The sequence below is a fragment of the Oncorhynchus gorbuscha genome, linkage group LG02 (genome assembly GCF_021184085.1).
Source record: "Oncorhynchus gorbuscha isolate QuinsamMale2020 ecotype Even-year linkage group LG02, OgorEven_v1.0, whole genome shotgun sequence".
NCBI lineage: Eukaryota > Metazoa > Chordata > Actinopteri > Salmoniformes > Salmonidae > Oncorhynchus > Oncorhynchus gorbuscha.
In genome coordinates, this window is record NC_060174.1 from 107,549,584 (window position 1) to 107,621,672 (window position 72,089).

The window sequence follows — 72,089 nt, forward strand, 5'->3', positions numbered from 1 at the left end:
AGAGGCCTCCATCTCTCTACCTGGACAGAGCCCTCCATCTCTCTACCTGGACAGAGCCCTCCATCTCTCTACCTGGACAGAGCCCTCCATCTCTCTACCTGGTCAGAGGCCTCCATCTCTCTACCTGGACAGAGCCCTCCATCTCTCTACCTGGTCAGAGGCCTCCATCTCTCTACCTGGACATCTCTCTACCTGGGCAGAGTCCTCCATCTCTCTACCTGGTCAGAGCCCTCCATCTCTCTACCTGGTCAGAGCCCTCCATCTCTCTACCTGGTCAGAGCCCTCCATCTCTCTACCTGGACAGAGCCCTCCATCTCTCTACCTGGTCAGAGCCCTCCATCTCTCTACCTGGTCAGAGCCCTCCATCTCTCTACCTGGACAGAGCCCTCCATCTCTCTACCTGGTCAGAGCCCTCCATCTCTCTACCTGGACAGAGCCCTCCATCTCTCTACCTGGACAGAGCCCTCCATCTCTCTACCTGGTCAGAGCCCTCCATCTCTCTACCTGGACAGAGCCCTCCATCACTACCTGGTCATCTCTACCTGGTCAGAGCCCTCCATCTCTCTACCTGGTCAGAGCCCTCCATCTCTCTACCTAGTCATCTCTCTACCTGGTCAGAGCCCTCCATCTCTCTACCTGGTCAGAGTCCTCTATCTCTCTACCTGGTCAGAGCCCTCCATCTCTCTACCTGGTCATATCTCTACCTGGGCAGAGCCCTCCATCTCTACCTGGTCAGAGTCCTCTATCTCTCTACCTGGTCAGAGTCCTCTATCTCTCTACCTGGTCAGAGCCCTCCATCTCTCTACCTGGTCATCTCTCTACCTGGGTAGAGCCCTCCATCTCTCTACCTGGTCATCTCTCTACCCGGGCAGAGCCCTCCATCTCTACCTGGTCAGAGTCCTCCATCTCTCTACCTGGTCAGAGCCCTCCATCTCTCTACCTGGTTAGAGCTCTCCATCTCTCTACCTGGTCAGAGCCCTCCATCTCTACCTGGTCAGAGCCCTCCATCTCTACCTGGGCAGAGCCCTCCATCTCTTCCCATCCACTCCATCTCTCTACCTGGTCAGAGGTCTCCATCTCTTCCCATCCACTCCATCCTGAATTCCAGCTCGTTTCTTCTGGATGCAGGTACAGGCGAACTAAGGTAAAAAAATATATATACGTATAAATTAGGGCCGGATTTATTCCGAATGCAATTCTGTAACTTTGAACAATTGTCGGACGAATTGCACTGAGCACTTTCACTATTTTGTTTGTGTAAATATCCTTTGCTATTCATTGTACAGTTTTAGATTTGACATGTTTTATGACTGCTGCAAGATGAATTACCTCTTTGAGGACATTTAAGTTTCCTGAATATGAATTGTATAATGTAGCGTTAAGATTTCCCTCCACTGGAACTAAGGGGCCCGAAGCATGAAAAACATCCCCAGATCATTATTCCTCCTCCACCAAACTTTACAGTTGAGACAATGCATTGGGGCAGGTAGAGTTCTCCTGGCATCTGTCACACACAGAATTGTCCGGCAGACTGCCAGATGGTGAAGCGTGATTCATCACTCCAGAGAACACGTGTTCTACTGCTCCAGAGTCCAATGGCGGTGAGCTTTACACCACTCCAGGCCGACCCTTGACATTGCACATGGTGATCTTAGGCTTGTGTGAGGCTGCTCGGCCAATGGAAACCCGACAAACTGTTTTTCTGACGTTGCTTCCAGAGGCAGTTTGGACAGACGATTTTTACGTGCTTCAGCACTCCCGTTCTGTGAGCTTGTGTGGCCTATCGCCGTTGTTACTCCAAGACGTTTCCACTTCACAATAACAGCCCTTACAGTTGACCCGGGGCAGCTCTAGCAGGGCAGAAATTTGACGAACTGACTTGTTGGAAAGGTGGCATCGTATGACAGTGCCAAGTTGAAAGTCACTGAGCTCTTCAGTAAGGGCCATTCAACTGCCAATGTCTGTCTATGGAGATTGCATGGCTGTGTACTTAATTTTAATATACCTGTCAGCAACAGGTGTGGCTGCAATAGCCAAATCCACTCATTTGAAGGGGTGTCCACATACTTATGTATATCTTGTGTATCAGTCAGTGGGCTACTTGTGTTTATGATCAGAGCAGATTTAATCAAAAAAACGAATTTCCCTACACCTGAGGAGATGTTTAACAAGATGCAGTAATGATGATTATGGTGAAATTTTACGAAGTGCATTTGGCTAGCTAGATGTCTCACACACACACACACACACACACACACACACACACACACACACACACACACACACACACACACACACACACACACACACACACACACACACACACACACACACACACACACACACACACACACACACACACACACACACAGCCAGTGACCAAACACACCTGTGGTCATACGCTCTACGGCAGACAACAGTATGGCACATCTCCGCTGTGCTCTTCAGTCGTCATCTCCAACAACACAAAGCTGTTCTAACTTACATTCAATTACACTATAAAAAGGACTTATCTTTCTATCAATTGGCTCCAGAGACAGAATTCCTCTATTGACTTGGCTACTGACTAATATTCAGTCGTCATCTCCAACAACACAACGCTGTTACTGACTAATATTATTCTGTTTTTAATGCGTCTGTGTCATAAAATGTCTCAGCGCTTCTAGTAACACACCATGAGGGATAGAGAGACAGGGAGACAGAGAGAGAGAAAGAGAGACAGAGAGACAGAGAGACAGGGAGACAGGGAGACAGAGAGACAGAGAGACAGAGAGACAGAGAGACAGATAGACAGAGAGACAAGGAGACAGAGAGATAGAGAGACAGGGAGACAGAGAGACAGAGATAGAGAGATAGAGATACAGAGATAGAGAGACAGAGAGATAGAGAGACAGAGAGATAGAGAGACAGAGAGACAGAGAGACAGAGAGACAGAGAGAAAGAGAGACAGAGAGACAGAGAGAAAGAGAGACAAGGAGACAGAGAGATAGAGAGACAGAGAGAAAGAGAGACAGAGAGACAGAGAGACAGGGAGATAGAGAGACAGAGAGAAAGAGAGACAGAGACAGAGAGAAAGAGAGACAGAGATAGAGAGAGAGACAGAGAGAAAGAGAGACAGAGAGAGAAGACAGAGACAGAGAGACAGAGAGAAAGAGAGACAGAGAGATAGAGAGACAGAGACAGAGAGATAGAGAGACAGAGAGAAAGAGAGACAGAGAGACAGAGAGATAGAGAGACAAGGAGACAGAGAGATAGAGAGACAGGGAGACAGAGAGACAGAGAGACAGAGATAGAGAGACAGAGATAGATAGACAGAGAGACAGAGATAGAGAGACAGAGAGACAGAGAGATAGAGAGACAGAGAGACAGAGAGAAAGAGAGACAGAGAGAAAGAGAGACAGAGAGACAGAGAGACAGAGAGACAGAGAGACAGAGAGATAGAGAGACAGGGAGATAGAGAGACAGAGAAAGAGAGACAGAGACAGAGAGAAAGAGAGACAGAGAGACAGAGAGATAGAGAGACAGGGAGACAGAGAGATAGAGAGACAGAGATAGAGAGACAGAGATAGAGAGACAGAGAGAAAGAGAGACAGAGAGACAGAGAGATAGAGATAGAGAGAAAGAGAGACAGAGAGACAGAGAGACAGAGAGACAGAGAGACAGAGAGACAGAGACAGAGGGATAGAGAGACAGGGAGACAGAGAGAGAGAAAGAGAGACAGAGAGACAGAGAGACAGGGAGACAGGGAGACAGAGAGACAGAGAGACAGAGAGACAGAGAGACAGATAGACAGAGAGACAAGGAGACAGAGAGATAGAGAGACAGGGAGACAGAGAGACAGAGATAGAGAGATAGAGATACAGAGATAGAGAGACAGAGAGATAGAGAGACAGAGAGATAGAGAGACAGAGAGACAGAGAGACAGAGAGACAGAGAGACAGAGAGACAGAGAGAAAGAGAGACAGAGAGACAGAGAGAAAGAGAGACAAGGAGACAGAGAGATAGAGAGACAGAGAGAAAGAGAGACAGAGAGACAGAGAGACAGGGAGATAGAGAGACAGAGAGAAAGAGAGACAGAGACAGAGAGAAAGAGAGACAGAGATAGAGAGACAGAGAGACAGAGAGACAGAGACACAGAGAAAGAGAGACAGAGACAGAGAGAAAGAGAGACAGAGAGATAGAGAGACAGAGACAGAGAGATAGAGAGACAGAGAGAAAGAGAGACAGAGAGACAGAGAGATAGAGAGACAAGGAGACAGAGAGATAGAGAGACAGGGAGACAGAGAGACAGAGAGACAGAGATAGAGAGACAGAGATAGATAGACAGAGATAGAGAGACAGAGAGACAGAGAGATAGAGAGACAGAGAGACAGAGAGAAAGAGAGACAGAGACAGAGAGAAAGAGAGACAGAGAGACAGAGAGACAGACAGAGAGACAGAGAGATAGAGAGACAGGGAGATAGAGAGACAGAGAAAGAGAGACAGAGACAGAGAGAAAGAGAGACAGAGAGACAGAGAGATAGAGAGACAGGGAGACAGAGAGATAGAGAGACAGAGATAGAGAGACAGAGATAGAGAGACAGAGAGAAAGAGAGACAGAGAGACAGAGAGATAGAGATAGAGAGAAAGAGAGACAGAGAGACAGAGAGACAGAGAGACAGAGAGACAGAGACAGAGAGAAAGAGAGACAGAGACAGAGAGAAAGAGAGACAGAGAGACAGAGAGATAGAGAGACAGAGATAGAGAGACAGAGAGATAGAGAGACAGAGAAAGAGAGACAGAGACAGAGAGACAGAGAGACAGAGAGACAGAGAGATAGAGAGACAGGGAGACAGAGAGATAGAGAGACAGAGAGACAGAGAGATAGAGATAGAGAGACAGAGATAGAGAGACAGAGAGACAGAGAGATAGAAGGCCTGCGGTGTTGATGGTATCCTCAATGAAATGATCAAATATAGAGACAACAAATTCCAATTGGCTATACTAAAACTTTTTAACATCATCCTTAGCTCTGGCATCTTCCCCAATATTTGGAACCAAGGACTAATCACCCCAATCCACAAAAGTGGAGACAAATTTGACCCCAATAACTATCGTGGAATATGCGTCAACAGTAACCTTGGGAAAATCCTCTGCATTATCATTAACAGCAGACTCGTACATTTCCTCAATGAAAACAATGTACTGAGCAAATGTCAAATTGGCTTTTTACCAAATTACCGTACAACAGACCATGTATTCACCCTGCACACCCTAATTGACAACCAAACAAACCAAAACAAAGGCAAAGTCTTCTCATGCTTTGTTGATTTCAAAAAAGCCTTCGACTCAATTTGGCATGAGGGTCTGCTATACAAACTGATGGAAAGTGGTGTTGGGGGTAAAACATACGACATTATAAAATCCATGTACACAAACAACAAGTGTGCAGTTAAAATGAGCAAAAAACACACACATTTCTTCCCACAGGGTCGTGGGGTGAGACAGGGATGCAGCTTAAGCCCCACCCTCTTCAACATATATTGAATATCAACGAATTGGCGCGGGCACTAGAAAAGTCTGCAGCACCCGGCCTCACCCTACTAGAATCCGAAGTCAAATGTCTGCTGTTTGCTGTTGATCTGGTGCTTCTGTCACCAACCAAGGAGGGCCTACAGCAGCACCTAGATCTTCTGTATAGATTCTGTCAGACCTGGGCCCTGACAGTAAATCTCAGTAAGACCAAAATAATGATGTTCCAAAAAAGGTCCAGTCGCCAGGACCACAAATACAAATTCCATCTAGACACTGTTGCCCTAGAGCACACAAAAAACTATACATACCTTGGCCTAAACATCAGCGCCACAGGTAACTTCCACAAAGCTGTGAACGATCCGAGAGACAAGGCAAGAAGGGCATTCTTTGCCATCAGAAGGAACATAAATTTCAACATACCAATTAGGATTTGGCAAAAAATACTTGAATCAGTCATGGAGCCCATTGCCCTTTATGGTTGTGAGGTCTGGGGTCCGCTCACCAACCAAGACTTCACAAAATGGGACAAACACCAAATTGAGACTCTGCATGCAGAATTCTACAAACATCACAAACAAACATATCCTCCGTGTACAACGTAGAACACCAAATAATGCATGAAGAGCAGAATTAGGCCGATACCCACTAGAGCCGTTAAATTCTACAACCACCTAAAAGGAAGCGATTCCTAAACCTTCCATAACAAAGCCATCACCGACAGAGAGATGAACCTGGAGAAGAGTCCCCTAAGCAAGCTGGTCCTGGGGCTCTACACAGAGAGTACACAGAGGCAGAATACCTGACCACTGTGACTGACCCAAAATTAAGGAAAGCTTTGACAATGTACAGACTCAGTGAGCATAGCCTTGCTATTGAGAAAGGCCACCGTAGGCAGACATGGCTCTCAAGAGAAGACAGGCTATGTGCTCACTGCCCACAAAATGAGGTGGAAACTGAGCTGCACTTCCTAACCTCCTGCCCAATGTATGGCCATATTAGAGAGACATATTTCCCTCAGATTACACAGATCCACAAAGAATTCGAAAACAAATCCAATTTTGATCAACTCCCATATCTACTGGGTGAAATTCCACAGTGTGACATCACAGCAGCAAGATTTGTGACCTGTTGCCACGAGAAAAGGGCAACCAGTGAAGAACAAACACCATTGTAAATACAACCCATATTTATTCTTATTTATTTTATATTGTGTCCTTTAACCATTTGTACATTGTTAAAACACTGTATATATATAATATGACATTTGTAATGTCTTTATTGTTTTGAAACTTCTGTAGGTGTAATGTTTACTGTTAATTTATATTGTTTATTTGACTTTATATATTCACTCTATATATTATCTACCTCACTTGCTTTGGCAATGTTATCACATGTTTCCCATGCCAATAAAGCCCCTTGAATTGAATTGAATTGTATTGAGAGAGGGTCAGAGAGACAGAGAGACAGAGAGAAAGAGAGACAGAGAGACAGAGAGAGGTTGACTCGTCTGTAATTCATATCAGTAAGTAGGACTTGACTATAGAGTAGAATAGGACTATTCCACAATAAGTAGACCTAGACTATAGAGTAGAATAGGACTATTCCACAATAAGTAGACCTAGACTATAGAGTAGAATAGGACTATTCGACAGTAAAGTAGGACTAGACTATAGAGTAGAATATGACTATTCGACAGTAAAGTAGGACTAGACTATAGAGTAGAATATGACTATTCCACAGTAAAGTAGGACTAGACTATAGAGTTCTGGAATGACATTATTTATCTGTTGTTTGTTTACTGTCTCAGTCAGACAGTAATTAAACACCAAGGAAACAGAGCAGCACAGTGTGTCCCGTGAGGTTTGAGCTTTTCTATGGGGTTAAAATCTTCAAGAGGATGTGGAACAATAGGAAATGATTAGTAGCCTCATATTACCAGACTGATGACTGCTATGCCACGAGGCTACATGATCAGCATACTTTAATGAAAAGATCTCTCCTGGGAAGCCCTAGGGGAGAAACTTGCGCTAGCATACGGGGAGAGGTTGAAAGGGAGTTTAGAAGGACATCCAGCGGTCGCAGCAACTGGGGAATGCTAGGAATGAGGAGTGGGTGAGCAGAGGGCATACGGATGGACAATTGAGCAGAAGGTGGTAGAGTATATCAGGGGAGCAACTTTCACCGGGGACGGTGGAGGTCATGACCCCCCCGCACACGCACACACACACACCTTCAGAACTGGCATTTTCACCCCCCAGCTTTATCATTGCACTGTGAAACAAAAAGCGGCATTGTGTGTTTTGGGACCATGCGGATGCCTCAGAGTGGTCGGGTAGACCATGTGAAGCTGGCTTTGTAGGTGCTGGATTTAGGACCACGCGGACACTACAGAGCGGGCGGACAGGCTGTGTGAAGGCAAAGCTTCTGAAAGGCTGCTGGAAAGGTATGAGAGAGATTAACACAGGCAGCTGCTATCTGTGTGTGTGTTGTGCTCTTTCTTTGAGTTGTAAAAGCAAGCAGAACAGGAACTGGCTACTCTTCAGTTTATATAGTTGACAAGGTAACTGCTGTTTAACTTAACAGGAAAAAACTAAACTAGTGTTGATCCCCAGTGCTGACCTAGTGGTGTAACTGACATTGAACGTTAGCTAATGTTAGCTAGTAGCTACTACAGCCATTTCAGCACTAGGTTCTAGCTATCTGTCACGTAGTTATAATAGCCACCTCCGATCGCTATAAACAACAAATGTTTTGTAGCATGTGTTTTGTCCCATTTCAACAAAAGTAGATGATGTACCATTGATGTACTGTTAGAGTGATAGCTGGCCAAAAGCTGTACGTTGATAGCTAGCTCTTTTTGATCACACTAAACCTCGATCAAATGACGAAACCAGCGGCCAAAATGATTGAATATCGATATTCTTTTAGGTGTTTTCTTCTTTTTTACTTTGCTTTTCCAACAACGACAACAAAACAGAAGGTGGGAAGGAAAATGCGTTGGGAATGAGTGGAGTTATTGACTAGACTGGTCGGGCAGGCAGCTCAGGCTGAAATTTGATATAGAGGAAATAAATAAATAATAATAATCTTAATTAATGAAGACAATCAAAAGTCTTTGTGCTTAATATTTTTAAGAGTTCATTTGTTCGGCGATTTGCTAAAGGTACAAAACAATATTAATTTTTGAATTACCTTTGATCTACCTCTGTCTTATCAATCACAAGCATATTTAATAATGATCTCTTACTTATTAGCCTGATGACTGTGGGCATTTTTATTTGAGGTATTTTAGGGTATTTTTGCTTACCTTTTGTTGTTCTAAATAGATGAATGACTAGAAGGATTATGGGTAATATTAGATTGTGTAGAAATGCAGGAAATTATCTTTAGATGCCCCCAGACCACCCCCAAGTCACCACCTCCAGATCACCTCCAGACCACCTCCAGACCACCACCTCCAGACCACCTCCAGACCACCTCCAGACCACCTCCAGACCACCCCCAGACCACCCCCAGACCACCCCCAGACCACCTCCAGACCACCTCCAGACCACCTCCAGACCACCTCCAGACCACCCCCAGACCACCACCTCCAGACCACATCCAGACCACCTCCAGACCACCTCCAGAACACCCCCAGACCACCTCCAGACCACCTCCAGACCACCCCCAGACCACCTCCAGACCATTACCCCCAAACCACCCCCAGACCACCTCCAGACCATTACCCCCAAACCACCTCCAGACCACCTCCAGACCACCCCCAGACCACCTCCAGACCATTACCCCCAAACCACCTCCAGACCATCTCCAGACCACCTCCAGACCACCACCTCCAGATCACCCCCAGACCACCTCCAGACCACCACCCCCAGACCACCTCCAGACCACCTCCAGACCACCACCCCCAGACCACCTCCAGATCACCTCCAGACCACCACCTCCAGACCACCCCCAGACCAACTCCAGACCACCACCTCCAGACCACCCCCAGACCACCACCTCCAGACCACCACCTCCAGACCACCCCCAGACCACCTCCAGACCACCACCTCCAGACCACCCCCAGACCACCACCTCCAGACCACCACCTCCAGACCACCTCCAGACCACCTCCAGATCACCTCCAGACCACCACCTCCAGACCACCCCCAGACCACCTCCAGACCACCACCTCCAGACCACCCCCAGACCACCACCTCCAGATCATCTCCAGACCACCTCCAGATCACCTCCAGACCACCACCTCCAGACCACCTCCAGACCACCTCCAGACCACCTCCAGACCACCACCTCCAGACCACCTCCAGACCACCTCCAGACCACCTCCAGACCACCCCCAGACCACCACCTCCAGACCACCCCCAGACCACCACCTCCAGACCACCTCCAGACCACCTCCAGACCACCCCCAGACCACCACCTCCAGACCACCTCCAGACCACCACCTCCAGACCACCTCCAGACCACCTCCAGACCACCCCCAGACCACCACCTCCAGACCACCTCCAGACCATCCCCAGACCACCCCCAGACCACCACCTCCAGAACACCCCCAGACCACCACCTCCAGACCACCTCCAGACCACCACCCCCAGACCACCTCCAGACCACCCCCAGACCACCACCTCCAGAACACCCCCAGACCACCTCCAGACCACCTCCAGACCACCCCCAGACCACATCCTTCTGTAGCTCAGTTGGTAGAGCATGGCGCTTGTAACGCCAGGGTAGTGGGTTCGATTCCCGGGACCACCCATACGTAGAATGTATGCACACATGACTGTAAGTCGCTTTGGATAAAAGCGTCTGCTAAATGGCATATAATCCAGACCACCTCCAGACCACCTCCAGACCACCTCCAGACCACTCCCAGACCACCACCTCCAGACCACATCCAGACCACATCCAGACCACCTCCAGACCACCTCCAGACCACCTCCAGACCACTCCCAGACCACCACCTCCAGACCACATCCAGACCACCTCCAGACCACCTCCAGACCACCTCCAGACCACCACCTCCAGACCACCTCCAGACCACCTCCAGACCACATCCAGACCACCTCCAGACCACATCCAGACCACCTCCAGACCACCTCCAGACCACCCCCAGACCACCACCTCCAGACCACATCCAGACCACCTCCAGACCACCTCCAGACCACCTCCAGACCACCCCCAGACCACCACCTCCAGACCACCTCCAGACCACCTCCAGACCACCACCTCCAGACCACCACCTCCAGACCACCTCCAGACCACCTCCAGACCACCCCCAGAGCACCACCTCCAGACCACATCCAGACCACCTCCAGACCACCTCCAGACCATGTGGACATGATTGAGGGAAGAAGAGAATGGGGTGAGGACGCGAGAAGGTGTGTGGAGATGCATATACAGTACATATAGTTGAATTCTGAAGTTTACATACACTCAGGTTGGAGTCATTAAAACTAGTTTACATACACTCAGGTTGGAGTCATTAAAACTAGTTTACATATACTCAGGTTGGAGTCATTAAAACTAGTTTACATACACTCAGGTTGGAGTCATTAAAACTAGTTTACATATACTCAGGTTGGAGTCATTAAAACTAGTTTACATATACTCAGGTTGGAGTCATTAAAACTTGTTTTTCAACCACTCCACACATTTCTTGTTTAACAAACTATAGTTTTGGCAAGTCGGTATGGACATCTACTTTGTGCATGACACAAGTAATTTTCAACAATTGTTTACAGACAGGTTATTTCACTTATAATTCACTGTCACAATTCCAGTGGGTCAGAAGTTTACATACAATAAGTTGACTGTGCCTTTAAACAGTTTGGAAAATGGCAGAAAATTATGTCATGGCTTTAGAAGCTTCTGATAGGCTAATTGACATCATTGGAGTCAATTGGAGGTGTACCTGTGGATGTATTTCAAGGTTGACCTTCAAACTCAGTGCCTCTTTGCTTGACATCATGGGAAAATCAAAAGAAATCAGCCAAGACCTCGGATAAAAATTGCAGACCTCCGTAAGTCTGGTTTATCCTTGGGAGCAATTTCCAAACGCCTGACGGAACCACGTTCACCTGTACAAACAATAGTACGCAAGTATAAACACCATGGGACCACGCAGCCATCATACCGCTCAGGAAGGAGACGGGTTCTGTCTCCTAGAGATGAACGTACTTTGGTGAGAAAAGTGCAAATCAATCCCAGAAGAACAGCAAAGGACCTTGTGAAGATACTGGAGGAAACAGGTACAAAATATCTATATCCACAGTAAAACAAGTCTTATTTCGACATAACCTGAAAGGCCGCTCAGCAAGGAAGAAGCCACTGCTCCAAAACCACCGTAAAAAAAGCCAGACTACGGTTTGCAACTGCACATGGGGACAAAGATAGTACTTTTTGGAGAAATGTCCTCTGGTCTGAAGAAACAAACATAGAACTGTTTGGCCATAATGACCATTGTTATGTTTGGAGAAAAAGGGGGAGGCTTGCAAGCAGAAGAACACCATCCCGACCGTGAAGCACGGGGGTGGCAGCATCATGTTGTGGGGGTGCTTTGCTACAGGGGGAACTGGTGCCCTTCACCAAATAGATAGCATCATCAAACTATGTGGATATATTGAAGCAACATCTCAAGACATCAGTCAGCAAGTTAAAGCTTGGTCACAAATGGGTCTTCCAAATGGACAATGACCCCAAGCATACTACCAAAGTTGTGGCTAAATGGCTTAAGGACAACAAAGTCAAGGTATAGGAGTGGCCATCACAAAGCCCTGACCTCAATCCTATAGAAAATGTGTGAGCAGAACTGAAAAAGCGTGTGCGAGCAAGGAGGCCTACAAACCTGACTCAGTTACACCAGCTCTGTCAGGAGGAATGGGCCAACATTCACCCAACTTATTGTGAGAAGCTTGTGTAAGGCTACCCAAAATGTTTGACTCAAGTTAAACAATTTAAAGGCAATGCTACCAAATACTAATTGAGTGTATGTAAACTTATGACCCACTGGGAATGTGATGAAAGAAATAAAAGCTGAAATAAATCATTCTCTCTACTATTATTCTGACATTTTACATTCTTAAAATAAAGTGGTTATCCTAACTGACCTAAGACAGGGGATTTTTATTAGGATTAAATGTCAGGAATTGTGAAAAACTGACTTTAAATGTATTTAATTTAGGTGCATGTAAACTTCCCGAATTCAACTGTGTATATATATATATATATATATATATATATACATATAAAATCGTTTTTATTTGTTTTTAAGAATATATACAGATGGTTGAAAAGATTGGTTAATGCGGCCGAGTTGATTATAGAGAGGTGGAGGAGGTGAAACCACTCAGAGCGTGAATCCGTTCTGATTCGGCTGCAGTGTTGAGTAGTGTGAAGACTGGCAGGTCGGATAGGGGAGACTTGGTTGTGAAGAAGATGGCGCTACTAATGGGATGGGAGAGGATGGGAGAGGTGGTAAGCTTTGGCTGGGTTCCCGTACACGTGGGTGTGGTGGGTAATGAGGAGGCCGATGTGGTGAGTGAGAATAGAGGGGGGTAGATTTGCAGGTCCCACTGGGCCGCTTGGAAGAAGGATGATGTGGTGGGTAAGAGTGCAGTGAGAAGAGAGGGGGGTTGATATTCAGGTCCCGTTGGGCCGCAGGACAGTCAAGTCATTAATCCAGGCAAAAGGTCTCGATCTTTGGCAAAGGTAGTGGAATGCTAGTAGTATTATTATCGTGTGCTCTGGTCAGTAAAGGAAGAGGTGGGGAGTATGGAATGTAGAACACAGGAAGTTGTCCCTACACTCAAACCACAAGACTACCTGCCGCCTCTACACTCTAACCACTAGACTACCAACCGTCCCTACACTCTAACCACTAGGCTACCTACCGCCCCTACACTCTAACCACTAGACTACCTGCCGCCTCTACACTCTAACCACTAGGCTACCTACCGTCCCTACACTCAAACCACTAGACTACCTGCCGCCTCTACACTCTAACCACTAGACTACCTGCCGCCTCTACACTCTAACCACTAGGCTACCTACCGTCCCTACACTCTAACCACTAGGCTACCTACCGCCCCTACACTCTAACCACTAGACTACCTGCCGCCCCTACACTCTAACCACTAGGCTACCTACCGCCCCTACACTCTAACCACTAGACTACCTGCCCCCCCTACACTCTAACCACTAGGCTACCTGCCCCCCCTACACTCTAACCACTAGACTACCTGCCACCTACACTCTAACCACTAGGCTACCTGCTGCCCCTACACTCTAACCACTAGACTACCTGCCCCCCTACACTCTAACCACTAGGCTACCTGCCCCCCTACACTCTAACCACTAGACTACCTGCCACCTACACTCTAACCACTAGGCTACCTGCCCCCTACACTCTAACCACTAGGCTACCTGCCCCCTACACTCTAACCACTAGACTACCTGCCCCCTACACTCTAACCACTAGGCTACCTGCCACCCCTACACTCTAACCACTAGGCTACCTGCTGCCCCTACACTCTAACCACTAGACTACCTACCGCACTCTACACTCTAACCACTAGACTACCTGCCGAATAGAGCTAATATTATTGTCAGTTCTTCCTGGCAGACAATACTATATTTTTTTAAATAACACATTTATTTAGTTTCTTGCATGTTAAAACACATTCTGTTTTTAAACTAGTGTTTCTGAGTACAGGGACTGGAACAGAATCATTCTTATTGAGCCTACTTTCCACCCTCAACCGTAAGGCTCTCCAGAGGGTAGTGAGGACTGCACAACGCATCACCGGGGGCAAACTACCTGCCCTCCAGGACACCTACACCACCCGTTGTTACAGGAAGGCCATAAAGATCATCAAGGACAACAACCACCCGAGCCACTGCCTGTTCACCCCGCTATTATCCAGAAGGCGAGGTCAGTACAGGTGCATCAAAGCTGGGACCGAGAGACTGAAAAACAGCTTCTATCTCAAGGCCATCAGACTGTTAAACAGCCACCACTAACATTGAGTGGCTGCTGCCAACACACTGTCATTGACACTGACCCAACTCCAGCCACTTTAATAATGGGAATTGATGGGAAATGATGTAAATATATCACTAGCCACTTTAAACAATGCTACCTTATATAATGTTACTTACCCTACATTATTCATCTCATATGCATATGTATATACTGTACTCTACATCATCGACTGCATCCTTATGTAATACATGTATCACTAGCCACTTTAACTATGCCACTTTGTTTACTTTGTCTACACACTCATCTCATATGTATATACTGTACTCGATACCATCTACTGTATGCTGCTCTGTACCATCACTCATTCATATATCCTTATGTACATATTCCTTATCCCCTTACACTGTGTATAAGACAGTAGTTTTGGAATTGTTAGTTAGATTACTTGTTGGTTATCACTGCATTGTCGGAACTAGAAGCACAAGCATTTCGCTACACTCGCATTTAACATCTGCTAACCATGTGTATGTGACGAATAAAATTTGATTTGATTTGATGGATTTTAGTTGAGAATCACATTAGATTGCACTTCACTGCCCTTAAGTGCTTATAGGTCCTACATTTCAATGTTTGAAAAAAATACCTCAGAATATGACAATTGCATGTTTTTTTCCACACAGAAATAAAATATACAATTTATATTTAACAAAGTGAATTCATTTATTTCCACAAACGAAACACAGTGTAGGTCTCGTGAGCAGTAGGTAGGTGTAGGCCTTCTACGCGGAACAGAAATGATGCTCGTCCTAAGTAGGCCGTGCACATTTAAATGTAACCCTTTCCTGTCCGTTCTTTAAATACGTCCCCCATGTTATGAAATCCACGGGGTTAATGTGAATGTATTCAACTCTAGGAAAAATATTCCAGGTACTGCTTTCAAGAGAGACAACGATTATGATATGTCTGAATGTCTAATATTGGCTGTTGCTTGTGATCTTTGCGTTAGTTTTCCGATTTTGTTTAGTGATTTGCTTCAATATACTTTCGTTACTCACCGAAGTATAGATGTGTGATGACGGAACTTTTCTCCGTTTGTGTAAACTGTCGTTTCTCCAAAATACGAAAGACACGACTTTTGAGTATTTTAACTACGAAATGCGTATCCAACAGAGGGGAATATAGACCAAACACAGACGTCTTTATCTTCTGGTCGGGGTTTAGAAACATATCAGTGAGAAATAATTACAAATCAATTACTACACACCTTTACAGGCACAGGGTTCCCCCACACACCATGTTACAGCGCTTGTTTACCAGTGAAGCTGGGGGGGAAATTGATCGTTAATTATCATGATATTGTTTTTGATTATATATTGTTTTAGTAATATTGAAGTATTTTCTTTTGCGCAAGATCTGTCATGATGTGCTTGTGTGTTTTCATTACTGTGCAACGGAAACGAGTGTCTATTGCCCCAATTCAGTTAGGTCCACCCCCTGTTTGTTCCATCTGCTGAACACGTGTATGTGACAAATACAATTTGACTTTGGTTCCTAGTAAATACACCCCTGATCTCTCAAGACAGCCTCTGTCTCTAATCCCATTAACCCCTCTATGCTCTATCCCCGACACCCTCCCAGACAGAGCTGCCTTAGGTAATGGCCTCCCCTTCACCCCACGACCGGAGTCGTCGCCCCAGCGACCAGGACCAGGATGAGGAGGACCCAGTGGACCAGATGATCAGCAGGACAGGATGTGGGGAGCTGCACTACGCCGTACAGGAGTGCATGGCCGAGCACCAGGACTGGAGGAAGTGTCAGACTCAGGTCCAGACCTTTAAAGACTGTATGATGACCTTCCAGAAGGCCCGGAAGGAACAGCTGATGAAGCAGAGGTCGTCTACAGAGTCGGCCTAGAAGAGCATCGGGTGGTTTGGGTGTTTTCATATCTGGACTGATAGATACTGAGATATCAACGTTTTAATTTTGCCGCTGACATTATAATTGGTTAACGTGTCTAAAACAGTCCTTCCCAAATGGTGGATCGCAACTGAGATTTTTTGGGCCACAGCCCAAGACTGGGTCCGTGCTGACTGGGTCCGTGCTGACTGGGTCCGTGCTGACTGGGTCCGTGCTGACTGGGTCCGTGCTGACTGGGTCTGTGCTGACTGGGTCCGTGCTGACTGGTGGTTCACAAGATTACACATAAAGCTGTAGGTCTCAACTCATCAAGTTGTGGGAAAAGACAACGTTAAAACACCGTCACACTGCTTAGAGCACAGACTGTTTGTCACAGTATTTGTTATGACCGCAGAACCTTTTCTCTGACTGTTTTCCCTCCTGATGCGTCAAGATTGATAACTGACAATTCTCTTCTCTAAATCAATCATGTGGTTTGGGGCTGTGTGTGTGTTGAAAAGCTACAACATTCACATTTCATTCACAGCTTATAATTGGTTAAAGGGTGGATGGGTGTGTGCTTGCCCTAGAGAGAGAGAGAGATCAGTTTCTGTAGTGGTAGACTTAACAGGCACATTTTAATGTGCTTCTATTCATTTTGACATTAAAACAAGTATATGTCCCCATCGTTGGTTTTCTTCATCTTATTTTTATTTTTTTGTACTTTTATTTTTTTATTTTTTTACTTCCATCACATTCAACCTCGTGTCGTTCAACACTGGGCCTTTTGTTTACAGTACCACATGTTACAGACTTTAGTCACCAGGTGGCAGTATAACCCCCAATGTTCTAAATTGAAGGACACTCATCAATTGCAGCCACAGTAAAATGAGACTAGGATTGAAAGGAGGGGGGGATGTAAATTAAATGAGATATATTTTCAGACTAGAAACTATTTACACACTTAAGTCATTTATTAATTTGTATTTTTTTATTGTGACAGGTCAACTTATTGTGTTCAGTTTCCCAGTGCTCCGTTTGTATAGTTTTCTGATGGCCTCCATGACCTCCTCTGTCCTCAGTGAGTATATGATGGGGTTCAACATAGAAGGCAAGGTCTGGGTCAATGAGTTGTTGATAATCCTGGCATTAGGATGTATGTAGCTGACTACTGCAGCTATGTTATTACCCACCATGGGCAGATAGAAGATGGCCACCAGAATTAGGTGAGAGGTGCATGTTCTCATGGCTTTACCCCTCTCCTCCCCCGTGGCAATCCTGATCAACGCGATGGCAATGCAGAAATACGTGAGGACTATCAGTACGATGGGGACACACATTACCACCAGGAAACAGACCCAAGCCATGATGTTGTTGAGAGAGTTGTTGTTGCAGGACAGTGCATAAGTTGGGCCGTGGTCGCAGAAGAAGCTCTTTATCGCCAGAGAGCCACAGAAGGAGAGGCGAGTTATGAGGCTAACAGTGAAGGATATCAAAGCCAGTGTGAACAGCCACAGTATTACTAGGATCACCACCATGGCCGTTCTGGTCACAATAACATGGTACCTGAGAGAAGAAAAATAAAATAATATATATCATTTGGCAGAAGCTTGTATCCGAAGCAACTTACAACAGTGATGGGTGGCCCCAGCGGGAATCGAGCTCACAACCCTGTCATTGCTAGCGCCAATGATACAAATATGAATTAAAAAAATGAAGAAAGCTCTGTCTTTTGAACATTTATGCTTACCTGAGAGGAAAGACGATGGCAACGAACCTGTCGTAGGCCAGGGTGAGGAGAGAGAGAGACTGCATAGTCATGAAGACATAGACAAAGAACATGCTGCTGAGACAGGCCTCGTAGGAGATGTACTGCTTCTCAAACAGAAAAGTCTCTATGAGCTTAGGGATGAGAGCCGTGCTCCCACACAGGTCTGTCGCAGCCAGGTTGAAGACTACGACGTACCTAGGTTAAAGATGGTGGGGGAGGGGTGGTTAGGAAAATGTCATATTCATGTGCGATGCTCAGGCTTTCGGAAGTAAACAGATTGATGAGACCAACGCTGTTGCTAAGATAGAATCACTGGTCCCTTTGTTTAGAAAATCAAATGTAAAGATGTATGTGATGTTAGAATACTCTTGACCAAACCTTGTGTTGGAGCTAACAACATACTTGGCCGTGTGGAGGTTCCTGGCCAGGTAGATAACTGTCATGATGAAGGAGTTAGCCAGGACTGTCACGGCGTAGACCAGACCCAGGAACACATAGTAGTATTTGATGTGAGGGATGTTCTCAAAACCATTAATGTAGAAATATGACGGACGGACGAATGTGGCATTGGAAGAGACAAGGACTGACTGCTCGTGAGCCATGCTGCAGGAATCAGGATGGATGAACGGTTAAGATACACTCCTGGTCTGCTGTCTTAACGTGGTCTGTTTGCAGGAACATGCAGAGAGAACAATGAAAGGTCTGTTTGCAGGAACATGCAGAGAGAACAATGAAAGGTCTGTTTGCAGGAACATGCAGAGAGAACAATGAAAGGTCTGTTTGCAGGAACATGCAGAGAGAACAATGAAAGGTCTGTTTGCAGGAACATGCAGAGAGAACAATGAAAGGTCTGTTTGCAGGAACAGGAACATGCAGAGAGAACAATGAAAGGTCTGTTTGCAGGAACATGCAGAGAACAATGAAAGGTCTGTTTGCAGGAACATGCAGAGAGAACAATGAAAGGTCTGTTTGCAGGAACGAACATGCAGAGAGAACAATGAAAGGTCTGTTTGCAGGAACATGCAGAGAGAACAATGAAAGGTCTGTTTGCAGGAACATGCAGAGAGAACAATGAAAGAAGAATCTGCAAATGGTGTCGTAGTAAAATAACTCCCTATATCGAGATCCAGTGAGAGTTGAACGAGTGTAAATTAAGAATACAACAACTAAACAAGTTACGACTACAAAAGACAAGTAAATTAATAACGCTAATTTATTTTAAGGTATTTTTTCTTTTACATAATGTAGCATAAAACTTCTGATAGAGTAAGCTTCAGCCAGCAACATCTTGAATCAACAAGCCAACAAAGTCCTCTTCATACTGTGATGCTGCTGACACAAATGACAACACGAGGAAGACAGTAGCAATCATCATCGTCAACCAGTTACTTGTCATTATTCAAATAGTAAAATAAATTGAACCTAACTAATTATTCATTTTCAAGATAAAGACGTGGGAGAAGCGTAAAACACATTAAATTAATTTGATGTATTTTATATATTTATATATTTATTACTAGATGAGATTCTCCCCAACATCAGACATCAAACTAAATACCAGAAAGTCAACATCTCCATCAACTACTAAAGCCACTGTTTATCATGTAAATGTAAAGTTGAACCCACCTCCTCAGGTGATAAGGTGGACCTGACAGCCCAGGTCTAGTGTGAGGACCTGGGCAGAGACAACAGACTTATATACTGGATCATCATTACCTGCTGGTCATTAGTACAACACATAGAGTTACATCACTGACTCCCAATCCTGGTCCTGGGATCCCAAAGGGATTCACCTTTTAGTTACTGTACCAACACACCTGATTCAGCTAATCAACTCATCATCAAGCCTTTGATTAGATGAATCAGGACAACAACCTAAATGTTGTTGACCCTTTGGGAAACACTGAATGACACGAATTATAATGTATAACTATAGAATCTAATACTAGGATCTCCATGGTGATCATGGAGTTGCGGGTTAACATTCAGCTGTCCATGTCCAGATTTAGGATCTTCATTTGATCACCCTGGAGAACTTTCCTGCAACTCAGGAAATGTAAAACTTGTAGTGTTTTTGAGGTTAAAAAAAGTCTTCTGAAGTTTGATATTTTGAAATTCATATTTCGTACTTCCCTGAAGAAAAATGTATCGACTGCATCCCCCAAAATCCATTAGTTATATTATAATCCACAAAATGATTTTCCTGCTGTAGGGGACTAGCTCAAATTAGAATCCTACATCTGTAGTAGCATTCCCCAGGCGCTCTCTTTTGATGACTTCTGTAACCATAATAGCCTTGGTTTCATGCATGTTAACATTAGAAGCCTCCTCCCTAAGTTTGTTCTATTCACTGCTTTAGCACACTCTGCCAACCCGGATGTTCTAGCTGTGTCTGAATCCTGGTTTAGGAAGACCACCAAAAATTCTGAAATTATCATCCCTAACTACAACATTTTCAGACACGATGGAACTGCCAAAGGGGGCGGTGTTGCAATCTACTACAAAGATAGCCTGCAGAGTTCTGTCCAACTATCCAGGTCTGTACCCAAACAATTTGAACTTCTTCTTTTAAAAATCCACCTCTCTAAAAACAAGTCTCTCACCGTTGCCGCCTGTTATAGACCACCTTCTGCCCCCAGCTGTGCTCTGGACACCATATGTGAACTGATTGCCCCCATCTGTCTTCAGAGCTTGTGCTGCTAAGTGACCTAAACTGGAACATGCTTAACACCCTAGCCATCCTACAATCTAAGCTTGATGCCCTCAATCTCACACAAATTATCAATGAACCTACCAGGTACCTCCCCAAAGCCTTAAACACGGGCACCCTCATAGATATCATCCTAACCAACTTCCCCTCTAAATACACATCTGCTGTCTTCAACCAAGATCTCAGCGATCACTGCCTCATTGCCTGCATCCGTAATGGGTCAGCGGTCAAACGACCTCCACTCATCACTGTAAAACGCTCCCTGAAACACTTCAGCGAGCAGGCCTTTCTAATCGACCTGGCCGGGGTATCCTGGAAGGATATTGATCTCATCCCGTAAGTAGAGGATGCCTGTTTTTTTTAATGCCTTCCTAACCATCTTAAATAAGCATGTCCCATTTAAGAAATGTAGAACCAGGAACAGATATAGCCCTTGGTTCTCCCCAGGCCTGACTGCCCTTAACCAACACAAAAACATCCTATGGCGTCATGCATTAGCATCGAACAGCCTCCGTGATATGCAGCTGTTCAGGGAAGCTAGAAACCATTATACACAGGCAGTTAGAAAAGCCAAGGCTAGCTTTTTCAAGCAGAAATTTGCTTCCTGCAACACTAACTCAAAAAAGTTCTGGGACACTGTACAGTCCATGGAGAATAAGAACACCTCCTCCCAGCTGCCCACTGCAAAGTTCAACCTCTGTTTCGTGTCGTCTGAGATTCCCAAAGATTGGAAAGCAGCTGCGGTCATCCCCCTCTTCAAAGGGGGGGACACTCTTGACCCAAACTGCTACAGACCTATATCTATCCTAGCATGCCTTTCTAAGGTCTTCGAAAGCCAAGTTAACAAACAGATTACCGACCATTTCGAATCCCACCATACCTTCTCTGCTATGCAATCTGGTTTTAGAGCTGGTCATGGGTGCACCTCAGCCACGCTCAAGGTCCTAAACAATATCTTAACCGCCATTGATAAGAAACATTACTGTGCAGCCGTATTCATTGATCTGGCCAAGGCTTTCGACTCTGTCAACCACCACATCCTCATCAGCAGACTCGACAGCCATAGTTTCTCAAATGATTGCCTCGCCTGGTTCACCAACTACTTCTCTGATAGAGTTCAGTGTGTCAAATCGGAGGGTTTGCTGTCCGGACCTCTGGCAGTCTCTATGGGGGTGCCACAGGGTTCAATTCTTGGACCGACTCTCTTCTCTGTATACATCAATGATGTTGCTCTTGCTGCTGGTGAGTCTCTGAACCACCTCTACGCAGATGACACCATTCTGTATACTTCTGGCCCTTCTTTGGCCACTGTGTTAACAACCCTCCAGGCAAGCTTCAATGCCATACAACTCTCCTTCCGTGGCCTCTAATTGCTCTTAAATACAAGTAAAACTAAATGCATACTCTTCAACCGATCACTGCCTGCACCTACCCGCCTGTCCAACATCACTACTCTGGACGGCTCTGACTTAGAATACGTGGACAACTACAAATACTTAGGTGTCTGGTTAGACTGTAAACTCTCCTTCCAGACCCACATCAAACATCTCCAATCCAAAGTTAAATCTAGAATTGGCGTCCTATTTCGCAACAAAGCATCCTTCACTCATGCTGCCAAACATTCCCTTGTAAAACTGACCATCCTACCAATCCTCGACTTCGGCGATGTCATTTACAAAATAGCCTCCAACACTCTACAGGTAATGAGTGGAGAACAGGAGGGTGTAATGAACTTCGTCTGTTGTTTGTAGAAAGTCAGACCGAAATGCAGCGTGTAGGTTACTCATGACTTTTAATGAAGCTAATACGGTACATGAAATAACGGAAGAAGAAAACAACAAACGAATGAAACTAATACAGCCTATCTGGTGACTAACACAGAGACAGGTACAATCACCCACGAAATACAACGTGCACTCAGGCTGCCTAAATACGGTTCCCAATCCGAGACAACTAGAATCAGCTGACTCCAATTAGGAATCGCCTCAGGCAGCCAAGCCTAACTAGACACACCCCTAATAATACACACTCCCAATTAATACAAACCCAATACGAAATAACAACATATAAACCCATGTCACACCCTGGCCTACCCAAACATATAACAAAAACACAAGATACAATGACCAAGGCGTGACAGAACCCCCCCCTAAGGTGCGGACTCCGGGACGCACCTCAAGAGCATAGGGAGGGTCCGGGTGGGCGTCTGTCCATGGTGGCGGTTCTGGCTCAGGACGTGGACCCCACTCCATAAATGTCCTAGTTCCTCCCCTACGCGTCCTAGGATAATCCACCTTCTCCGCCGACCATGGCCTAATAGTCCTCACCCTGATCCCCACATAACTGAGGGGCAGCTCGGGGAGCTCGGGACAGAGGGGCAGCTCGGGACAGAGGGGCAGCTCGGGACAGAGGGGCAGCTCGGGACAGAGGGGCAGCTCGGGACAGAGGGGCAACTCAGGACAGAGGGGCAACTCAGGATAGAGGGGCAACTCAGGATAGAGGGGCAACTCAGCATAGAGGGGCAACTCAGCATAGAGGGGCAACTCAGGATAGAGGGGCAGCCCGGGACAGCGGGGCAGCCCGGGACAGAGGGGCAGCCCGGGACCGAAGCAGCCCGGTACTGAGGGGAAGCCCAGTACTGAGGGGAAGCTCGGTACTGAGAGGAAGCTCGGTACTGAGAGGAAGCTCGGTACTGAAAGGGAGCCCAGTACAGAGAGGGAGCCTAGTACTGAGAGGAAGCTCAGTACTGAGAGGAAGCTCAGGCAGGTAGTAGGCTCCGGTAAATCCTGGCTGGCTGGTGGACCTGGATGATTAAGGTTGTCTGGCCGATCTAGAAGATTTTGGTAGACTGGCACTTCTGGCGGATCCTGGCAGACTGGCACTTCTGGCGGATCCTGGCAGACTGGTGACGCTGGGCCGACTGGCGGCGCTGGGCAGACAGGAGACTCCGGCAGCGCAGGAGAGGAGAAAGGCTCTGGCTGCGCTGAACAGGCGAGGCGCACTGGACGCGCTGGGCCGACTGGGAGCACTGGTGGCGCTGGACAGACAGGAGAATCCGGCAGCGCAGGAGAGGAGAACAGCTCTGGTTGCGCTAAACAAGCGGGAGACTCCGGCAGCGCAGGAGGGGAGAAAAGCACTGGCTGTGCTGAACAGGCGATGCGCACTGGACGCACTGGGCCGACTGGGAGCACTGGTGGCGCTGGACAGACAGGAGACTCCGGCAGTGCAGGAGAGGAGAACAGCTCTGGTTGCGCTAAACAAGCGGGAGACTCCGATAGCGCAGGAGAAGAGAACAGCTCTGGTTGCGCTAAACAAGCAGGAGACTCCGGCAGCGCAGGAGGGGAGAAAAGCACTGGCTGTGCTGAACAGGCGAGGCGCACTGGAGGCCTGGTGCGTGGTGCTGGAACTGGTGGTACTGGCGAGAGGACAGGCACAAGAAGCCTGGTGCGGGGAGCTGCTACCGGAGGACTGGTGTGTAGAGGTGGCTCTGGATAGACCGGACCGTGCAGGCGCACTGGAGCTCTTGAGCACCGAGCCTGCCCAAGCTTACCTGGCTCGATGCCCACTCTAGCCCGGCCAATAGGAAGGGCTGGTATAAGTCGCAGCTGGCTCTGCACCCGCACTGGAAACACCGTGCGCTCCATAGCATAACACGGTGCCTGCCCGGTCTCTCTAGCCCAACAGTGAGCACAGGGAGTATGCACAGGTTTCCTACCTGGCATAACTATTCTCCCTTTTAGCCCCCCCACAATAATTTTTTTGGGGTGACTTTCCGGTTTCCAACCGAGTCGCAGTGCTGCCTCCTCATACTCACGCCTCTCCGCTTTAGCTACTTCTATTTCCTCCTTGGGACGGCGATATTCTCCCGTCTGCGCCCAGGGTCCTTTTCCGTCTAATATCATCTCCCAAGACCAGAAGTCCTCATATTGCTGCTCCTCACAATTAACAGGGAGAGTAGGCTCAGGTCTGACTCCTGACTCTGCCACTCTCTCTCTGCGCTTTCCCCGTTACCTACGTTTTTCGCTCTGTATAGCCGTGCTCTCCTTTTCGATTCCATCCGTGTATAGCCCTCCTTGCATTGCTGTAGGGAATCCCAGGCGGGCTCTTGCACTCGCTCTGGGTCGGACGCCCACCTGTCGATTTCTTCCCACGTCGTATAATCCCTGCTTCTGCCGTCCATATCGTCCTCCTTTAGCTCCTGCCAGTTCACACGCTGCTCGGTCTGTGAATCGTAGTGGGTGATTCTGTAATGAACTTCGTCTGTTGTTTGTAGAAAGTCAGACCGAAATGCAGCGTGTAGGTTACTCATGACTTTTAATGAAGCTAATACGGTACATGAAATAACGGAAGAAGAAAACAACAAACGAATGAAACTAATACAGCCTATCTGGTGACTAACACTAAGACAGGTACAATCACCCACAAAATACAACGCGCACTCAAGCTACCTAAATACGGTTCCCAATCCGAGACAACTAGAATCAGCTGACTCCAATTAGGAATCGCCTCAGGCAGCCAAACCTAACTAGACACACCCCTAATAATACACACTCCCAATTAATACAAACCCAATACGAAATAACAACATATAAACCCATGTCACACCCTGGCCTACCCAAACATATAACAAAAACACAAGATACAATGACCAAGGCGTGACAGAGGGCATCTTAAAGAAAAACTAACAGGTCTGTGAGAGCCAGAATTCTTACTGGTTGATAGGTGATCAAATACTTATGTCATGCAATAAAATGCAAATGTATTACTCAAAAATCATACAATGTGATTTTCTGAATTTTAGTTTTAGATTCTGTCTCTCACAGTTGAAGTGTACCTATGATAAAAATTACAGACCTCCACATGCTTTGTAAGTAGGAAAACCTGAAAAATCAGCAGTGTATCAAATACTTGTTCTCCTCATTGTATTTGATTTAACTAGGCAAGTCAGTTAAGAACAAATTCTTATTTACAATGACAGCCTACCGGGGAACAGTGGGTTAAACCACCTTGTTTAGAGGCAGAACGACAGATTTTTACCTTGTCAGCTCAGGGATTCGATCCGGCAACCTTTCAGATACTGGCCCAATGCTCTAACCACTAGGCTACCTGCCAACCCCAATTGCTAATAGAGTCGTTTATTAGTAGCATATGGCTGTACGAACATAAAGAATATGTTTAATGTAATTGTAGTATGATAAACACCCAAACAACAACCCTGGGCCTCCATTCTGAGCCTGGTATCTCTATAGGGAGTTGTTACAGTGTTTCTGCTCTTTGGGGTTACTGGAAAAGTAGTTTTTTTGACAAATGCTGATGATAAATAAATGGGTTTTATGACATTTTCTGTAAAAGCTTAAAAAAGGAAAAGGAAAAAAAAAAAGAGAAGGAAAGTGAACCCTCAAAAAAAATATATAATTCCAGTGCCAAAATTGACTAAAAAAACTTTTAAGTAGGATAATTTTTTATTGAAATTGCCAGTATATTCCAAAACAGAGATTTTAAAGATTTGTTTAACTGAGGTCGTGGCGATTTACATGAGGGTTGGGTTTAGATTACAATCATGCCCACGGGATTATAATGCCTAGGGAGAATTGTCATGCTCGGAGAAACAGCTGCGCTGATTGAGCTCTATCCAATCATAGCAGGGAACCCTCAGACATTGAGACAGACATATACATTAAATAGATTAAACCGTGATATCACACTGATATATGTTATTTATTGAAGGGCTATAAAGGCTTATAGACATAATATACTGAGCCTTCAGAATGTATTCACACCTCTTGAATTACCACATGTTGTTGTGTTACAGCCTGAATTTAAAATGGATTCCATTCAGAGGTTTGGGTCACTGGCCTCCACACAATACCCCATAATGTCAACGTGGAATTATGTTTTTACAAATGTTTACAGATGAATTCAAAATTAAAAGCTGAAATGTCTTGAGTTAAATAAGTATTCAACTCCTTTATAATGGCAAGTCCAAATACGTTCTGGAGGGAAAATGTGCTTAACTTCTTAAGGTACAGGGTACAGCATTTTCACTTTTTGGATAAATAGCGTGCCCAATTTGAACTTTCAACGTGGAGATACAGTAATACCAAATCTCTCTACCGACACGGTAAGGTTCGTCAGTCGAGCAGTGCATTTCAAACACAGATTCAACCACTAAGACCAGGGAGGTTTTCCAATGCAGAAAAAAGGACAACTATTAGTTGATGGGTAAAATCAATAACACCAAAAAAAGCAGACATTGACTATTCATCTCCAATTACACTCTGGATGGATCAATACACCCAGTCACTACAAAGATACAGGCGTCCTTCCTAACTCAGTGTATCAATACACCAAGTCACTACAAAGATACAGGCGTCCTTCCTGACTCAGTGTATCAATACACCCAGTCACTACAAAGATACAGGCGTCCTTCCTGACTCAGTGTATCAATACACCCAGTCACTACAAAGATACAGGCGTCCTTCCTGACTCAGTGTATCAATACACCCAGTCACTACAAAGATACAGGCGTCCTTCCTAACTCAGTGTATCAATACACCCAGTCACTACAAAGATACAGGTGTTCTTCCTAACTCAGTGTATCAATACACCCAGTCACTACAAAGATACAGGTGTCCTTCCTGACTCAGTGTATCAATACACCCAGTCACTACAAAGATACAGGCGTCCTTCCTGACTCAGTGTATCAATACACCCAGTCACTACAAAGATACAGCTGTTCTTCCTAACTCAGTGTATCAATACACCCAGTCACTACAAAGATACAGGCGTCCTTCCTGACTCAGTGTATCAATACACCCAGTCACTACAAAGATACTGCTGTTCTTCCTAACTCAGTGTATCAATACACCCAGTCACTACAAAGATACAGGCGTCCTTCCTAACCCATGGTATCAATACACCCAGTCACTACAAAGATACAGGCGTCCTTCCTAACTCAGTGTATCAATACAACCAGTCACTACAATGATAATGCTCCTAACTCAGTACACCCAGTCACTACAAAGATACAGGCGTCCTTCCTAACTCAGTGTATCAACACAACCAGTCACTACAATGATAATGCTCCTAACTCAGTGTATCAATACAACCAGTCACTACAATGATAATGCTCCTAACTCAGTGTATCAATACACCCAGTCACTACAAAGATACAAGCGTCCTTCCTAACTCAGTGTATCAATACACCCAGTCACTACAAAGATACAAGCGTCCTTCCTAACTCAGTGTATCAATACACCCAGTCACTACAAAGATACAAGCGTCCTTCCTAACTCAGTGTATCAATACACCCAGTCACTACAAAGATACAAGCGTCCTTCCTAACTCAGTTGCCAGAGAGGAAGGAAACCGCTCAGGGATTTCACCATGAGGACAATGGAGACTTTAAAACAGTTAGAGTTTAATAGCTGTGATTGGAGGAAACTGAGAATGGATAAAAACCTGTGTAGTTACACCACAATACAACCTAAATGACAGAGAGAAAAGAAGGAAGTACAGAATTCAAATATACCCAAACATCCTGTTTTCAATAAGGCACTAAAGTAAAACTGCTAAAAAAGTGTAAAAGTGTAAAACAATATCCATAAAACACAAGTTCAAATATACACTGGCATTGCTTATCAAGATGACTTTGAATGTTCCTGAGTGGCTTAGTTACAGTTTAAACTTAAATGGCCTTGAAAATCTATGCCAAGTCTTGAAAATGGCTGTTAGGTGTGAATACTTTCAGAACGCACTGTAAATATATTATTTTTAAGAGAAATAACTCAAGAACTTCATGTTGGTTTGACCTGCGTCACAGCTCTTTGGGCCCCTCTTCTGAGCATCTTCTTGGCTGATACCTTAAACTCCTCCGTCTTCAGAACGTATATGATGGGATTGAGCATTGGTGGCAGTATCGAGGTTAGGGAGAGGTTGATGATCCGGGCGTTGGTTGGTATGAGGGATTGGAGGAGGTATGTTAAAATAACAGGCAGGTAGAATATGGCCACCAGTATTAGGTGTGAGGTGCATGTCTTTATGGCTCTGAGTCTGAGAGAGAGAGAGAGAGAGAGAGAGAGAGAGAGAGAGAGAGAGAGAGAGAGAGAGAGAGAGAGAGAGAGAGAGAGATGGAGAGAGAGAGAGAGAGAGAGAGAGAGAGAGAGAGAGAGAGAGAGAGAGAGAGAGAGAGAGAGAGAGAGAGAGAGAGAGAGAGAGAGAGAGAATTTATCCAGTTGAATTGCATTCTCAATATTTCCCAGCATTTATCATTCCTGTAAAAAGTCCATAACTAAAAACATATTTCTGAGGCCTCACACCAATCAGCATATGGGCCGTTCTGGCTTGGACAAGTCTACTTACTGACTTGACTTACTCATTCCAATCAGTATTACTTCTCACCTGTCCTGGGGCAGTGTGATAGTGAACAGGGCGTGTGTTATACAGATGTATGATGATATGATGAAGATCATTGGGAGATAGAGAACTATACAGGGGTTGAGATACGCCATCATCTGATTGGGGACCACATTAGAACAGGGGACCGCCAGACGGAACAGGGGACCATGGTCACAGAAGTAGCTGTTGATCACCAGAGACCTAAAATACAATACATTATATACCACCGACCTAAAATGCAATACATTATATACCATGTTATTACCCAGATTTCTTCTGCTAATCCAGGGTTTTTAGAAACCTTTTTAAGAGACGCTATACCTCCTTATCTGTTGGAGTTAGTTAGTTAGTTAGTTAGTTAGTTAGTTAATTAGTTAGTTCAGTTAGTTAGAATTAGTTACTGTTGAATTAGCATTCAAGAGGAACTGAGTTCATTGAGCTTTTACAATTACCTGACAGATGACAACGACAACGACAACGTAACATTCTGTTTGTTTTTCTCCTTTGTGTTATTGGTTTACTGTAACATTTAATGAATGAATTAAACCAATAGTTTGACGTGATTTAATTAACAGATAAATCTATACTTCACAGAAGCTAAGCTTTTGCGGTGGAGTCGGTGCACTACAACACGATACATACTAACCTACAGAAAGAGAGCCGGGTGATGAGACACACAGAGATCAACACCATCAACACAGAAAACGCCCAGGCGGCCCCCGTCAGCTGGAGCATGGACCTGTGTGTGATCATCATGTGGTACCTGGAAAGAACATAACAATGGAACTTTGATATCCTTATATATGATTTTAAAAGCAGTGAATCCATGTTAAATCATATTTTTTTATATATAAAACATTTAATAAATACATTTGAATAAATTGTCAAATCAAATTATTCAATTCTAAAAAAAAAAAAATTATCCCAGAAGGGTCAAATTAAATAGTGTTTCTGAATGTTATTTTAATTGATTTAATAATATGATATATTATCTGAGACCTGAGCGGGCAGCAGATGGCCACCAGTCTGTCATAGGAGAGGATGGTGAGGTTGAAGGACTGCATGGTGATGAAGAGGAAGACGAAGAAGAGGCTCGTGAGACACTGGTCGTAGGAGATGAGCTGTCTGCTGAACAGAAACATGTCCAGCAGCTTGGGAACCAGGGCCGTGCTTTCACACACGTCTGTGAAGGCCAGGTTGAACACAGCGATGTACTTGGGGCTGCAAGGTCAGAACATAGATATCTTTTAATATTAATGTAAATATCACGTAACAGAGATCGGGGAGCAGGGCAGGCTCCCAGGCACATGTCTGTGAGGTTCAGGGGAACGGGGAGCAGGGCAGGCTCCCAGGCACATGTCTGTGAGGTTCAGGGGAACGGGGAGCAGGGCAGGCTCCCAGGCACATGTCTGTGAGGTTCAGGGGAACGGGGAGCAGGGCAGGCTCCCAGGCACATGTCTGTGAGGTTCAGGGGAAGGGGGAGCAGGGCAGGCTCCCAGGCACATGTCTGTGAGGTTCAGGGGAACGGGGAGCAGGGCAGGCTCCCAGGCACATGTCTGTGAGGTTCAGGGGAATGGGGAGCAGGGCAGGCTCCCAGGCACATGTCTGTGAGGTTCAGGGGAACGGGGAGCAGGGCAGGCTCCCAGGCACATGTCTGTGAGGTTCAGGGGAACGGGGAGCAGGGCAGGCTCCCAGGCACATGTCTGTGAGGTTCAGGGGAACGGGGAGCAGGGCAGGCTCCCAGGCACATGTCTGTGAGGTTCAGGGGAACGGGGAGCAGGGCAGGCTCCCAGGCACATGTCTGTGAGGTTCAGGGGAACGGGGAGCAGGGCAGGCTCCCAGGCACATGTCTGTGAGGTTCAGGGGAACTGGGACTTCAATAAGATAGAATGTTCAATTAAGTCTGTTATACACTGTTATACACTGTATTGTGTTAATGAGATTAAAGAGGTCTGATTACCTGTGGAGACTGCGGTCCACATAGATGCCAGTCATGACGAAGGTGTTGCCCACCTAGACCCCACACACACACACACACACACACACACACACACACACACACACACACACACACACACACACACACACACACACACACACACACACACACACACACACACACACACACACACACACACAGACACACACACAGCGGAAATGACCCAAAATGGAAATGTATATTATATTACATTTCCTTAAGTTTGCTTTCCTGAGGAAAGTGAACAACTAGCTAGTTAGTAACACCCTGGACCAGAGCTAGTTAGTAACACCCTGGACCAGAGCTAGTTAGTAACACCCTGGACCAGAGCTAGTTAGTAACACCCTGGACCAGAGCTAGTTAGTAACACCCTGGACCAGAGCTAGTTAGTAACACCCTGGACCAGAGCTGGTTAGTAACACACTGGACCAGAGCTGGTTAGTAACACCCTGGACCAGAGCTGGTTAGTAACACCCTGGACCAGAGCTGATTAGTAACACCCTGGACCAGAGCAAGTTAGTAACACCCTGGACCAGAGCTGGTTAGTAACACCCTGGAACAGGAGTAGTTAATAACACCCTGGACCAGAAGTAGTTAGTAACACCCTGGACCAGAGCTAGTTAGTAACACCCTAGACCAGAGCTAGTTAATAACACCCTGGACCAGAGCTACAGCCTTACCAGAGAGATGATGTAAACAAAACAGAGGAAGATGTAGTAGTAGTTCATGTCGGGGATGGCTCTGAAACCACTGATGAAGAAGTAAGGGGGTCGGATGATGGTGTTGACGTCTGTCTGGTTAGGGTCAGAGGTCAGGGAACTCATCCTGATTGGAGGTGTTAACGTCTCCCTCTGGCTGGTGATAATCTGTGGAAATACATTATCCATTAGTACATTATTACAAATAAAGATATATTCAAAACTGTACATTAATTCACCTGTTGACAAAAACATAATTGAAGCATCGTTAGTGGAAAGGAAATTATCCAAGTTCATCAAAATTGTAAATTGTAAATAATTTATAATAATAAATAAATAAATATTATATTTAAATTGTATTTATTTATGTATTCAATGTTACTTCATTTGATACCAGTTGCTAAAAAATAGTTAATTAAACCACTCACTTCAGACATCAAACTAAATACCAGAAAGTCAACATCTCCATCAACTACTAAAGCCACTGTTTATCATGTAAATGTAAAGTTGAACCCACCTCCTCAGGTGATAAGGTGGACCTGACAGCCCAGGTCTAGTGTGAGGACCTGGGCAGAGACAACAGACTTATATACTGGATCATCATTACCTGCTGGTCATTAGTACAACACATAGAGTTACATCACTGGTTCCCAATCCTGGTCCTGGGATCCCAAAGGGATTCACGTTTTAGTTACTGCACCAACACACCTGATTCAGCTAATCAACTCATCATCAAGTCTTTGATAAGATGAATCAGGATAACATAGGACAGATTATATAGGACACAGATAATATAGGACACATATAATATAGGACACATAATATAGGACACAGATAATATAGGACACAGATAATATAGGACACATATAATATAGGACACAGATAATATAGGACACATATAATATAGGACACAGATAATATAGGACACAGATAATATAGGACACATAATATAGGACACATAATATAGGACACAGATAATATAGGACACATATAATATAGGACACATATAATATAGGACACAGATTATATAGGACACAGATTATATAGGACACAAATAATATAGGACACAGATAATATAGGACACATATAATATAGGACACAGATAATATAGGACACATATAATATAGGACACAGATAATATAGGACACAGATAATATAGGACACAGATAATATAGGACACAGATAATATAGGACACATATAATATAGGACACATATAATATAGGACACAGATAATATAGGACACATATAACATAGGACAAAGAGAACATATGACACAGATAATATAGGACACAGGGAACATAGGACACAGATAATATAGGACACAGAGAAAATAGGACACAGATAACATAGGACACATATAATATAGGACAAAGATAACAGGACAGAGATAATATAGGACACAGAGAACATAGGACACATAATATAGGACAAAGATAACATAGGACACAGTTAATATAGGACACAGTTAAAATAGGACACATATAATATAGGACACAGAGAACATAGAACACAGATAATATAGGACACAGATAATATAGGACACAGAGAACATAGGACACAGATAATATAGGACACAGAGAACATAGGACACAGTTAATATAGGACACAGATAATATAGGACACAGAGAACATAGGACACAGTTAATATAGGACACAGATAATATAGGACAGAGATAACATAGGACACAGAGAACATAGGACACAGTAGGACAGAGATAATATAGGACAGAGATAACATAGGACACAGATAATATAGGACACAGTTAAAATAGGACACAATTAAAATAGGACAAAGTTAATATAGGACACAGTTAAAATAGGACACAGTTAATATAGGACACAGTTAATATAGGACACAGTTAATATAGGACACAGATAATATAGGACAGAGATAACATAGGACACAGAGAACAAACAAAGCTATATAAAGGAGTCGTCAGATCAGGATTACTTGAATGCTGATTTAATTAAGGTCCTTTTCTGAACAGTACAGTCTTGAGCCGGGCCTTATAGACATTCTCTTTGGCAACAAGTGTTTTAAACCTACCACTTTGGGATGGATATGTCAATGTGTAGTTGATAAATGCTAATCTCCCTTTACCCATCTGTCTATCGCCTCCTTTGAATTCCATGCTGTCACAGTTACCAGCCCTTTCAAGCTTAACATCCTTATCATTTATCGCCCTCCAGGTTCCCTCGGAGAGTTCATCAATGAGCTTGATGCCTTGATAAGCTCCTTTCCTGAGGACGGCTCACCTCTCACAGTTCTGGGCGACTTTAACCTCCCCACGTCTACCTTTGACTCATTCCTCTCTGCCTCCTTCTTTCCACTCCTCTCCTCTTTTGACCTCACCCTCTCACCTTCCCCCCCCTACTCACAAGGCAGGCAATACGCTCGACCTCATCTTTACTAGATGCTGTTCTTCCACTAACCTCATTGCAACTCCCCTCCAAGTCTCCGACCACTACCTTGTATCCTTTTCCCTCTCGCTCTCATCCAACACCTCCCACACTGCCCCTACTCGGATGGTATTGCGCCGTCCCAACCTTCGCTCTCTCTCCCCCGCTACTCTCTCCTCTTCCATCCTATCATCTCTTCCCTCCGCTCAAACCTTCTCCAACCTATCTCCTGATTCTGCCTCCTCAACCCTCCTCTCCTCCCTCTCTGCATCCTTTGACTCTCTATGTCCCCTATCCTCCAGGCCGGCTCGGTCCTCCCCTCCCGCTCCGTGGCTCGATGACTCATTGCGAGCTCACAGAACAGGGCTCCGGGCAGCCGAGCGGAAATGGAGGAAAACTCGCCTCCCTGCGGACCTGGCATCCTTTCACTCCCTCCTCTCTACATTTTCCTCCTCTCTCTCTGCTGCTAAAGCCACTTTCTACCACGCTAAATTCCAAGCATCTGCCTCTAACCCTAGGAAGCTCTTTGCCACCTTCTCCTCCCTCCTGAATCCTCCTCCCCCTCCCCCCTCCTCCCTCTCTGCAGATGACTTCGTCAACCATTTTGAAAAGAAGGTTGACGACATCCGATCCTCGTTTGCTAAGTCAAACGACACCGCTGGTTCTGCTCACACTGCCCTACCCTGTGCTCTGACCTCTTTCTCCCCTCTCTCTCCAGATGAAATCTCGCGTCTTGTGACGGCCGGCCGCCCAACAACCTGCCCGCTTGACCCTATCCCCTCCTCTCTTCTCCAGACCATTTCCGGAGACCTTCTCCCTTACCTCACCTCGCTCATCAACTCATCCCTGACCGCTGGCTACGTCCCTTCCGTCTTCAAGAGAGCGAGAGTTGCACCCCTTCTGAAAAAACCTACACTCGATCCCTCCGATGTCAACAATTACAGACCAGTATCCCTTCTTTCTTTTCTCTCCAAAACTCTTGAACGTGCCGTCCTTGGCCAGCTCTCCCGCTATCTCTCTCTGAATGACCTTCTTGATCCAAATCAGTCAGGTTTCAAGACTAGTCATTCAACTGAGACTGCTCTCCTCTGTATCACGGAGGCGCTCCGCACTGCTAAAGCTAACTCTCTCTCCTCTGCTCTCATCCTTCTAGATCTATCGGCTGCCTTCGATACTGTGAACCATCAGATCCTCCTCTCCACCCTCTCCGAGTTGGGCATCTCCGGCGCGGCCCACGCTTGGATTGCGTCCTACCTGACAGGTCGCTCCTACCAGGTGGCGTGGCGAGAATCTGTCTCCTCACCACGCGCTCTCACCACTGGTGTCCCCCAGGGCTCTGTTCTAGGCCCTCTCCTATTCTCGCTATACAGCAAGTCACTTGGCTCTGTCATAACCTCACATGGTCTCTCCTATCATTGCTATGCAGACGACACACAACTAATCTTCTCCTTTCCCCCTTCTGATGACCAGGTGGCGAATCGCATCTCTGCATGTCTGGCAGACATATCAGTGTGGATGACGGATCACCACCTCAAGCTGAACCTCGGCAAGACGGAGCTGCTCTTCCTCCCGGGGAAGGACTGCCCGTTCCATGATCTCGCCATCACGGTTGACAACTCCATTGTGTCCTCCTCCCAGAGCGCTAAGAACCTTGGCGTGATCCTGGACAACACCCTGTTGTTCTCAACCAACATCAAGGCGGTGACCCGTTCCTGTAGGTTCATGCTCTACAACATCCGCAGAGTACGACCCTGCCTCACACAGGAAGCGGCGCAGGTCCTAATCCAGGCACTTGTCATTTCCCGTCTGGATTACTGCAACTCACTGTTGGCTGGGCTCCCTGCCTGTGCCATTAAACCCCTTCAACTCATCCAGAACGCCGCAGCCCGTCTGGTGTTCAACCTTCCCAAGTTCTCTCACCTCACCCCGCTCCTCCGTTCTCTCCACTGGCTTCCAGTTGAAGCTCGCATCCGCTACAAGACCATGGTGCTTGCCTACGGAGCTGTGAGGGGAACGGCACCTCAGTACCTCCAGGCTCTGATCAGGCCCTACACCCAAACAAGGGCACTGCGTTCATCCACCTCTGGCCTGCTCGCCTCCCTACCACTGAGGAAGTACAGCTCCCGCTCAGCCCAGTCAAAACTGTTCGCTGCTCTGGCCCCCCCAATGGTGGAACAAACTCCCTCACGACGCCAGGACAGCGGAGTCAATCACCACCTTCCGGAGACACCTGAAACCCCACCTCTTTAAGGAATACCTAGGATAGGATACGTAATCCCTCTCACCCCCCCCCCTTTAAGATTTAGATGCACTATTGTAAAGTGACTGTTCCACTGGATGTCATAAGGTGAATGCACCAATTTGTAAGTCGCTCTGGATAAGAGCGTCTGCTAAATGACTTAAATGTAAATGTAAAATGTAACTAAAATGATTAAAATGATACAGTACTGCTGAAGTAGGCTAGCTGGCAGTGGGTACGTTGTTGACACTACACTAATCAAGTCGTTCCGTTGAGTGTAATAGTTTCTGCAGTGCTGCTATTCGGGGGGCTAGCTGGCTAGCTAGTAGTGTTGTTTACGTTATGTTGCGTTAAAAGAACGACAATAGCTGGCTAGCTAACCTAGAAAATCGCTCTAGACTACACAATTATCTTTGATACAAAGACGGCTATGTAGCTAGCTATGTAGCTAGCTACGATCAAACAAATCAAACCGTTGTACTGTAATGAAATGAAATGAAAATGTGATACTACCTGTGAATGCGACCGGGTTGTGAGTCTATTCGGTAGACGTTGGCTAGCTGTCGGCTAGCTGTCGGCTAGCTGTTGGCTAGCTAGCAGAGTCTCCTACGTTAAGGACGACAAATAGCTGGCTAGCTAACCTCAGTAAATTAAGATAATCACTCTAAGACTACACACTCTAAACCTAAACTACACAATTATCTTGGATACGAAGATACGAAGACAGCAAAGACAGCTATGTAGCTAGCTAACACTACACTAATCAAGTCGTTCAGTTGAGTGTAATAGTTTCTCCAGTGCAGCTAATCAGTGGACGTTAGCTAGCTGGCTAGTGAAGACTACGTTAGGACGGCGAAATACGATAATTACGCAATTATCTTTGATACAAAGACGGCTATGTAGCTAGCTGAGAAGAAATTGCTAAGATTAGACAAATCAAACCGTTGTGCTATAATGAAATATAATGAAATGTAATGAAAAAGTTATACTACCTGCGGGAGCGAAGTGCCGATGCGACCACTCGCTCCAACCCGGAAGTACTAGTCAACTGGTCCCACTCCTTCACTCAGCCTATTGAGTCAACTGGTCCCACTCATTCACTCAGCCTATTGAGTCAACTGGTCCAACTCATTCACTCAGCCTATTGAGTCCACTGGAGAACAGCTACCCAAGAGTAGTAAAGCGGCCTTTACTGGTTCTAACAGCAGACCTATAAGCATGCAGCCAGATCTTAGCAAACTTTTGGGAAAAAATGTGTTTGACCAAATACAATGCTTTTTCTCTGTAAACAAATTAACAAGACTTTCAGCATGCTTACAGAGAAGGGAACTCAACATGTACTGCACTGACACAAATGACTGATGATTGGTTTAAATTAATATACAATAAGAAGATTGTGGGAGCTGTACTGTTAGATTTCAGTGCAGCCTTTGATATTATTGGCTTTTCAGCCTCTGACATATCGTGGATTCAGAGCTATCTATCTAATAGAACTCAAAGGGTTTTCTTTAATGGAAGCTTCTCTAATGTCAAACATGTACAGTGTGGTGTACCGCAGGGTAGCTCTCTAGGCCCTCTACTCTTTTCTATTTTCACCAATGACCTGCCACTGGCATTAAACAAAGCCTGTGTGTCCATGTATGCTGATGATTCAACCACATACTCATCAGCAACCACAGCTAATGATGTCACTGATACCCTTAACAAAGAGTTTCTGAGATGGAATGGGTGGCCAGTAATAAACTGGTCCTGAACATCTCTAAAACTAAGAGCATTGTATTTGGTACAAATCATTCCCTAAGTGCTAGACCTCAGCTGAATCTGGTAATAAATGGTGTGGCTGTTGAACAAGTTGAGGAGACTAAATTACTTGGTGTTACCTTAGATTGTAAACTGTCATGGTCAAAGCATATAGATTCAATGGTTGTAAAGATGGGGATAGGTCTGTCCGTAATAAAGAGATGCTCTGCTTTTTTAACACCACACTCCAAAAAGAAAGTTCTGCAGGCTCTAGTTTAGTTTGATCTTGATTATTGTCCAGTCATGGGGTCCAGTGATGCAAGGAAAGACCTAGTTAAGCTGCAGCTGGCCCAGAACAGAGCGGCACATGTTGCTCTTCATTGTGATCAGAGGGCTGATATTAATACTATGCAGTCAGTCTCTCTTGGCTCAGAGTTGAGGACAGACTGACTGCATCACTTCTTATTTTGATGAGAAACATTAATGTGTGGAAAATCCCTAATTGTTTGCATAGTCAACTTACACACGGCTCCGACACACACACACTTATCCCACCAGGCCACCAGGGATCTTTTTATAGTCCCAAAATCCAGAACAAATTAAAGAAAACGTACAGTATTATATATAGTGTAAATATTTTACTTTTTTTTCATACCACTTCACTTCATTGAGTGAAGCAACAATACAATCACATAGCTTTCTTCCAATCAAAAAATGAAATGTATATAAGTTGCAACCGAGACAGCAAAAGAGAGATATAAATGCATTTGAGACTTCAAGTACTTCTAAATATAACTATATCTAAATGTACATTAAATAGATTAAACCGTGATATCACACTGATATATGTTATTTATTGAAGGGCTATAAAGGCTTATAGACATAATATACTGAGCCTTCAGAATGTATTCACACCTCTTGAATTACCACATGTTGTTGTGTTACAGCCTGAATTTAAAATGGATTCCATTCAGAGGTTTGGGTCACTGGCCTCCACACAATACCCCATAATGTCAACGTGGAATTATGTTTTTACAAATGTTTACAAATGAATTCAAAATTAAAAGCTGAAATGTCTTGAGTTAAATAAGTATTCAACTCCTTTATAATGGCAAGTCCAAATAATAATGTTTAAAATTATTTTTTGAATGCCTACTTAACCTTTTTATCTTACACATACAAGTATCTGAAAGGTCCCTCAGTTGAGCAGTGATTTTCAATCACAGATTCAATCACGAAGACCAGGGAGGTCTTCCAATGCCTCGCAAAGAAGACCACCTATTTGTTGATCGCTAAAAATCAACAATAACAAAAAATAAGACATTGAATATCCCTTTGAGCATGAAGTTATTCATTACACTTTGGATGGTATATCAATACACCCAGTCACTACAAAGATACAGGCGTCCTTCCTGACTCAGTGTATCAACACCCCCAGTCACTACAAAGATACAGGCTTACTTACATGCTGCCATGCCCTGATCTGTTTCACCTGCTCCTTGTGATTGTCTCCACCCCTCCAGGTGTCACTGATTTTCCCCAGTGTATATATCCCTGTGTTTCCTATCTCCCTGTGCCAGTGTATTTATCCCTGTGTTTCCTGTCTATCTGTGCCAGTGTATTTATCCCTGTGTTTCCTATCTCTCTGTGCCAGTGTATTTATCCCTGTGTTTTCTGTCTATCTGTGCCAGTGTATTTATCCATGTGTTTCCTGTCTATCTGTGCCAGTGTATTTATCCATGTGTTTCCTGTCTCTCTGTGCCAGTGTATTTATCCCTGTGTTTCCTGTCTATCTGTGCCAGTGTATTTATCCCTGTGTTGCCTGTCTATCTGTAACAGTGTATTTATCCCTGTGTTTCCTGTCTATCTGTGCCAGTGTATTTATCCCTGTGTTTCCTGTCTCTCTGTGCCAGTGTATTTATCCCTGTGTTTCCTGTCTCTCTGTACCAGTGTATTTATCCCTGTGTTTCCTGTCTCTCTGTACCAGTGTATTTATCCCTGTGTTTCCTGTCTCTCTGTACCAGTGTATTTATCCCTGTGTTTCCTGTCTATCTGTGCCAGTGTATTTATCCCTGTGTTTCCTGTCTCTCTGTGCCAGTGTATTTATCCCTGTGTTTCCTGTCTATCTGTGCCAGTGTATTTATAGTTTTGTATGTTTTTCCAAGTCAACCAGTGTTTTTCCCCGTTCTCCTGCTTTTTGCTATTCTCCTTTTTCTAGTCCTCCCAGTTTTGACCGTTGCCTGTTTCTGGGCTCTGTACCCGCCTGCCTGACCATTCTGCCTGTCCTGACCCTGTGTCTGCCTAACCATTCTGCCTGCTTGACCATGAGCCTGTCCTGACCCCGAGTCTGCCTGACCATTCTGCCTGTCTTGACCATGAGCCTGTCCTGACCCCGAGTCTGCCTGACCATTCTGCCTGTCTTGACCATGAGCCTGTCCTGACCCCGAGTCTGCCTGACCATTCTGCCTGTCTTGACCACGAGCCTGTCTGCCACTCTGTACCTCCTGGACTCTGATCTGGTTTTGACCTTTGGCCTGTCCACGACCTCTTGCCTCCTCCTTTTGGATTAATAAACATTGTAAGACTCCAACCAGCTGCCTCCTGTGTCTGCATCTGGGTCTCGCCTTGTGTCATGATACATGTGTTCTTCCTAACTCAGTTGCAGGAGAGGAAGGAAACTGCTCAGGTATTTCACCATAAAACAGTTGCAGATTTTAATGGCTGTGATAGGAGAAAACTGAGGATGGATCAACACCTTTGTAGTTACTCCACAATACTAACCTAAATTACAGCCTGAAAAGAAGGAAACCTGTGCAGAATAAAGATTTTCCAAGACAGTCCTGTTTTCAATAAGGCACTAAAGTAAAACTGTAAAAATAAATGGCTAAGAAATTAACTTTATGTCCTGAATATAAAGTGTTATGGTTGGGCTAAATCCAACTCAACAGATCACTAAGTACCACATATTTCCAAGCATGGTGGTGGCTGCAACATGTTATAGGTATGCTTGTCATCAGCAAGGACTAGAGTTTTTTAGGATAAAAAGAAACTAAGCACCGGCTAAATGCGAGAGGAAAAGCTGGTTCAGTCTGCTTTCCAAAAGACACTGAAAGACAAATTCACCGTTCGGCAAGACAATAACCCAAAACATAAGATCAAATATACACTGGCATTGCTTACCATGGTGTCAGTGAATGTTCCTGAGTGGCTTAGTTACAGTTTAGACTTAAATGGCCTTGAAAATCTATGCCAAGACTTGAAAATGGCTGTTAGGTGTGAATACTTTCAGAACGCACTGTAAATATATTATTTTTAAGAGAAATAACTCAAGAACTTCATGTTGGTTTGACCTGCGTCACAGCTCTTTGGGCCCCTCTTCTGAGCATCTTCTTGGCTGATACCTTAAACTCCTCCGTCTTCAGAACGTATATGATGGGATTGAGCATTGGTGGCAGTATCGAGGTTAGGGAGAGGTTGATGATCCGGGCGTTGGTTGGTATGATGGTGTAGAGAGAGTACGTGAAAATAATGGGCAGGTAGAATATGGCCACCAGTATTAGGTGTGAGGTACATGTCTTAATGGCTCTGAGTCTGGGAAAGAGAGAGAGAGAGATAGAGGGAGAGGGAGAGGGTGAGAGAGGGTAAGAAAGAGAGAGAGAGGGAGACAGACAGAGGTGGACAGAGAAAGGGTGTGAGAAAGAGAGGTAGAGGGAGAGAGACAGAGAGAGAGAACGAAGTGGATTGAGAGAGGGAGAGAGAGAGGTGGAGGGTGAGAGAGGGAGAGAGACAGAGACAGAAAGAGGTGGATGGAGAGGGAGAGAGGGAGAGGTGGAGGGTGAGAGATGGAGAGAGAGAGAAAGAGAGAGGTGGAGGGTGAGAGAGGGAGAGAGAGAGAGAAAGAGGTGGACATAGAGAGAGAGAGAAAGAAAGAGAGAGCGAGCGAGAGAGCGAGAGCGAGAGCGAGAGGGAGAGCGAGGGAGAGAATGTGTGTCAGTACACCATGTGATTATCTATACAGTTTAATTGCATTCTCAATATTTCCCAGCATGTATCATTCCTGTAACAAGTCCATAAATAAAAACATATTTCTGAGGCCTCACACCAATCAGCATATGGGCCGTTCTGGCTTGGACAAGTCTACTTACTGACTTGACTTACTCATTCCAATCAGTATTACTTCTCACCTGTCCTGGGGCAGTGTGATGGTGAACAGGGCGTGTGTTATACAGATGTATGATGATATGATGAAGATCATTGGGAGATAGAGAACTATACAGGGGTTGATTTCGCTCATCGCTATGTTAGGGACCACATTAGAACAGGGGGCTGCCAGACGGAACAGGGGACCGTGGTCACAGAAGTAGCTGTTGATCACCAGAGACCTACAATACAATACATTATATACCATGTTATTACCCAGATATTAGAGCAAACAACAGAAATGTGTCAAAAAAAGTCTCAACCAGCTATTGGTACACCTCCGCCACTGGAATTCCTCTCACATTCAAGATGAAGGAACATAAAGGAACAATTCCAGAACTTTTTGGAAATCGAACTGCTTCAGAAATGTGTTTTGCTGGTTGGAACAAAAATAGTGGTTCTGCTCAGAACAAAACATTTGGAAAATCATTTTGGTTTTAATTCCTGATTATGTGTAGATGGTTGAGAAATTTAAATTAATATATTTTCAATTCAGGCTGTAACACATCAATATGTGGAATAAGTTAAGGTGTATGCACTGAATTTACAAAACATTAGCAACACCTTCCTAATATTGTGTTTAACCTCCTTTTGCTCTCAGAACAGCCTCAATTCGTTGGGTCATGGACTCTACAAGGTGTCTAAAGCATTCCACAGGGATGCTGGCCCATGTTGACTCCAATGTTTCCCACAGTTGTCAAGTTGGCTGGATGTCCTTCGGGTGTTGGACCATTCTAGATTCACACTGGAAATTGTTGAGCATGAATTGCAGTTCTTGACACAAACCGGTGCGCCTGGCACCTACTACCATACCCCGTTCAAAGGCACTTAAATATTTTGTTTTTGCCCCTTTCACCCACTGAATGGCACACATACATAATCAATGTCTTGCTTGTCTCAAGGCTTAAAAAACATTTGTAACATGTCTCCCCATCAGTACCCACACCTCACCTGGAGCTTGAGGGCGCCAGGATCCCCAGCATTACGCACTCAAGCTGCCATCAGTACCCACACCTCACCTGGAGCTCGAGGGCGCCAGGATCCCCAGCATTACGCACTCAAGCCCCCATCAGTACCCACACCTCACCTGGAGCTCGAGGGCACCAGGATCCCCAGCGTTACGCACTCAAGCCACCATCAGTACCCACACCTCACCTGGAGCTCGAGGGCACCAGGATCCCCAGCATTACGCACTCAAGCCGCCATCAGTACCCACACCTGCCTTCCCAAATTTACATGGATTTAAAACTTCTTAGGGAGGCAAGGGGGCAGTATTTTCAAGTCCAGATGAAAAGTGTGCCCAAAGTAAACTGCCTGTTACTCAGGCCCAGAAGCTAGAATATGCATATTATTGGTAGATTTGGATCGAAAACAGTAACGTTTATAAAACTGTTAAAATAATGTCTGTGAGTATAACAGAACTGATTTGGCAGGCAAAACCGAGGACAAACCTTCCATTGGGAAAACAATTGAGGTCATAGTATTTCCCAATAAGTTTCTATGGGAAGCCCTATTTAATAGGAACCTGGTTGCATTTCCTATGGCTTCCACTAGATGGCAAAAGTCTTTAGCAATTGTTCAATGTTTTTCTTTTGAGAAATGAAGAAGTACAGCTGTTCTTTGTTTTTTGTCCAGATGGATTCTACTGTTTGGAGCGAGCTTCACGTTGTTTTTATCCCGTATTGGAAACAGTTTATCCATCTTAAATTTTGTCGATTATTTACGTTTTAGGATACCTGAGGTTGGAACGTTGTTTGAAATGTTTGGACCAAGTTTACACGTAGTTTATTAGATCCTTTGTGGGCATGTTGGGACCGGTGTATTTCTGAATCAAACGCGTCAAATAAACAGGGGATATAAAGAAGGAATTTATCCAACAAAACGACCATTCATTGTGTCACTGAGACATGTCAGAGCAGCTCACAGATTACTGCACCTGTACATAGCCCACCTATAATTTAGCCCAAACAACTACCTCTTTCCCAACTGTATTTAATTTATTTATTCATTTTGCTCCTTTGCACCCCATTATTTTTATTTCTACTTTGCACATTCTTCCAATGCAAAACTACCATTCCAGTGTTTTACTTGCTATATTGTATTTACTTTGCCACCATGGCCTTTTTTGCCTTTATCGCCCTTCTCACCTAATTTGCTCACATCGTATATAGACTTGTTTATACTGTATTATTGACTGTATGTTTGTTTTACTCCATGTGTAACTCTGTGTCGTTGTATCTGTCGAACTGCTTTGCTCTATCTTGGCCAGGTCGCAATTGTAAATGAGAACTTGTTCTCAACTCTCCTACCTGGTTAAATAAAGGTGAAATAAAATAAATAAAATAAAAAAATTGAGAAAAATAAAAGAAGATCTTAATAAGTTTATTATCCATTTATTATATCGGTATTTCTGACTTTTGTGTCGCCACCTGCCTGGTTGAAAATGACTGTCATGTGTTTGTATGCGGGGCGCTGTCCTCAGATGATCACATGGTCTGCTTTTTGAAATGTGACACTGCGGCTGGATGAACAAGAAGTTAAGCTTTATTTTGATGTAATACACTTATATTTTCGGTTATGTTGAAATTTGAATTTGTCACTCTGCAATTTCACTGGATGTTGTCAAATCGATCCCGCTAAAAGGGATTGGCGCGCGAAGGGATCAATAAGGGATCAATAAGGGATCAATAAGGGATCATAGGTTAAACCTGGATTCACCTGGTCAGTCATGGAAAGAGCAGGTGTTGACCCGCACGTCTTGATCAAGTCTGACAATAAAACAGCGGGAGCATTCATCAAGGTAAGGATATATTATATTTGACTATATTTATATATTTATATACTATACTATATTTTATCATGAATAGATTTTTTGGCACCAGCAAGTCATTGGACTGGAGGTTTGTACGTCTGAAACCAATAGTTTGACGTGATTTAACAGATAAATCTATACTTCACAGAAGCTAAGCTTTTGCGGTGGAGTCGGTGCACTACAACACGATACATACTAACCTACAGAAAGAGAGCCGGGTGATGAGACACACAGAGATCAACACCATCAACACAGAAAACGCCCAGGCGGCCCCCGTCAGCTGGAGCATGGACCTGTGTGTGATCATCATGTGGTACCTGGAAAGAACATTACAATGGAACTTTGAGAGTTGATGACACAGCACCTCTGGTCATTTAATAGCATCTCTGTAGGGGAAAAGATGTTCAACTTTATCGTGTTATTATCGTCAATGGTTTATATGATTTGTCTTTATATGTTTTTAATTTTATAATTATTCAGTCGAGATTCCCACATTTGGAGAACTTGCAGGGGTCAGCACGACCAGAGTGCATTGGCCGAACCTCACCCTGGTATTCCTCCTTTGTGATCAAGGTATTTCCCCTGTCAGGTAACTATATCCTTATATATGATTTTAAAAGCAGTGAATCCATGTTAAATCATATTTTTTATATATAAAACATTTAATAAATACATTTGAATAAATTGTCAAATCAAATTATTCAATTCAAAATTGTAAAAAATTATCCCAGAAGGGTCAAATTAAATAGTGTTTCTGAATGTTATTTTAATTGAGTTAATAATATGATATATTATCTGAGACCTGAGCGGATAGCAGATGGCCACCAGTCTGTCATAGGAGAGGATGGTGAGGTTGAAGGACTGCATGGTGATGAAGAGGAAGACGAAGAAGAGGCTCGTGAGACACTGGTCGTAGGAGATGAGCTGTCTGCTGAACAGAAACATGTCCAGCAGCTTGGGAACCAGGGCCGTGCTTTCACACACGTCTGTGAAGGCCAGGTTGAACACAGCGATGTACTTGGGGCTGTAAGGTCAGAACATAGATATATTTTAATATTAATGTAAATATCACGTAACAGAGATCGGGGAGCAGGGCAGACTCCCAGGCACATGTCTGTGAGGTCCAGGTTGAACACAGCAATGTACAGCAATGTACCCTTCACGTGCTGGGCGTCACTACAGGTTAATATAAGTAATATAATAATAATAGAAGTATTATGTAATGGAGGGGCCCCACAAGGGTGCGTTCTGAGCCCTCTCCTGTACTCCCTGATTCACCCACGACTGCGTGGCCACGCACACCTCCAACTCAATTGTCAAGTTTGCGGACGACACAACAGTGGTAGGCTTGATTACCAACAATGATGAGACGGCCTACAGGGAGGAGGTGAGGGCCCTCGGAGTGTGGTGTCAGGAAAATAACCTCACACTCAACGTCAACAAAACTAAGGAGATGATTGTGGACTTCAGGAAACAGCAGAGGGAACACCCCCCTATCCACATCACAGACAAACTGAATTGGTCCACTCACACAGACAGCATCATGAAGAAGGCGCAGCAGCGCCTCTTCAACCTCAGGAGGCTGAAGAAATTCGGCTTCTCACCAAAAGCACTCACAAACTTCTACAGATGCACAATCGAGAGCATCCTGTCGGGCTGTATCACCGCCTGGTATGGCAACTGCGGGTAGTGAGGTCTGCACAACGCATCACCGGGGGCAAACTACCTGCCCTCCAGGACACCTACACCACCCGATGTCACAGGAAGGCAATAAAGATCATCAAGGACAACAACCACCCGAGCCACTGCCTGTTCACCCCGCTATCATCCAGAAGGCGAGGTCAGTACAGGTGCATCAAAGCTGGGACCGAGAGACTGAAAAATAGCTTCTATCTCAAGGCCATCAGACTGTTAAACAGCCACCACTAACACTGAGTGGCTGCTGCCAACACACTGACTCAACTCCAGCCACTTTAATAATGGGAATTGATGGGAATTGATGGGAAATGTCAAATATATAACTAGCCACTTTAAACAATGCTACTTAATATAATGTTTACATACCCTACATTATTCATCTCATATGTATGTGTATATACTGTACTCTATATCATCTACTGCATCCTTATGTAATACATGTATCACTAGCCACTTTAACTATGCCACTTTGTTTACATACTCATCTCATATGTATATACTGTACTCGATACCATCTACTGTATCTTGCCTATGCTGCTCTGTACCATCACTCATTCATATATCTTTATGTACATGTTCTTTATCCCCTTACACTTGTGTCTATAAGGTAGTAGTTCTGGAATTGTTAGCTTGATTACTTGTTGGTTATTACTGCATTGTCAGAACTAGAAGCACAAGCATTTTGCTACACTCTCATTAACATCTGCTAACCATGTGTATGTGACAAATAAAATTTGATATGGAGATCGGGGAGCAGGGCAGGCTCCCACACACATGTCTGTGAGGTTCAGGGGAACTGGGACTTCAATAAGATAAACTGTCCAATTAAGTCTGTTATACACTGTTAAACACTGTATTGTGTTAATGAGATTAAAGAGGTCTGATTACCTGTGGAGACTGCGGTCCACGTAGATGCCAGTCATGACGAAGATGTTGCCCACCTAGACCCAACACACACACACACACACACACACACACACACACACACACACACACACACACACACACACACACACACACACACACACACACACACACACACACACACACACACACACAGACAGCAGAAATGACCCAAAATGGAAGTTCTTAAATTAGTAACACCCTGGACCAGAGCTAGTTAGTAACACCCTGGACCAGAGCTAGTTAGTAACACCCTGGACCAGAGCAAGTTAGTAACACCCTGGACCAGAGCTGGTTAGTAACACCCTGGACCAGAGCTAGTTAGTAACACCCTGGTCCAGAAGTAGTTGGTAACACCCTGGACCAGAGCTGGTTAGTAACACCCTGGACCAGAGCTAGTTAGTAACACCCTGGACCAGAAGTAGTTAGTAACACCCTGGACCAGAGCTAGTTAGTAACACCCTGGACCAGAGCTACAGCCTTACCAGAGAGATGATGTAAACAAAACAGAGGAAGATGTAGTAGTAGTTCATGTCGGGGATGGCTCTGAAACCACTGATGAAGAAGTAAGGGGGTCGGATGATGGTGTTGACGTCTGTCTGGTTAGGGTCAGAGGTCAGGGAACTCATCCTGACTGGAGGTGTTAACGTCTCCCTCTGGCTGGTGATAATCTGTGGAAATACATTATCCATTAGTACATTATTACAAATAAAGATATATTCAAAACTGTACATTAATTCACCTGTTGACAAAAACATAATTGAAGCATCGTTAGTGGAAAGGAAATTATCCAAGTTCATCAAAATTGTAAATTGTAAATAATTTATAATAATAAATACATTAATATTATATTTAAATTGTATTTATTTATGTATTCAATGTTACTGCATTTGATACCAGTTGCTAAAAAATAGTTAATTAAACCACTCACTTCAGACATCAAACTAAATACCAGAAAGTCAACATCTCCATCAACTACTAAAGCCACTGTTTATCATGTAAATGTAAAGTTGAACCCACCTCCTCAGGTGATAAGGTGGACCTGACAGTCCAGGTCTAGTGTGAGGACCTGGGAAGAGACAACAGACTTATATACTGGATCATCATTACCTGCTGGTCATTAGTACAACACATAGAGTTACATCACTGGTTCCCAATCCTGGTCCTGGGATCCCAAAGGGATTCACCTTTTAGTTACTGTACCAACACACCTGATTCAGCTAATCAACTCATCATCAAGTCTTTGATTAGATGAATCAGGACAAAAACCTAAATGTTGTTGACCTTTTGGGAAACACTGAAACAGCTAATGACACGTATAATAATGTATTCTGTTAGTTTTACAATAGCCTAAAATGTGAAATGATACTTATTAGATTTAGTGAAGTAAAATGGTTTCCAGCTCAGAATCATGAATCAACTAATCTTTGGACTATGTTGTCGGTCACCAGATTGCTATCAAATCAAATGTATTTATAAAGCCCTTCTTACATCAGCTGATGTCACAAAGTGCTGTACAGAAACCCAGCCTAAAACACCAAACAGCAAGCAATGCAGTTGTAGAAGCACGGTGGCTAGGAAAAACTCCCTAGATAGGCCAAAACCTAGGAAGAAACCTAGGGAGGAACCAGGCAATGAGGGGTGGCCAGTCCTCTTCTGGTTGTGCCGGGTGGAGATTATAACAGAACATGGCCAAGATGTTCAAATGTTCATAGATGACCAGCAGGGTCAAATAATAATAATCACATTGGTTGTCGAGAGTGCAACAGGTCAGCACCTCAGGAGTAAATGTCAGTTGGCTTTTCATAACCGAACATTCAGAGTGTCTCTACCGCTCCTGCTGTCTCTAGAGATTTGAAAACAGCAGGTCTGGGACAGGTAGCACGTCCGGTGAACAGGTCAGGGTTCCATAGCCGCAGGCAGAACAGTTGAAACTGGAGCAACAGCCCGGCCAGGTGGACTGGGGACAGTAAGGAGTTCAGGCCAGGTAGTCCTGAGGCATGGTCCGAGGGCTCAGGTCCTCCTCCTCTGAGAAAGAAAGAAAGAAAGTAAAGAAAGGAGAGAGAAATAGAGAGGTAATTAGAGAGAGCCTACTTAAATTCACACAGGACACCGGATAAGACAGGAGAAATACTGCAGATATAACAGACTGACCCTAGCTCCCCGACACATGAACTACTGCAGCATAAATACTGGAGGCTGAGACAGGAGTGGTCAGGAGACACTGTGGCCCCATCCGATGATACCCCCGGAGAGGGCCAAACACGCAGGATATAACCCCACCCAATTTGCCAAAGCACAGCCCCCACACCACAAGAGGGATATCTTCAACCATCAACCTACCATCCTGAGACAAGGCAGAGTATAGCCCACAAAGATCTCCACCATGGCACGAACCCCAAGGGGGGGGGGCGCCAACCCAGACAGAAAGATCACGTCAGTGACTCAACCCACTCAAGTGAAGCATCCCTCCGTGGGACGGCATGAAAGAGCAACAGTAAGCCAGTGACTCAGCCCCTGTAAAAGGGTCTACATCTCTCACATGGGTAGGCAGACCATTCCATAAAAATGGAGCTCTATAGGAGAAAGCCCTGCCTCCAGCTGTTTGCTTAGAAATTCTAGGGACAGTTAGGAGGCCTGCGTCTTGTGACCGTACCGTACGTGTAGGTATGTGTGGCAGGACCCAATCGGAAAGATAGGTAGGAGCAAGCTCATGTAATGCTTTGTAGGTTAGCAGTAACACCTTGAAATCAGCCCTTGCCTTAACAGGAAGCCGGTGTAGAGAGGCTAGCAGTGTAGTAATTTGGTTCTAGTCAAGATTCTAGCAGCCGTGTTTAGCACTAACTGAAGTGCTTTTTTCCCGGGTAGCCAGAAAGTAGAGCATTGCAGTAGCCTAACCCCTGACAAAAAAAGAAAGTCCCTTATTTTTGCAGTGTTACGAAGATGGAAAAAAGATGTCCTTGAAACAGTGTTGATATGTTCATCAAAAGAGAGATTAGGGTCCAGAGTAACGCCAAGGTCCTTCAGTTTTATTTGAGACGACTGTACAACCAACAAGATGAATTGTCAGATTCAACAAAAGATCTCTGTTTCTTGGGACCTAGAACCAGCATCTCTGTTTTGTCCGAGTTTAAAAGTAGAACGTTTGCAGCCATCCACTTCCTTATGTCTGAAACACAGGCTTCCAACTAGAGCAATTTTGGGGCTTCACCATGTTTCATCGAAATGTACAGCCGTGTGTCGTCCACATAGTGACAACAATAGTGACAACAATAGTGGTCCCATAACGGAACCTTGAGGAACACCGAAATTTACAGTTGATTTGTCATAGGACAAATCATCCACAGAGACAAACTGATATCTTTCCGACAGATAAAATCTAAACCGGGCCAGAACTTGTCCGTGTAGACCAATTTGGGTTTCCAATCTCTCCAAAAGAATGTGGTGATCGATGGTATCAAAAGCAGCTCTAAGGAGCACGAGGACAGATGCAGAGCCTCGGTCTGACACCATTAAAAGGTCATTTACCACCTTCACAAGTGCAGTCTCGGTGCTATGATGGGGTCTAAAACCAGACTGAAGCGTTTTGTATACATTATTTGTCTTCAGGAAGGCAGTGAGTTGCTCCGCAACATTTTTTGCTAGCATTTGAGAGGAATGGGAGATTCGATATAGGCCAATAGTTTTAAAAATATTTTCTGGGTCAAGGTTTGGATTTTTCAAGAGTCTTTTAGTGAATTTGGTACATATCCGATAGAGAGCCGTTTATTATGTTCAACATAGGAGGGCCAAGCACAGGAAGCAGTGCTTTCAGTAGTTCAGTTGGAATAGGGTCCAGTATGCTGCTTGAAGCTTTAGAGGCCATGATTATTTTCATCATCATTGTGTCAAGAGATATAGTACTAAAACACTATGTGTATCATTGTGGAGAGTGTGCCTAGATCGGATCATTGTAAAGATCAGGTCTAGACGTTATTCATTGTAAAGATTGTGCCTAGATCGGATCATTGTGGAGATCGGGCCTAGATTTGACTCTTTGTGTTATTCAGTGTTATCATAGAGGATGACTACTAAACCTCTATCTATATGTCAACACATGAGTCTCCTACTGAATACACAGTCAGTCTAATGAGACACCTAATGAGGACCTGTTTGTCCACACTGCTTAGAAACTCTCTCTGCAGATGATGACACAGGGATGGAGGGAGGGGGGAGGCAGGGTGGGGTGTTTGTTGACACTGCAGAGGATGACACAGGGAGGGAGGCAGGCAGGGAGCCAGGGAGGGGTGTTTATTGACACTGTCTCCAGTCTGCAGAGGATGACACAGGGATGGAGGGAGGGAGGGGAGGCAGGGAGGGAGGAAGGGGGGGAGGCAGGGTGGGGTGTTTATTGACACTGTCTCCAGTCTGCAGAGGATGACAGATACAGTAAAACTGACCTGTGAGAATACCGCCTTCTCTACAGAATACTAACGTCGACATATCTCATTAGTTCAGTGGTGTAAACAGTAGTGGACGGGAGAGAAGAAAGGAAGGAAGGAAGAAAGGAAGGAAGGAGATCAATGTACACAAAGAACAAGTTTGCAGTTCAAATGGGGGAAAAAGACACCGATTTCTTTCCTCGGGGCCGTGGAGTGAGATAGAGATCCAGCCCCGCCCTCTTTATATCAATGAATTGGTCACTAGAACATTCTGCAGCACCCAGCCTCACACTACTGGACTCAGAAATCAAATGTCTACTGTCTGCTGATAATCTGGTGCTTCTGTCCCCAACCAAGGAGGACCTACAGCAGCACCTAGATCTTATGCACAGATTCTGCCAGACTTGGGCCCTGACAGACCTGGGCCCTGACAGACCTGGGCCCTGACAGACCTGGGCCCTGACAGTAAATCTCAGTAAGGCAAAAATAATGGTGCTCCAAAAAGGTCCAGTATCCAAAACAACAAATACAAATTTTATCTAGACACCACAAAGAATTACTAGAGAAAACAACAAATTATACCTACCTCAGCCTAAACATCAACACCACAGGTAACTTCTACAAGGCTGAGAACGATCTGAGAGACAAGGCAAGAAGGACCTTCTGAAGTAACCTAAAACTCAACATCCCAATTAGGATCTGGCTAAAAATAATTCAGTCTGTTATAGAGCCCATTGCCCTTTATGGTTGTGAGGTCTGGGGTCCACTCACCAACCAACAATTCACACAATGGGAGTTCTGCAAAAAAACACTATACTCTCTGTCCAACGCAAATGTCCAAACAATGAAATACCTGCTAATTATCAAACTCCAGAAAATAGATTCTAAAATTCTACAACCAGCTGAAAGGAAGCGATGCCCACACATTCCATCACATAGACATCACCTACAGAAAGATGAACCTAGAGTCCCCTCAGCCAGCTGGTTCTGGGGCTCTGTTTCAAAACACAGACCCCACAGAGCCCCAGGACAGCAACAGATTTAGACCCAACAAAATCATGAAAAGCAAAAAGTTACTATTTGACACACTGGAAAGAATCAACCCAAAAACAGAGCAATTTGGAACACTATCTTGCCCTAAACAGACAGTGCAAAGTGGCAGAATACCTGACCCTTGTGACTGACCCCAAATTAAGATAATCTTTGACTATGTACAGACTCAGTGAGCATAGCCCTGCTATTGAGAAAGGCCGCCGTAGGCAGACCTGGCTCTCAAGTAAAGACAGGCTATGTGCACACTGCCCACAAAATGAGGTGGAAACTGAGCTGCACTTCCTAACCTCCTGCCCAATGTATGACCATATTAGAGACACATATTTCCCTCAGATTACACAGATCCACAAAGAATTTGAAACCAAATCAAACATTGACAAACTACCATATCCATCAGGTGAAATACCACAGTGTGCCTTCACATCAGCAAGATTTGTGGACTGTTGCAATGCGATACAGGCAACCAGTGGAACACAAACAACATTGTAAATACTATCTATATATCTGTGTATTTATCTTCAGCCTACTATATGTACTACAGCCATTGGCACACACTAGTCATTGCAAACACATAGCTGATAATATATGATATGTCTTGATCTTTTTCAAACATTCGTGTTACTGTTCATTTCTTTATTTTTTTGTTGATGTTGTTTCCAATTTGTAAGTCGCTCTGGATAAGAGCGTCTGCTAAATGACTTAAATGTAAATGTAAATGTACTGTTTATTTTTACTTGCTTTGTCACAACAAAACAAAAATCACCTGATGTCACTGTTTTCAGAGAGAGACAAACAGGTGGTCATCCGAGAGCCAATTAAAATATGTTGACACACCTGAAGAGAGTGTTTCCATGTTGACAGCTGGGAACACACACACACACACACACACACACACACACACACACACACGCACGCACGCACGCACGCACGCACGCACGCACGCACGCACACACACACACACACACACACACACACACACACACACACACACACACACACACACACACACACACACACACACACACACACACACACACACACACACACACACACACACACACACACACACACACACACACACACACGTCAGCTGAGGACAACTGCTGTTATGTTACACATAAAGTCCTAGTTTGAAGTTGGGACCATTCACCATCATCACACGTTCAGCTCCATCTTGAAAACGTCACAGCTGACATGGGGTGGGGGGGGGGGGGGTATCACCAATGGACTAATGAACAAAATACTCAATTATATATAAAGGGATCTTTTACAGTTTTTTTCCAACTGTTTACACACATTTTCAAAACTGTCTCCTTTTTTCAAAACTCTACACACAATTCCCAAACTGCACACACAAAATGCAAAATGCCTCACATCACCTTCAAAATGTAACACTGCGTTCAAAATGCCATAAACACATGTCAACACACTTCATCTCTTCTCCGGCCTGGGTCTGGCCACAATACTTCGTCCACATCACAAGATACGTTTTCTCTTGCCAAACATGGAGGGAAGTATCTCCCAGCATGGTGTATCCATCCTTGGACAGAGACAACCTCTATGTCCCCACATGGAGGGAAGTATCTCCTAGCATGGCGTATCCAACCTCTATGTCCCCACATGGAGGGAAGTATCTCCTAGCATGGTGTATCCATCCTTGGACAGAGACAACCTCTATGTCCCCACATGGAGGGAAGTATCACCTAGCATGGCGTATCCAACCTTGGACAGAGACAACCTCTATGTCCCCACATGGAGGGAAGTATCTCCTATCATGGCGTATCCAACCTCTATGTCCCCACATGGAGGGAAGTATCTCCTAGCATGGCGTATCCAACCTTGGACAGAGACAACCTCTCTGTCCACACATGGAGGGAAGTATCTCCTAGCATGGTGTATCCATCCTTGGACAGAGGCAACCTCTATGTCCCCACATGCGTCCTCCATTGCCTGGAGAAGCGGCATGCTGGCATAGGGTTGGTGATCATACACTTTCCAGCGCCAGGCTGAGAAGAATTCCTCTATGGGCTTTAGAAATTGTGAATATGGGGGTAGGTACAAAACTACACATTGTGGATGGGTGGCAAACCAATTTTGGACCAGAACAGCCCGGTGAAAACGAACATTGTCCCATAAAACCACAAATCTAGCAGCATCCAGAAAAGTGAGCATATGGCCGGTGTTGTACGGACCCAGTGTGGCATTGTGATGGAGGACCCCGTTTAGAGTGATGGCAGCACACATAGTTATATTACCGCCACGCTGTCCGGGGACATTGGTAAATGCCCTCTGTCCTATTACATTTCTTCCGCGGCGCCTGGTTTTGGTGAGGTTGAAGCCAACCTCATCCACATAAATCAATTAATGGTGAATTACATGGGCATCCAGCTCCAATACTCCAATACTGTTATCATAGAGGATGACTAATTGCATTGTTGGCCAAAACCATATTTATAATTGCAGTCTCTTCTACATCTGTAAACAAGCGTCCTCGTCCTCCATGATGTCTTTGCCTTTCCACTCTGTACAGTATTCAAACACAGTATGTGTTCAGCATAGGAACTGTAAACAATGTACAAAAACATGTAGTACAGCATGATAACCAACCTAATTCATTCAATGCAGTGCAGTAAATGGATGGCTTAGAGTTACAAATGTTTATGCAATACTATGCAGTCATATGTATTTTACAGTACACTACTAGTAGTTGCATACCGGTTCTAATTTCTGAAGGTTCAAATTATGGACGCCACTGTAAATCGACTCAAGTTGGGCTGGACTCTCAGTCCAGCCTCTCTCATGGTCAAACCGTGGTTGACTCCTTGCTGTCCCCAGTCCACCTGGCCGTGCTGCTGCTCCAGTTTAAACTGTTCTGCCTTATTATTATTCTGGACTCTCAGTCCAGCCTCTCTCATGGTCAAACCGTGGTTGATCACATGATCAACAAGTGTTGCCCAAATCTCATCAGAGATGGCTCTCCTTCCTTCTCTTCTTTGCCCTCCTCCTCTTCCTCTTCCTCCTACTCCTCTTGCTCTCTGTCCATTGTTGGCATCCATTGTTCAAAACAGGTAATCTGACCTTTGACCTAATTATAGGCCTATACTACAGTAAAGCAGTGATTGGTTAGTGATCAGTTAAACTGTTAGTGTTTGCACATGTGAGGAGTGTGTGTGTGACCTGGTGAATAAGTGTAGCATTTTGGATATTTGGTGAAAAATAGCTTATGGTTTTGGATATTTGGTGAAAAATAGCTTATGGTTTTGGATATTTGGTGAGAAATAGCTTATGGTTTTGGATATTTGGTGAGAAATAGCTTATGGTTTTGGATATTTGGTGAGAAATAGCTTATGGTTTTGGATATTTGGTGAGAAATAGCTTATGGTTTTGGATATTTGGTGAGAAATAGCTTATGGTTTTGGATATTTGGTGAGAAATAGCTTATGGTTTTGGATATTTGGTGAGAAATAGCTTATGGTTTTGGATATTTGGTGAGAAATAGCTTATGGTTTTGGATATTTGGTGAGAAATAGCTTATGGTTTTGGATATTTGGTGTGTAGTTTTGAACTTTGAGTGAGAGGTTTCAAAAATCCTGTGACATGAAAAGATTTTGTGTGTAAGCAGTTGGAAAAAAACGGTAAGAACCAGATGCTAAACAAGAACCAGGTTCATGGGCCAGTAACCGGAAGGTTGCTGGTTTAAATCCCTGAGCCTAATAGGTGAAAAATCTATCAATGTGCCCTTGAGTCAGATATTTATCTCTAATAGTTCCTGAGAGTCACTCTGATGAAGAGCGTTTGCTAAATGCTGGTGGGGATTTTGACCTTCCAAAGCTGTGTGTAGAATAGTATAGCTCTTCTATTTTAGTAGCCCTAACTTCATGACTTAATTATCTATCACCTTCTCCAAAGCGCTCCGGGTTCGATGATAAAGAATTGGGTTACGATCAAGTTCCTTTCTATGGATTTTACTCCATCCAAGTAGCAGCAGCACAAACTGTCACGACACGTTATCTCCTCACTTCACTTCTTTGTCACTCACACACATCTCTCACGTGATTCTCTTGTCATGCGCAGGTGAGTATGGGAAGGGTTTTTGTTTTTCAGAATAAGAGCCCCCGACATGAATTGTAGATGGCGACGCCATCATAAAAGTCTCTAATTTAACATTACATACAGTGGTTCTTGATAACTAAACATATATTTCTGCACACCAGACCATGGCTAGAAATGATGGGTCAGGACCCACTTGGAGGTCACAGTTAATTACTTTTGTATCGGGGTGTGGTCTAAGTTTTGGTTCTGGCTTTAAAACATTTTTTAAAAAATTTACCCTTAAAGAAATATAAGAAAACTTGAACAAAATCAAAAGTCATGAGCCAGTAAGAACACGGACTGCTGGTTTCAACCGTCTCCTCTGATCATCCCCTGATAACCCATCAATTAACTAGGAGAAGAAGAAAAGAAAACCAGCAGTACTGTAGATGTCCGGATTTGAATATCATAGAGTGTATATCTCCCGAAAAAAATAACTGTGGTATGGTATCTCTTGGGGGTAAACAACTGTAGTCCACTGGTTTAATCATTCTATGCTATTCAATGCTACGCAAAGCTATCAAATCAAATCAAATCGAATCAAATTTATTTATATAGCCCTTCGTACATCAGCTGATATCTCAAAGTGCTGTACAGAAACCCAGCCTAAAACCCCAAACAGCAAACAATGCAGGTGTAAAAGCACGGTGGCTAGGAAAAACTCCCTAGAAAGGCCAAAACCTAGGAAGAAACCTAGAGAGGAACCGGGCTATGTGGGGTGGCCAGTCCTCTTCTGGCTGTGCCGGGTAGAGATTATAACAGAACATGACCAAGATGTTCAAATGTTCATAAATGACCAGCATGGTCAAATAATAATAAGGCAGAACAGTTGAAACTGGAGCAGCAGCACAGTCAGGTGGACTGGGGACAGCAAGGAGCCATCATGTCAGGTAGTCCTGGGGCACGGTCCTAGGGCTCAGGTCCTCCGAGAGAGAGAAAGAAAGAGAGAATTAGAGAGAGCATATGTGGGGTGGCCAGTCCTCTTCTGGCTGTGCCGGGTGGAGATTATAACAGAACGTGGCCAAGATGTTCAAATGTTCATAAATGACCAGCATGGTTGAATAATAGTAAGGCAGAACAGTTGAAACTGGAGCAGGAGCATGGCCAGGTGGACTGGGGACAGCAAGGAGTCCTCATGTCAGGTAGTCCTGGGACATGGTCCTAGGGCCCAGGCCAGTTGAAACTGGAGCAGCAGCATGGCCAGGTGGACTGGGGACAGCAAGGAGTCATCATGTCAGGTAGTCCTGGGGCATGGACCTAGGGCTCAGGTCCTCCGAGAGAGAGAAAGACAGAGAGAAGGAGAGAATTAGAGAACGCACACTTAGATTTACACAGGACACCGAATAGGACAGGAGAAGTACTCCAGATAAACAAACTGACCCTAGCCCCCCGACACATAAACTACTGCAGCATAAATACTGGAGGCTGAGACAGGAGGGGTCAGGAGACACTGTGGCCCCATCCGAGGACACCCCCGGACAGGGCCAAACAGGAAGGATATAACCCCACCCACTTTGCCAAAGCACAGCCCCCACACCACTAGAGGGAAATCTTCAACCACCAACTTACCATCCTGAGACCATTGCATACCATCCTATGCAATGCAACGCAATGCTATGCAATGCTACGCAACGCTATGCAATGCTACGCAACGCTATGCAATGCTACGCAACGTTATGCAATGCTACGCAACGTTATGCAATGCTACGCAACGCTATGCAATGCTACGCAGCGCTATGCAATGCTACGCAACGCTATGCAATGCTACGCAACGCTATGCAATGCTACGCAACGCTATGTAATGCTACGCAACTCTATGCCATGCTACGCAACGCTATGCAATGCTATGCAACGCTATGCAATGCTACGCAACTCTATGCCATGCTACACAACGCTATGCAATGCTATGGAGCTATGTTTTCCCCCTGGGCTCAACACCTACAGTCCCCTGGTTCAGAGGTCTATTTATTAGACTAATGGTTTTCCCTGAATCCCCCACCTCTCTAATTAAGGTTAATAAATATCATCAGGGACCAGGATTAGTGCTTTCTCATTGAATTGATAATCCTCACGGATCCTCCTTGAGCCACTCATAGAGCGGTCAACCAATTGGCTCTAAACAGAGCAAGATACAGTTGATGATTTTCAAGGTATAAGCTATCTCTAGATATATACCCAGGCAATTCCCACAAGAGGGCACAACTTTGAATGTCTCATCCGCTTCATACTGCAAGAAGGAACTGTGACTATCAGATTCTAATGGTAGAAGATGATGGTTGTAATGGTAGAAGATGGTGTTTGTAATGATGGTTGTAATGATGGTTGTAATGATGGTTGTAATGGTAGAAGATGATGATTGTAATGGTAGAAGATGATGGTTGTAATGGTAGAAGATGATGGTTGTAATGGTAGAAGATGATGATTGTAATGGTAGAAGATGATGGTTGTAATGGTAGAAGATGATGATTGTAATGGTAGAAGATGATGGTTGTAATGGTAGAAGATGATGGTTGTAATGGTAGAAGATGATGATTGTAATGGTAGAAGATGATGATTGTAATGGTATGGTAGAAGATGTTGTAATGGTAGAAGATGATGGTTGTAATGGTAGAAGATGATATGATTGTAATGGTAGAAGATGATGGTTGTATTGTAATGGTAGAAGATGATGATTGTAATGGTAGAAGATGATGGTTGTAATGGTAGAAGATGATGGTTGTAATGGATGGATTGTAATGGTAGAAGATGATGGTTGTAATGGTAGAAATGGTTGTAATGGTAGAAGATGATGATTGTAATGGTAGAAGATGATGGTTGTAATGGTAGAAGATGATGGTTGTAATGGTAGAAGATGATGATTGTAATGGTAGAAGATGATGGTTGTAATGGTAGAAGATGATGATTGTAATGGTAGATGAGTAATAGAAGATGATGGTTGTAATGGTAGAAGATGATTGTAATGGTGAAGATGATGGTTGTAATGGTAGAAGATGATGGTAATGGTAGAGATGATGTAATAGAAGATGATGTAATGGTAGAAGATGATGGTTGTAATGGTAGAAGATGGTGTTTGTAATGATGGTTGTAATGATGGTGGTAATGGTAGAAGATGATGGTTGTAATGGTAGAAGATGATGGTTGTAATGGTAGAAGATGGTGTTTGTAATGATGGTTGTAATGATGGTGGTAATGGTAGAAGATGATGGTTGTAATGGTAGAAGATGATGGTTGTAATGGTAGAAGACGATGGTTGTAATGGTAGAAGACGATGGTTGTAATGGTAGAAGATGATGGTTGTAATGGTAGAAGATGATGATTGTAATGGTAGAAGATGATGATTGTAATGGTAGAAGATGATAGTTGTAATGGTAGAAGACGGTTGATTGTAATGGTAGAAGATGATGATTGTAATGGTAGAAGATGATGGTTGTAATGGTAGAAGATGATGGTTGTAATGGTAGAAGATGATGGTTGTAATGGTAGAAGATGATGGTTGTAATGGTAGAAGATGATGGTTGTAATGGTAGAAGATGATGATTGTAATGGTAGAAGATGATGATTGTAATGGTAGAAGATGGTGTTTGTAATGATGGTTGTAATGATGATGGTAATGGTAGAAGATGATGGTTGTAATGGTAGAAGATGATGGTTGTAATGGTAGAAGATGATGGTTGTAATGGTAGAAGAGATGATGGTTGTAATGATGGTGGTAATGGTAGAAGATGATGGTTGTAATGGTAGAAGATGATGGTTGTAATGGTAGAAGATGATGGTTGTAATGGTAGAAGATGATGGTTGTAATGGTAGAAGATGATGGTTGTAATGGTAGAAGATGATGGTTGTAATGGTAGAAGATGATGGTTGTAATGGTAGAAGATGATGGTTGTAATGGTAGAAGATGATGGTTGTAATGGTAGAAGATGATGATGGTAGAAGACGATGGTTGTAATGGTAGAAGATGATGGTTGTAATGGTAGAAGATGATGGTTGTAATGGTAGAAGATGATGATTGTAATGGTAGAAGATGATGGTTGTAATGGTAGAAGATGATGGTTGTAATGGTAGAAGATGATGGTTGTAATGGTAGAAGATGATGATTGTAATGGTAGAAGATGATGGTTGTAATGGTAGAAGATGATGGTTGTAATGGTAGAAGATGATGCTTGTAATGGTAGAAGATGATGGTTGTAATAGTAGAAGATGATGGTTGTAATGGTAGAAGATGATGATTGTAATGGTAAAAGATGATGCTTGTAATGGTAGAAGATGATGGTTGTAATGGTAGAAGACGATGGTTGTAATGGTAGAAGATGATGATTGTAATGGTAGAAGATGATGGTTGTAATGGTAGAAGATGTTGGTTGTAATGGTAGAAGATGATGGTTGAAATGGTAGAAGACGATGGTTGTAATGGTAGAAGATGATGGTTGTATTGGTAGAAGATGATGGTTGTAATGGTAGAAGATGATGGTTGTAATGGTAGAAGATGATGGTTGTAATGGTAGAAGATGATGGTTGTAATGGTAGAAGATGATGGTTGTAATGGTAGAAGACGATGGTTGTAATGGTAGAAGATGATGGTTGTAATGGTAGAAGACGATGGTTGTAATGGTAGAAGATGATGGTTGTATTGGTAGAAGATGATGGTTGTAATGGTAGAAGATGATGGTTGTAATGGTAGAAGATGATGGTTGTAATGGTAGAAGACGATGGTTGTAATGGTAGAAGATGATGGTTGTAATGGTAGAAGATGATGGTTGTAATGGTAGAAGATGATGGCGTTGCAGCTGTCTTACGAGATCCGGACCAATTTTGCTATTTTTTGTGTGTGTTTTTTTTTATTACTCTGAACTTACATTTTGTTTTGTACATAATGTTGGAAGCCGAAAATGTTGTTTAAAAACCCATTAAATTGCTGGGAGTTTATACACAGTGTGCGCCTTTCTTCAGTTTGATAGTTTATAGTTTATTGGCTGTTAGTCAGCACCTCCACATTCTGGGTGTACACCAGCTCGTGTCTTTTTATCTACATGTTTCCGCCATCATTTCCAATGACCGAAAACCCGTACCCCGAGTATTTGGCCAATTTATCATTACTCTTTGTGTATTTAATCCTTGTGTTGTTATTATTTTTCTTATTTTTTTCTCTCTGCATTGTTGGGAAGTAAACATTTCACTGTTAGTCTACAACTGTTTTTCACGAAGAATGCGACAAATACAATTTTATTTTATTTTATTGGAAGTGAAAACATGAAGTGTTGGGGCCAAATTTGTGGCCTAAAGTTTATCTACAACACAGCATCATGTAGCCAACAAGTTCCATCATCACCTGCATGGCTACATGTAAACAGGTGAGGTGATTACTCAGCCATCCCAGGTGTACCAACACTCTAATTAGGTCTCTGATGACCACCTGTTTGTTGACGATGAATCTGAGGAATTTGACAGGAACACTAGACCAGATGGGAATACTGCTCTGCAGAGAGAGAGAGAGAGAGAGAGAGAGAGAGAGAGAGAGAGAGAGAGAGAGAGAGAGAGAGAGAGAGAGAGAGAGAGAGAGAGAGAGAGAGAGAGAGAGAGAGAGACAGAGACAGAGACAGAGACAGAGACAGAGAGAGAGAGAGAGAGAGAGAGAGAGAGAGAGAGAGAGAGAGAGAGAGAGAGAGAGAGAGAGAGCATTTTAATGTCAAAGGGCTAAACAACAAAGTCAGACAGTTTGTTCCAACTTGCAGTTGGCTGCAAAGCTCTCTAAATAAACTACTGAAAATGTGGGACTAGACAAGGCTGTCCCTTCTCCTCCATTTTATTAATTACTACTGCACTGTTGGAGCTCGGAACACAAGCATTTCGCTACACTAACAATAACATCTGCTGAATATGTGTATGTGACCAATAACATTTGATTTGATTTATTGATGAGAACATGAGGGCAGTGAAACGGGAAGACAGACCAATGAGAACATGAGGACAGTGAAACGGGAAGACTGACCAATGAGAACATGAGGACAGTGAAATGGGAAGAGAGACCAATGAGAACATGAGGGCAGTGATACGGGACGACGAGCCAATGAGAACATGAGGGCAGTGAAACGGGAGGACAGGGACCAGAAAGTCCTGACCCATGGTCACTTAAAAAAAAGTGTTTCTGTACATGCTCATAACATAGGCACCTGTGTAGAAGGACAGCTTCTCAGCTGTTAGAGGCTTGTACTGCATCCCTACAAGTTGTCGGAGAGGCCCAATATTCCCCAATGAAAATGTATTTTGTGAAGCCAGGTCAGACAGCCAACCCATCAGCTGAGATTGCACCATCATATTCACCACTCCTTCCTTAGCATGGTGGTCTATTTAAGTTGACCAGATCTGATGACACATCCTCTGGTGTTGCACTGCTGGCCCACCACCATGATCTCTGTCCTGCTGGCTCAGGTTCTCCTTTACCCAAATCCAGATAGCAGATGTTCTGAAAAAGCTGCAAAACCTGGACCCGTATAAATCAGCTGGGCTTGACAATCTGGACCCTCTATTTCTGAAACTATCCGCCGCCATTGTCGCAACCCCTATTACCAGCCTGTTCAACCTCTCTTTCATATCGTCTGAGATCCCCAAGGATTGGAAAGCTGCCACAGTCATCCCCCTCTTCAAAGGGGGAGACACCATGGACCCAAACTGTTACAGACCTATATCCATCCTGCCCTGCCTATCTAAGGTCTTCGAAAGCCAAGTCAACAAACAGGTCACTGACCATCTCGAATCCCACCGTACCTTCTCCGCTGTGCAATCTGGTTTCCGAGCCGGTCACGGGTGCACCTCAGCCACACTCAAGGTACTAAACGATATCATAACCGCCATCGATAAAAGACAGTACTGTGCAGTCGTCTTCATTGACCTTGCCAAGGCTTTCGACTCTGTCAATCACCATATTCTTATCGGCAAACTCAGTAGCCTCGGTTTTTCGGATGACTGCCTTGCCTGGTTCACCAATTACTTTGCAGACAGAGTTCAGTGTGTCAAATCGGAGGGCATGCTGTCCGGTCCTCTGGCAGTCTCTATGGGGGTGCCACAGGGTTCAATTCTCGGGCCGACTCTTTTCTCTGTGTATATCAATGATGTTGCTCTTGCTGCGGGCGATTCCCTGATCCACCTCTACGCAGACGACACCATTCAATATACTTTCGTCCCGTCATTGGACACTGTGCTATCTAACCTCCAAACGAGCTTCAATGCCATACAACACTCCTTCCGTGGCCTCCAACTGCTCTTAAACGCTAGTAAAACCAAATGCATGCTTTTCAACCGATCGCTGCCTGCACCCGCACGCCTGACCAGCATCACCACCCTGGATGGTTCCGACCTTGAATATGTGGACATCTATAAGTACCTAGGTGTCTGGCTAGACTGCAAACTCTCCTTCCAGACTCATATCAAACATCTCCAATCGAAAATCAAATCAAGAGTCGGCTTTCTATTCCGCAACAAAGCCTCCTTCACTCACGCCGCCAAGCTTACCCTAGTAAAACTGACTATCCTACCGATCCTCGACTTCGGCGATGCCATCTACAAGATTGCTTCCAACACTCTACTCAGCAAACTGGATGCAGTTTATCACAGTGCCATCCGTTTTGTCACTAAAGCTCCTTATACCACCCACCACTGCGACTTGTATGCTCTAGTCGGCTGGCCCTCGCTACATATTCCTCGCCAGACCCACTGGCTCCAGGTCATCTACCAGTCCATGCTAGGTAAAGCTCCGCCTTATCTCAGTTCACTGGTCACGATGGCAACACCCATCCGTAGCACGCGCTCCAGCAGGTGTATCTCACTGATCATCCCTAAAGCCTACACCTCATTTGGCCGCCTTTCGTTCCAGTACTCTGCTGCCTGTGACTGGAACGAATTGCAAAAATCGCTGAAGTTGGAGACTTTTACCTCCCTCATCAACTTCAAACATCAGCTATCTGAGCAGCTAACCAATCGCTGCAGCTGCACATAGTCTATTGGTAAATAGCCCACCCATTTTCACCTACCTCATCCCCACACTGTTTTTATTTATTTACTTTTCTGCTCTTTTGCACACCAATATCTCTACCTGTACATGACCATCTGATCATTTATCACTCCAGTGTTAATCTGCAAAATTGTAATTATTCACCTACCTCCTCATGCCTTTTGCACACATTGTATATAGACTCCCCTTTTTTTCTACTGTGTTATTGACTTGTTAATTGTTTACTCCATGTGTAACTCTGTGTTGTCTGTTCACACTGCTATGCTTTATCTTGGCCAGGTCGCAGTTGCAAATGAGAACCTGTTCTCAACTAGCTTACCTGGTTAAATAAAGGTGAAATAAAAAATAAAATAAAAAATGATCTCTGTCCTGCTGGCCCACCATCATGTCCATCTCCAGCACCACCATGATCTATGTCCTGCTGGCCCACCACCATGATCTCTGTCCTGCTGGCCCACCATCATGTCCATCTCCAGCTCCACCATGATCTCTGTCCTGCTGGCCCACCCATCATGTCCATCTCCAGCACCACCATGATCTCTGTCCTGCTGGCCCACCATCATGTCCATCACCAGCACCACCATGATCTCTGTCCTCCTGGCCCACCATCATGTCCATCTCCAGCACCACCACCATGATCTCTGTCCTGCTGTCCCACCCATCATGTCCATCTCCAGCACCACCATGATCTCTGTCCTGCTGGCCCACCCATCATGTCCATCTCCAGCACCACCATGATCTCTGTCCTGCTGGCCGAGGTCAAAACCATCTCCTACTACTCCTGCATATCAAGCATGTACATCTACCACCTGGGTGACATCACAGATTGTCTGTCCCTGTCACTGATGACTTTGGACTGAACCCCTCTTCGGTACCACAGCATCCTGACCAATTGTTTTAGAATAGCTTCCTGGTTCATAGTGTTCTCGGGAACTGAGCTTGCTTGGACAGACTTTGACAGCCTTCCATACTTCCAACTCAGGTTCTGTGATTACATAGCCTTAATCAGTGCTGCCTATGTCAACCCTGAACCTTACCTACCATTCTGGCTCTATGTCAACCCTGAACCTTACCTACCATTCTGGCTCTATGTCAACCCTGAACCTTACCTACCATTCTGGCTCTATATCAACCCTGAACCTTACCTACCATTCTGGCTCTATGTCAACCCTGAACCTTACCTACCATTCTGGCTCTATATCAACCCTGAACCTTACCTACCATTCTGGCTCTATGTCAACCCTGAACCTTACCTACCATTCTGGCTCTATGTCAACCCTGAACCTTACCTACCATTCTGGCTCTATATCAACCCTGAACCTTACCTACCATTCTGGCTCTATGTCAACCCTGAACCTTACCTACCATTCTGGCTCTATATCAACCCTGAACCTTACCTACCATTCTGGCTCTATGTCAACCTTGGACCTTACCTACCATTCTGGCTCTATGTCAACCCTGAACCTTACCTACCATTCTGGCTCTATATCAACCCGGAACCTTACCGACCATTCTGGCTCTATGTCAACTTACCTACCATTCTGGCTCTATGTCAACCCTGAACCTTACCTACCATTCTGGCTCTATGTCAACCCTGAACCTTACCTACCATCCTGGCTCTATATCAACCCTGAACCTTACCTACCATTCTGGCTCTATGTCAACCTTGGACCTTACCTACCATTCTGGCTCTATGTCAACCCTGAACCTTATACCTACCATTCTGGCTCTATGTCAACCCTGAACCTTACCTACCATTCTGGCTCTATGTCAACCCTGAACCTTATACCTACCATTCTGGCTCTATGTCAACCCTGAACCTTACCTACATTTCTGGCTCTATGTCAACCCTGAACCTTACCTACCATTCTAGCTCTATGTCAACCCTGAACTTTACCTACCATTCTGGCTCTATGTCAACCCTGAACCTTACCTACCATTCTGACTCTATGTCAACCCTGAACCTTACCTACCATTCTGGCTCTATGTCAACCCTGAACCTTACCTACCATTCTGGCTCTATGTCAACCCTGAACCTTACCTACCATTCTGGCTCTATATCAACCCGGAACCTTACCGACCATTCTGGCTCTATGTCAACTTACCTACCATTCTGGCTCTATGTCAACCCTGAACCTTACCTACCATTCTGGCTCTATGTCAACCCTGAACCTTACCTACCATTCTGGCTCTATGTCAACCCTGAACCTTACCTACCATTCTGGCTCTATGTCAACCCTGAACCTTACCTACCATTCTGGCTCTATGTCAACCCTGAACCTTACCTACCATTCTGGCTCTATATCAACCCTGAACCTTACCTACCATTCTGGCTCTATGTCAACCCTGAACCTTCTGGCATTTCTGGCTCTATGTCAACTTACCTACCATTCTAGCTCTATGTCAACCCTGAACTTTACCTACCATTCTGGCTCTATGTCAACCCTGAACCTTACCTACCATTCTGACTCTATGTCAACCCTGAACCTTACCTACCATTCTGGCTCTATGTCAACCCTGAACCTTACCTACCATTCTGACCTTTATTTCCTTTGTTTTGTATTTATTTAGTATGGTCAGGGCGTGAGTTGGGTGGGCTGTCTATGTTTGTTTTTCTATGTTTTGGGTATTTCTGTTTCGGCCTAGTATTGTTCTCAATCAGAGGCAGGTGTCATTAGTTGTCTCTGATTGAGAATCATACTTAGGTAGCCTGGGTTTCACTGTGTGTTTGTGGCTGATTGTTCCTGTCTCTGTGTTTTGCACCAGATAGGACTGTTTTAGGTTTCACTGTGTGTTTGTGGGTGATTGTTCCTGTCTCTGTGTTTTGCACAAGATAGGACTGTTTTAGGTTTCACTGTGTGTTGGTGGGTGATTGTTCCTGTCTCTGTGTTTTGCACCAGATAGGACTGTTTTAGGTTTCACTGTGTGTTGGTGGGTGATTGTTCCTGTCTCTGTGTTTTACAGATAGGACTGTTTTAGGTTTCACTGTTGGGTGATTGTTCCTGTCTCTGTGTTTTGTTAGGACTGTTTTAGGTTTCACTGTGTGGGTGATTGTTCCTGTCTCTGTGTTTTGCTCCAGATAGGACTGTTTTAGGTTTCCCTGTGTGTTTGTGGCTGATTGTTCCTGTCTCTGTGTTTTGCTCCAGTTAGGACTGTTTTTTTTCCCTGTGTGTTTGTGGCTGATTGTTCCTGTCTCTGTGTTTTAGGTTTTCACACGTTTGTTGTTTTGTTAGTTTATTTGTGTTCAGTTTCTTTATAAAGAATAACGAATAACAACCACGCTGCATTTTGGCCCGCCTCCACTTCGCCTAAAGAAAACCGTTACACCATGTTAGCCTCTGGGTTGTTGATGAGGACAGACCCGAGGCTGAGCCTGATGGAGTGTAATAACTTACTGATTATAGCCCTGTTGTTACCTTCTCTGATCAACCCTACAATCTACTGTCTGAAGACAAGAGAGATTCGAGAGACTGGTTCTGAAAACTCTCTAGAAACAGAGTCGCAGTATTAAAATAATATAGGGAATGGAGACGGCGAGCGTTGATCCTGGGTCACTCTTGGGAAAGGCAAACAAGCTACACACGGTCCAATATAGATATCACACGTGGGGAAATTGTAACTTGTCTCATTAGTGAGGATCGCTACAATAATCTACTAAGGTAGCAACCTTTTGATGCTTCCAGTAACCTGACCTACACCCTGACCTAGTCCCAGACCTAGACCCTGACCCTGAACCTGACCCTGAACCTGACCTAGTCCCAGACCTAGACCCTGAACCTGACCCTGACCCTGACCTAGTCCCAGACCTTGACCTTGACCCTGACCCTGACCTAGACCCTGACCCTGACCCTGACCTAGACCCTGAATCTGACCCTGACCTAGACCCTGAATCTGACCCTGACCTAGACCTAGACCCTGACCTAGACCCTGACCCTGACCTAGACTCAGACCCTGACTCAGACCCTGACTTAGAACCCTGACCTAGAACCAGACCATGACCTAGACTCAGACCTAGACCTAGACCCAGACCTAGACCCAGACCTAGACCCTGACCTAGACCCTGACCTAGACCCTGACCTAGACCCTGACCCCGACCTAGACCTAGACCCTGACCTAGACCTAGATCCTGACCTAGACCTAGATCCTGACCTAGATCCTGACTCTGACCTAGACCCTGACCTAGACCCTGACCTAGACCCTGACCTAGATCCCAGAGAGCAAACAGAAGCACAGTGACCTCCGTCCAGATCTCCAGTTGTTGAAGCACAGTGAACTCCGTCCAGATCTACAGCTGTTGAAGCACAGTGACCTCCGTCCAGATCTACAGCTGTTGAAGCACAGTGACCTCCATCCAGATCTACAGCTGTTGAAGCACAGTGACCTCCGTCCAGATCTCCAGCTGTTGAAGCACAGTGATCTCCGTCCAGATCTCCAGCTGTTGAAGCACAGTGACCTCTGTCCAGATCTCCAGCTGTTGAAGCACAGTGACCTCCGTCCAGATCTCCAGCTGTTGAAGCACAGTGACCTCCGTCCAGATCTCCAGCTGTTGAAGCACAGTGACCTCCGTCCAGATCTCCAGCTGTTGAAGCACAGTGACCTCCGTCCAGATCTCCAGCTGTTGAAGCACAGTGACCTCCGTCCAGATCTCCAGCTGTTGAAGCACAGTGATCTCCGTCCAGATCTACAGCTGTTGAAGCACAGTGACCTCCGTCCAGATCTCCAGCTGTTGAAGCACAGTGATCTCCGTCCAGATCTCCAGCTGTTGAAGCACAGTGATCTCCGTCCAGATCTACAGCTGTTGAAGCACAGTGACCTCCGTCCAGATCTACAGCTGTTGAAGCACAGTGACCTCCGTCCAGATCTCCAGCTGTTGAAGCACAGTGACCTCCGTCCAGATCTCCAGCTGTTGAAGCACAGTGATCTCCGTCCAGATCTACAGCTGCTAATCTTCACGGTAGCTGTGTGACAGTCTTGCAGTCTCAGAATAAGAATCACCTTTTTCCAGAAAGTATATTTACATGACCCAGGAATTTGACACGGAGAAATAATGCTGACAACAATAAACACAATACACAGACAGAATAGAAAGACTAAGAGTTGACACCTAATCCACATTCAGTATATGCAGAAAAAACAGAGCAATTATGCAGAGCAAACAGGAAGTATAAACACATTTACAGTAGATGATGTATGTAGGTGGCTCCCCTTCCTGTTCGGGTGGCGCTCGGCGGTCGTCGTCTCCGGCCTACTAGCTGCCACTGATCCTTTTCTCCCCCCCACCTTGTCTGTTTATGAGTTACACCTGTGTTTAGTTAGGTTGATGAGTTAGGCTTTATTATCCAGCTGGCCCGCCTGCTGGGAGTGCGGGATTGTTTTACTCTCTACACGCATGCAAGTCACGGTTTTTACGTGTACGTGTTCAGGACTGTTTAGTTCCCCTGTGTTTTGGGGCATTTGTTTGAGTGGTGTCGTTTTCACCTGTGTGGTGAATAAATAAGTAGCGCTACTCTGAACTCTCTGTTTCCTGCGTCTGACCTCTTCCTCCACTACACCCTGGGCATTACAATGTACAATATGGAGTGAATATATACACTCAACGGACAGTTTATCAGGTACACCGATCTAATGTGGCGTTCTGCATTAGCATCGAATAGCCCCCGTGATATGCAACTTTTCAGGGAAGTCAGGAACCAATATACACAGGCAGTTAGGAAAGCTAAGGCAAGCTTTTTCAAACAGAAATTTGTTTCCTGCAGTACAAACTCAAAGTTCTGGGACTCTGTAAAGTTCATGGAGAATAAGAGCACCTCCTCCCAGCTACCCACTGCTCTCAGGCTAGGAAACACTGTTACAACCAACAAATCCACTATAATTGAGAATTTCAATAAGCATTTCTCTACGACTGGCCATGCTTTCCACCTGGCTACCCCTACCCCGGTCAACTGCCCGGCACCCTCCACAGCAACCCGCCCAAGCCCCCACCATTTCTCCTTCACCCATATCCAGATAGCAGATGTTCTGAAAGAGTGGCAAAATCTGGACTCCTACAAATCAGCCGGGCTCGACAATCTGGACCCTCTCTTTCTTAAATTATCTGCCGAAATTGTTGCAACCCCTATTACTAGCCTGTTCAACCTCTCTTTCGTGTCGTCTGAGATTCCCAAAGATTGGAAAGCTGCCGTAGTCATCCCCCTCTTCAAAGAGGGAGACACTCTAGACCCAAACTGCCACAGATCTATATCTAACCTACCTTGCATCTCTAAAGTCTTCAAAAGTCAAGTTAACAAACAGATTACTGACCATTTTCAATCAATCGTACCGCTATACAATCTGGTTTCCAAGCTGGTCATGGGTGCACCTCAGCCACGCTCAAGGTCCTTAACGATACCAAGACTCTTGGAGTGATCCCCCCGCTGCCACCAATATAGTGGGAGAGGTGCAACGGTTGGGGTTGTTATGACAATGTACTCTAAATAAGAGTGTGTTCACATTACACATTACACCATGTTCACATTACACCATGTTCACATTACACCATGTTCACATTACACCATGTTCACATTACACCATGTTCA

The 72,089-nt window shown here is 44.7% G+C and overlaps 4 protein-coding genes and 1 pseudogene across 4 annotated transcripts; 2 read left to right on the forward strand and 3 right to left on the reverse strand.

The window, feature by feature from the left end:
- The first annotated feature begins 8,904 nt into the window (after positions 1-8,904).
- Positions 8,905-10,858, forward strand: LOC123990927 (extensin-like). The gene is made up of 2 exons (XM_046291953.1): positions 8,905-10,205; positions 10,405-10,858. The coding sequence occupies exons 1-2, from the start codon at positions 8,905-8,907 to the stop codon at positions 10,856-10,858; spliced, it is 1,755 nt and encodes a 584-aa protein (XP_046147909.1).
- Positions 10,859-15,292: 4,434 nt separating this feature from the next.
- Positions 15,293-17,081, forward strand: LOC124015317 (cytochrome c oxidase assembly factor 4 homolog, mitochondrial). Its single transcript, XM_046330481.1, has 2 exons — positions 15,293-15,424; positions 16,136-17,081. The coding sequence occupies exon 2, from the start codon at positions 16,154-16,156 to the stop codon at positions 16,409-16,411; it is 258 nt and encodes an 85-aa protein (XP_046186437.1). The 5' UTR covers positions 15,293-15,424; positions 16,136-16,153; the 3' UTR covers positions 16,412-17,081.
- Positions 17,082-17,395: 314 nt separating this feature from the next.
- Positions 17,396-48,604, reverse strand: LOC123990934. The gene is made up of 14 exons (XM_046291966.1): positions 48,426-48,604; positions 47,926-47,978; positions 46,142-46,363; positions 45,540-45,656; positions 42,512-42,709; positions 41,669-41,918; positions 31,930-32,115; positions 30,541-30,680; positions 30,271-30,492; positions 29,918-30,034; positions 29,275-29,472; positions 18,567-18,767; positions 18,144-18,359; positions 17,396-17,959 (listed from the first exon to the last, which is right to left on the reverse strand). The coding sequence occupies exons 1-14, from the start codon at positions 48,567-48,569 to the stop codon at positions 17,398-17,400; spliced, it is 2,826 nt and encodes a 941-aa protein (XP_046147922.1). The 5' UTR covers positions 48,570-48,604; the 3' UTR covers positions 17,396-17,397.
- LOC124015266 (olfactory receptor 146-like) lies at positions 28,265-32,493 on the reverse strand. The gene is made up of 7 exons (XM_046330384.1): positions 32,465-32,493; positions 31,930-32,115; positions 31,232-31,284; positions 30,271-30,492; positions 29,918-30,034; positions 29,275-29,472; positions 28,265-28,926 (listed from the first exon to the last, which is right to left on the reverse strand). Exons 2-7 carry the CDS (start codon positions 32,071-32,073, stop codon positions 28,671-28,673), a joined length of 990 nt encoding a protein of 329 aa, XP_046186340.1. The 5' UTR covers positions 32,074-32,115; positions 32,465-32,493; the 3' UTR covers positions 28,265-28,670.
- On the reverse strand, positions 45,808-45,936 carry LOC124015849 (annotated as a pseudogene).
- Positions 48,605-72,089: the final 23,485 nt, after the last annotated feature.

What these genes read in the sequence shown, in the direction of transcription:
- LOC123990927 (XM_046291953.1), top strand. Translation starts at nt 8,905, where the DNA reads ATGCCCCCAGACCACCCCCAAGTCACCACCTCCAGATCACCTCCAGAC. An exon ending in CCCCCAGACCACATCCTTCT is followed by an intron (nt 10,206 to 10,404) that starts GTAGCTCAGTTG and finishes CACCACCTCCAG; the next exon opens with ACCACATCCAGACCACATCC.
- LOC124015317 (XM_046330481.1), top strand. Translation starts at nt 16,154, where the DNA reads ATGGCCTCCCCTTCACCCCACGACCGGAGTCGTCGCCCCAGCGACCAG.
- LOC124015266 (XM_046330384.1), bottom strand. Translation starts at nt 32,073, where the DNA reads ATGAGTTCCCTGACCTCTGACCCTAACCAGACAGACGTCAACACCATC. An exon ending in GTGGACCGCAGTCTCCACAG is followed by an intron (nt 30,493 to 31,231) that starts GTAATCAGACCT and finishes CTGACCTTGCAG; the next exon opens with CCCCAAGTACATCGCTGTGT. An exon ending in ATCACACTGCCCCAGGACAG is followed by an intron (nt 28,927 to 29,274) that starts GTGAGAAGTAAT and finishes TCTCTCTCTCAG; the next exon opens with ACTCAGAGCCATAAAGACAT.
- LOC123990934 (XM_046291966.1), bottom strand. Translation starts at nt 48,569, where the DNA reads ATGAGTTCCCTGACCTCTGACCCTAACCAGACAGACGTCAACACCATC. An exon ending in TGCTCCCCGATCTCTGTTAC is followed by an intron (nt 30,493 to 30,540) that starts GTGATATTTACA and finishes CTGACCTTGCAG; the next exon opens with CCCCAAGTACATCGCTGTGT. An exon ending in ATCACACTGCCCCAGGACAG is followed by an intron (nt 18,768 to 29,274) that starts GTGAGAAGTAAT and finishes TGATTCCTGCAG; the next exon opens with CATGGCTCACGAGCAGTCAG.